This window comes from Juglans regia, chromosome 6 (assembly GCF_001411555.2).
Source record: "Juglans regia cultivar Chandler chromosome 6, Walnut 2.0, whole genome shotgun sequence".
NCBI classification, from domain to species: domain Eukaryota; kingdom Viridiplantae; phylum Streptophyta; class Magnoliopsida; order Fagales; family Juglandaceae; genus Juglans; species Juglans regia.
This window is the reverse complement of record NC_049906.1, coordinates 29,979,530-30,051,618: the sequence shown is the minus strand read 5'-3', so window position 1 is coordinate 30,051,618 and position 72,089 is coordinate 29,979,530. Positions and strand designations below refer to the sequence as shown.

Here is a 72,089-nt window from a genome sequence, read left to right as displayed (position 1 = left end):
ATCAACAAACTATGCATACTTCGTCCTCTGTACGAGCACACGTTTTGGGGTTCTCTGCAAGTCATCTTCAATCTTAGGAGCTTCCCGTTTCTTCGTCATTGTTTCTCCAGAGCAAGTAGCATCCTTTTGGGCTTTGGTTTTAACAGACTTTGTTTTTCTCTTTCATTTTCGACCTCCTAACCCAGTTACACTTTGGATCAGCGTTACAAGTGCCCTTGTCTGACTAAACTCATTTTGGTCCTTGCTTTTCATTCGGTGGCCCAAGTCCACTAAAATATCTCCTTCGGAATTCAGTGGCAAAGATCCATGTTCATCTTCCCAAGCAAGTTTCTTTTTCATGTTTCACTTATCATGGGTTTCTCCCACAATAACTGCAGCTCCTGATTTTCTGCCACCTCAATCCCTGAGATTGGGAGGTCCCTCCTAAGAATTCAGTATTTTGAAGTGAGTAGTTTCCATTGAAATTACCCACTCTGTATTCAAAGTCACCCGTTTTTGCTTTGCTTCATAACTGTTAACCCAATCTAGGGGTGTAACCGATCGTCTGATTTTGTATATTTTTTAGAATCGAACTGGTATGCACTAGCTTTGAAAATTTAAGGACCGATATTGGACCAATTCAATACTGAAACCTAAACTTTTGGTTTTTTCAGTTTCAGTCCAGTCAGGTCCAGTTTTTCCGATTTTATGAATTATCTATGTTAGTAATAATATTATGTTTACATATATATTAAACTATTAGTCTATTTATATTATAGTATAAGAATATTATTTTATAATAATTAACACATACTAGTATAGTATTAAATTTAACTATAGTCTATATAAGTTCTAGACTTTTTATATGAGTGTATATGATCAAATGTAAAAAAATGTATTTACAAAAAAAAGATATATTATAATTTATTATGCCAAAAATGTATTTATCATTGATATATATATATATTAAAAGTAGGTTATATTAATTAGTTAATATTAATGTTTATGTTTAAGATTAAAATTTTATGTTATATTACATATTATATTAATTTTATGTTATAAGATTAAATGACTTGAATAATAAGATTAGAATTCATGTTATATAAATTAACAATTTAACATATAATATATATATAATATAATATAATATAATATAAAAAAAATTATAAATATATATACCAGTTTGGTTCGGTGTTAACCAGTTTTTAAAATATGAAAATCAGTACCGTACCGATTTAAGACAGATTTTGATTCTTAAGAACCGGTACCAAACCTATTCAAACCGATTTAACTAGTTTTTTAATTTTTTTTACACCCATAACCCAATTTAGGGATGAGCACCAACATACTTGGAGTCGAATTCCCCTCCATCGATTCTGACTCCGATTGAATACCCATTAATAATTAATTCCCCTAATGAGCTTTGACTTTTGGGATTTCTTAAGCTGGGACCATTGTAAATTTGATCACATTCAGTACTTATTCCAACATCTTTATTGAGAGTGTAAAAAATAAAGTTTCAAATAGATTTTGTTTTGATCAATTTATCTATAAACTTCCTTTTGTTTTCAAAGTGAGTACTGAATCTATCTCACTAGTGTCACTTCCTTTTGAAAGCGCAATCAAACTGCATGGGTGAATTAATCAAGGAGAATGGATTTGCTTAAGAAAGAGAATATGATAATTAAAAATCAGAATATCTGAGATCACCTCACTGTCCAAACGCATGACTACTCACATTAAAGAGCAATTAAACATGTTTATAAAACTACTAACGTACAACTGTGAGGACTCGGATCAACGTACATGGTTTTTTAACAAAATTAATTACTTGTGCGTAAAAGACACCCAGAAAAACCATTAATAGGTTTATTATCAATTTCCAGTACTGTGAACTTTAGAGCTTTGGATTCTTCTTTATCGATTATGATCTGCAGTGATCATGAACTTTAGACCGAATCAATCACTTTAAAGATAAGCATAAAAAGTCACAAAAGTATAATCAATGGGCAACACATGATGTATATTCCATATTTTCTCCATTCTATAGACCAAATTGATCAAGCGCCTAGCTACTTGAGGAACATCCCCAGTACCATAACTGGACCTGTATTGTGAACATTTATCACATATACAGAGGGAGATCTTGATCACTTCTTCCATGGCTTTACAAGGAGCTTCTTCCTCACTCTCGTACTCCTATTCTTTCTTCCACCCGCTTGTGGACTCACTACGTGTTCTTGAGTTTCAGAGGTAAAGATGTTAGGCAAAAGTTTATTTCTCATTTATACAATACTTTGTATAAAAGCAGAATCAACACTTACATAGATAACGAGCTCGAAAGGGGAGAGGAAATTTCAAATGAAGCACTTCTCAAAGCTATTGAAGGGTCAAGAATTTCTATTATTATACTCTCTAAAAACTATGCGGAATCTAGATAGTGCTTGAATGAACTATTGAAGATCCTTGAGTGTATGGAAACAATGAAACAAATTGTTCTACTAGTATTTTAAGACGTAGATCCATAAGAAGTGCGACATTAAAAAGGAAGTTTTGGTGAAGCATTCACTAAATTTAGATACAGGTTCAAGGGTAACGTAGAGGTACTGAAGTGGAGGGCAGCCTTAGAAGAACTAGCCAATATGTTAAGGTTCAAATTAGAGAATTACAGGTACTAATTCTGATGATCTTTGACAATATATATATATATATATATATATGTATGTGTGTGTGCGCGCGCGCGCGTGTGATGTTAAAGTGGTCTTTATGGAGAAAACTGAGACAAATTCAAAAGAAGGGGAGGAATTAAGCCTGCCTTCCTTGAGCTAGAGGTGCCCCTTTTATAGATGAAGGGGTCCCCTTTTACAATAATTAAAAATAGTAAAGTCCATGAGTGAATAGTAATTGGAACTGTTCATTCACGTGAAAGTATTGTCACTATTATGTCTTCAGCGAGATTTGCAGAGGCTTTTGACATAAAGTGAGAGGAATCTAGTAGGGGAGACTGATCAGTCTTTTGACGGTAGTCTTCTCTTGTCTTGTAGTGTCTGCATGGGATCATTAATCATCTTATAGCCTTGGGATATCTTCTGACTCATGTTCAAAAATATTAGAATAGGGATCAGCTATTAAAGCCTCTAATGATGCTTTTGATTTTGGGTCTTCGTCAGAATTATCATTCTCCAGAGACTTTTTAAACAGTTGAATTAAATCCTTTTTGCTTAGTCCTTCAAGAATATTGGTTTTCTTTTTGGACTTGGAGGATTTCTTTGTAGAGGACAAATTGGTTGCTTTTCCTATTTGCGAAGTAGTTGGTGAAGCAGGAGCCTGAATTTGGGGATATCCAGTAGGAACAAAAGAACCATGAGTGATAATAGGGAATTCCGTTTTATTCTGCAAATCAGGTGCAGTTTGTGGGAAGTCTCTGATCACATAGTCCATGATATTTTGGGTATAGGGAAACCTATCCTTCCATTTTGTGAAGCAGTGTCGGACTAATATATCGACATGTTTGTTATAACTTCATTTCATGATCCAAGGTATTTTGTACCATTTGCAGAAGTGAAGATCATAAGGAAACTTGGCCATATGTTTGTCTAACTTTGGACCAACAGCATTGATGAAACAGTTGAATGCTCTTAGGAGCACATCAGGAATGTTTTTAGGAACATGACCAAACTGGTTCCACCATTTTAAAAACTATAAAGGAAGTTTTCCTTCGAATTTTTTGTCAAAATTTAAAAACCATGAATAATTGAGATCTGGTACTTGGAAGAACATGAATCTGGACCAAGCATCAATGTAGTCATAATAATTGAAAGTAATGTCTGTATCAGCAAGTCTTTTGGAGGTGAAAGGGTTGGTACCCCATTGTTCCTCTGTGATGACTTGGAGAATATAAGCACTATGGCAGATCGATTTAGATTTATTAGTTTTATCATAAATAGGTTTTATGACAAGTGAATCAGTTTGGACCAAGATACTGGAATAGAATTGGAGTGTCTTGGTGGAGTTCTTCGGGATCCAGTGGAATCCTGGGGGAAAATAGGATGCAACTATTTTGAAAGGGTCAGTGTGTGTAGAACGCTTAGGTTCTATGTAAAACAGGTTGGAGGAGCAGAGTTTTCTGACATACTCAGTTTTTGATTTTGGAAGCAAATACTGAGTAGTAGTAGTAGCTTTAGAAGCAATGGCTTTAGAATACAAATTATAAGGGGTGGAAACAGTTGAAGCAAATAAAGTTAGTTGGAGTATTTTGCCAAGGGTGGTGAACCTGTTAGCAATTTCAACAGGTGAAGCAGGTTCATTTTTTATAAGTTTTGTTTGGGGAATGGGAGGTGGAGCAGCTGATTGCTTTTCTTTTCATTTTTTCTTGCTCATAGTTAGGTGTCTACAAAAATTCACAAGTAAGAAAATCAGGGATATATATAATTGTTGGATCCTTTAACATATTCAATGTCAAAATTGAAAATACTTAAAATAGCTTGCCACCGTGTAAAAATATGTTTTGATGCAATATTTTTAACATCTTTTTTTAATACATACTTAACACTTTTGCAATCAATTATTAATAAGAATTTCTTATTAAGTAAATATGTATATATGTCATACAAAACTATTTTATATTTATGATTATTTTCTGATGAGCAATGCTAGATACAATTCCCATTTGGAGACTGCAATGTAAACCTAGACAATTTTATCTTTAAAATTTTTTAAAATTACAAAACTATCCCTCCTAAAATAATATTTTTTCTCATTTAATAAAGGATCTGCACATACAGTCCCCAAGTGGGGACTGCAAATAAAATTTCTCTTTTCTGATTTGGGGTGTAATATCGTACTACCGTATTAATTTTACCTAAAGTTTATAGGAGGAACTGAAGAACATGAAAAAAAAAAAAACAAAACAAATCTAAATATTATCTTTGTATTTTTTTTTTTAATTTCGTCCATAAAATAAATGAATGATAGTTGGAAAAAATAATTATGAAACAAGATGGGAATAGTTTAATTTTTGGGTTCCAAAAAGAATAAGATTTGGAATCACCCTGACAAAGAAAAAACTATTTTAAATAAGTAGCCGTTTATAGTTTCAAATTGTTTCAAGATAGAAAGACTGAAAACAGTACAATTAATTATAAGTTTCAAATTCGAGAATGGAATGCAAAAAAAATGGTAAGCAGTTAGTAATACATATAAAAGATTGAAAAATGTAAGTGGAGCGACAAATGCATAATCTATTGAAAGATTCTAACCAAGGAAGGAAAAACAATGTTGCAACTAAATCATATTCATGTCTTTTATTGTGAGAAGTCTTGACTCTTTGAATTTTTATTATCTTTTATATTGATAGGAAAGAGTCAAAATTTATCGAGGAAATTATTCAATAGGTAGACAAAAGAATAGTAAACCATACAAGTCTAAGAGTTGCCAAGTATCCAATTGGAATAGAGTCTCGTGTACGAGACAATATTTATCGACATTTAAGTATCGAAAGGAATGATATTATACGCATGGTAGGAATATTTGGAATTAGTGGAACTAGTAAAACAATTATCTCAAATATATCTATATAAGGATTTCTTTCCAATTTGAAGGAAGTTTTTTTAAAAACGTTAGATAAACTTCAAAGCAAATGGGAGGTCTAATTCATCTACAAAATACACTTTTTTATAAGATTTTAGGAACAAGTTTAGATGTTCGTGATATTGACAGAGGAATCAATGTGATTAAGCATGGACTTTGGTCTAAAAGGATTCTCCTAATTCTTGATGATGTGGATGAGTTGGCCCAACTAGAAACATTAGTTGGAGATCGTGATTGGTTTGGTCTAGGAAGTAGAATCTTGATAACCACAAGAGATATGCATTTATTGAATAACTCTAAAGTTGATTCAAAATACAAGGTGAGGATTTTGGAAGATAACGAAGCTCTTCAACTCTTCAGCTTGCATGCTTTCGATAAAAAAGAACAATTAGAGGATTATGTAGAACTCTCTAAACTAGTAATAAAATATGCTAAAGGCCTTTCACTAGCTTTAACAGTATTGGGTTGAGATCTAAAAGGTAAAAGTATACACCAATGGAAGAATGCATTGGGTAAATATAAAAACTCCGGAACGGAAATATTCAAAAAGTACTTCAAGTAAGTTATGATGGATTGGATGATAATGAGAAGGATATGTTTCTTGATACAACACATTTCTTTAAAGGAGAACTCTTGGCTTATGTCACTAAAATATTTTACGGTTGTGATTTCTTTTCGGATGATGGTATCCATAGGCTTGTAGACAAGTGTTTTAGTACAATTGGTGAGTTTAGTAGATTGTCAATGCATGACTTACTACAAGATATGCGCCGAGAAATTGTTTGATAAGAATCACTTGAAGAACCTGGCGAACGAAGGAGATTGTAGTTTCATGAGGATGTTCGTCAAGTGTATGAGGAATGTACGGTAAGAGTCACAAAATAAATCTTTAATTTTACATTTATTTCCTTTTAAAAAGTGAAACCGAGTGGGAATTATTGACTTATAAATGAATAGCTGAATGAATATGTATACATCCTTTATCTCAATATGAATCTTTTGTTAAATATATAATTCTCTTAATTAAGATGAATCAATAAAAAGTATCATATCTCCTTAATTTTTGGTTTCTAATATATTTCCCAAATATCTTGATCTTTGGTGTCTACTATGTAGTTGCCAGTTGTTATATGAAAAGTTAAAGAGTAATGCGTACATTGGGAACAGACAATCTTTTAATATTTGAGCAGTGCTACTCTACAGCTCAGTGTGCATTGCTTTATCTTGCTGCTAGTTCAAAATTTTCTTTTTAATTTTCTTCAATTTTTTAATTTATATTCTTTTATTATTTTAAAATTTTTAATATATATATATATATATAATCAATACACTAATAGTCACCTGATCCTTAACTATTAAGTAAAAAAAAAAAAATTACAATACATGAGGTGTCAAAATAAGGGAGGAAATAGAGTGAGCAAAGTAGCATTTTTCATTATATTTTAATGTGATTATTTAATATTCGGCATCTAAATAATCAGAAAATACTAGTTATTTTTAAAATTTTAAAAAGAAAATAGCATGCAAAGACAAGGATAGAGGAGTACTATTTTTATAGAGGAAAACTGCTTTAATCATAAAAATATAATACAAAAGTAATCTCACAAACTTATGTGTATTGATATGGTATGTTACATTATAAAGTTTCTTTTATTGTAAAGTAAATCTAATTTATTTTATGTAATCATATTAGTTTGTGAGTTTTGTGAAAAATTTTTGTGGCTCTAGCACTAAAGAACACAAAAGTCATTAATTTTGACATTGTTGTAATTAATGAAGAACTTTATGCTCTAATTTTGCTGACACTCTTATGTATTCTCTTGCAAGGGAACAAACAAAATCAAAGGCATGCTACTAGCAAATTCCTTGAAGGCGAGAACGAGATAAGCTTGAATCCGGAAGCATTTATATAGATGAAAAGACTGGTGTACTAAGTGAGGAAGAAGCTGTTCTTGACTTTAGTTCTATCATTGATGATAAGCTCAAGAATAATGTGGTAAAAACAGATGTTGCAGAAAGTTTGGCTTTGAGGAAAGTAGCTGATTTGTGCTCATATCTCAATATTCAAAAAGTTATTTTTGAGGGCTATGCAAATGAAGTAGTCGAGGCTGTACTGTGTGAGGAAGAAGCTGTTCTTGACTTTAGTTCTATCATTGATGATGTTAAGTTTCACTTCAGAAATAGGACATATTGGTTTATTCAATTTGCTAGTAGAAAAAAGAATACAGTAGCTCATACTATAGCAAAGAAAGCTTTAGAGATAGGAAAAGAACTAGTTTGGATAGAAGAAGTCCCGGATTTCATTGTGGAATGCCTTCTTGATGGTACAAGTTGTAACACTTAATTTCAATGGAAAGTTTCTGAGGTTATTTTCAAAAAAAAAAAAAAAAAAGACTGGTTTTTATAAATCATAGTGTACTTTTTGTGTAGACCTAATTATCTCTCAAAGTACTTAATTGGACTACATATCCTTTACAATCTTTGCCATCCAATTTTTATGGAAATAAACTCATTGCCTTTAGAACGCGTGGTAGCTTCATCAAGGAGGTAGACGAGAGATTCAAGCCCAAGGTACAATTATAGTCTGCAATAATTATTTTCTTTTATTTATGCAATAAATATCCTTCAATTTTCTTTTTCTTTTTCTTTTACAGAATTTGAAGACTACAGATTTCTCTAATAGCAAATTCTTAGCAAAAATCTCAAATGTTTCAAGCACCCCAAACTTGATTGTATTGAAGGCCGGCTGTGTGAAAGTTTAGTTGAGGTGCATGCTATTGCAATTCGATGGAAACCACATTAGATTGCAGCGAAGATCTGAATTGGCAGGCTGCGACAAAATGCATGTGCCAAATCCTTTATTGTGGAAGGTATGTCTCTGTACTCATTTTAACATTTAGAATATCTTATAATATCTGTGAATAATATAATATCTGTGAATAATAGTGAAATAATTTGTTAATATTAGTGAAATTATTTGAGTTAATATGTTTTATTAGATTTTGGAAAATGTGATAGAAAAAATTAAATAAAAATATTATAAAGTTAAAAAAATTTTTGAATATAAGTTTTGAATATTATTTTTGTTTTGAAATTTCAAACATTTATATTATTTTTTGTGTTTTGTTTGGAAGTTTGGAAAAATTGTATTGAGTTTTGTGTTTGGATAATGATAGATGAAAAAGTTGAAGATTTGAAATTGAAAAATATTTTGTATTTAAGTGATATTTGGAAATGAAATATTTGAAAATATTTAAGAATATCTAAAAATAGCTTATTAAACAAACAAGGCTTGTGTCTTTGTCTTTGCGTCTCTATCTTATACACGCTTGTGGCTACCTCGATTTATATTGATTTAACAGGGACTCTATGATGCCACTTTGTTTCCGGAAAATCAAGATATGGGAAATTAACATTGAGCGGCCACACAATTTGGAGGAGATTAGTGGAATTTTATTATATGCTGTTGCATTTTTCAAAGAAATTTATGGGTATTCGAAATTAATTGATGGTGCGGAGATAAGCAGCAAGGGCTTAAACCATGTATACAAGCATGAAAGAAGACCATATGAAGAATGAAAAATGGCTGAAACCAATGTTGCAAAAAGTCATAGACTGTAATGTTATTCTAAGACCTCTACTTTACACACCATCCTCATGTCATAATTTTATTTGTACAATTTAAATTTTAAAATTTATCTTCTAAATCAAATTATGACATATAAATTATGTGTGGTGTAAAGGCCTTAGAATAGAGTTGTGCCGTTCATGTATCTTTGACGCATCGTTTGCGAATCGCCTGTCGTTAAATTGAATTAAGTGTTAAATATGCATGTTTCCTGGAAAATTTCATCTATAGCTTTATTACAACAACATTTTATAGACAAGTTCCGACAGTAAATAAACGACACGAGTAAAGGGTCAGAGGAGGACTTGGCTACTTTTATTGTAATTGTTTGGGCTCTTTGGTATAGAAGAAACAATTTTATATATGAGAATGTCCTATTCCGAACACAAATGGTGGTTAATACTGCTCTATCTTTGAAGTTAGAGTTCAAAAAACTTCAGGTTTTTTATGTCTCACAGAACCATATCAAGAATGTTGTACCTTAAGTTGAATGTTGATGGTGCAACCTTTTATGAACAAAATACATTTTGGGTAGGAGTGATTCTACGAGATCACAATGGTGATGTTCTAGTTGCTTGCAGTAAAGTGAAAAGGGAGGTAGTGTCTTCTGAATTTATTGAGGCTATTGCTATGCTTAGAGGATTGCAATTGTGTGTTCAACGGAGTGTTCCAAAGTTAACGCTTGAAACAAATTGTTTGTTTCTTGTGAATGTTTTGAATAATCTTATTGATTATATTATAGATTTTGATTTTCTACTCCAAGATATTTGAAGAATGATGACTTGCTTTCAAGAAGTTCAAGTTTTGCATGTAAACAGACTTGGGAATACTGCAACACATCAGTTGGCAAGGCATACTTGGAATGTTAATGATATTGAAATGTGGTGGGATTATTGTCTTTCATTTGTAAGTCAAGCTGTTTGATTTGACAAAAGTAATTTGTTGTAACGACTTTATTTGATTCAATGAATGAGATGCTGGTTATCAAAAATAAAACAAAAAATAAAATAAACGACACGAGTATCTCCCAACAAGAAGTTTGGGAGAGCATGTTGAGTGAATTTCCTTTTATCTCTTTTTAATGAAATAAAAAATAAAATAAAACAGAATATTTACTTTCTATTTTTTTACAACTGATTATACTTCTTTTATTTAAAAAGAAAAAACAGAAGAAATAATTTGATACAAGACATCGTACATTAAAGAATCAACTTGAATGCAGTTAGTTAATCAATACTTTATCAATTAAGTAAAGTAATTGAGAGAGAGGATGTAATCAATCTTTGTTCGAGTTTGGCTCGGTGTGCCCTAACCCAAAAACGAGCTCCTAGAATCGGCTTGGCTCCAGTTGTTCTTTTCTTAAAAAATAATAATAATAATAATAATAATAATACGATTTAATAATTAAAGAAATTAGAGAATGGTGAAATTTTCTAAATTTAATATAATTTTTATAACTAACAAGTAGATCTTCTACTGAATTAAAAAATTACAAAATTTTATAAATAAGTAATCTATAACTAGTTGATATTTATCAATAACAACTATATATTATACATCTATATGCATTATTAATATGATACGCATAATATAATAGTATATATATGGTTCCTATATAATAATATATAAATTATAAAATCTAGCTATGAAGTACATTCAATATATAGACAGAAGTTACATTGTACTATATATTTAATTATAAAATCTGTGATGCTTATATTATTAACTAATAGATATATATACACACATTTATTGATATATAAACGAGCTTTAATCAAATTGAGTTAACGAGTCAAGTTGGGCATAAACGAGCAAGTTTTAACGAGTCTTAGCCAAATTGAATTGAGTTTAGTCGGGTAGGTATCATTTACTAATCGATTGAGTATCTGCCTTCATGGGTGAACTTTTTTTCTTAGGAGTCGAGTCTGATTCGAGTTTAACCGATTGAGTATCGAGCCAACTATCAAATAGATTGGTCCATTTACAGTCCTATACCCACTAGAGGACAAAGGAACACCAATTGGCCACCAACCTTGGGAAAAAGAATGGTCAAGTTAGCGTCAATGTTTATGTGTGAATTACTGTGAGGACCACGCTAGCAAAAGAGGCAGACTACCTTCTGGGAGCAAAAGGAATGCGATGAAGAGAATCTTTCCTTGTCGAGTGGAAGACAGTTTTTATTCTCTCGATTTGGTGGAAAACAAGACATCGTTGGTCTGCTGAGTGAGCTAGTCTAATGGAAGGGCAAGCGACACCATCAAGAAAGCCAAGTAGACAGACCTTAGCACAGGGTGTTGTAACAAGGAATTTCACCTCATGCGGGCGAGTAAGTACCCAGGCAAGGAATGAGGAGCTGAAGAGGCTCGTAGTTCTAGAAAATGTGTCATTTGTACAAAGGTGAAGAACTACCCTAAGGCGCGCAATGGCCAAGGACAAGACCCATGTAGATGTATGAGCTTTACGGGATAACATGAAAAAGCTTAGAGGGCAGCACCTTCGTACATAGAAGCACACTCTCAATCTAAAAATGTCATATCTAGAGTGGGCCTATGGGGAAAAGACTACGATACTACATATCATACTGTCTAAACCTAGAGATATGGTCTAGCGCCATGTGGGAGATGCCCATTCAAGGAGAGACTATGAATTGGACCGAAGGCAGGCCATAAGTACGTGTGTCCTTGTCTTGATAGTTTGTCCCTGTCATCCTTTAATGGGACGATCGAGACCAAAGGGCTCTTGACAGTCCCATTATATAAATGGTTTAAGGTAAAATCCAAAATCTTTCTTTTGAGATACTAAGTGTTGGATCCTTTGAAGCCGAAATCTTAAAAAGAAAAAGCAAGTGACTTTAAGAGTACGACGGAAGACGAAGAGCAGCTTAGCACCACCATAGTGATTTTACTATTATGAGGTAGGTTAGCTTTCTAAGTCAGTATTGAGAAATGTGAAGTAAATGTTGTGGGTATGTCATGGGATTTGCATTGCATATTATGTAACTTTTTCCATTTCTAATCATAAATAAATGAATATTTTCCTTCATTATATTTACAATCATTTTCATTTCGAGTTTAAATATATGTATTCCTTGGTTTAAAGATCTTGACGTTTAAATGGCTTAGATTTGTAATGTGGTGATTTAGGGTGAATGTGTGTGTGTGAGTCTTACCATGTGTTAATCATCATGGACGGGTAGACGTTCCTCAGACCATTTTTACGACACGTTGCTACTAATGTCATACGGGAAGGAGAATGCCTCATGATGATTAGGGTAAAATGTTTTTGTATCGGCCTCACTTGATCGACGGGAAAAAGAATACCCTAGGCGTATCATGTGTGGTGTCTTTGAGTGAGTTAGCAAGCTGATGTGTTCTCCGGTGCAACATGTATATCTCTGTGTGAGATTTGGTGATTTGATATTCTATGTGTAAAATTTGGTGATTTGAAATATCTATGTGTGAGAATTGACAATTTGAAATGTCTCTGTGTGAGATTGGATGATTTGAAATATTTTTATGTGAGATCGAACGATTGAAAATATCTCTGTGTGAAATTGGACAATTTTATGTATTAATTTCTATATGTTGAAATACGATGAGCTTTACCCGCTTGAGAATAGGGTGATTCCTTGCCTCGACTATAGATATAAATATATATATATATATATTCATATACACTTAGCTTTGCACAGAGGTTAAGTTCCCAGAGATGATTCCTTGTTGTGGTTATGTACCTATATTTTACTCAGAGGACGATTCCTCGCCATGAATGCATATGTTTTACTTAGATGGTGATTCCTTATCATACACCATACATGTGTTCATGGTTCTTTTTACATGAAACTATGCAATACAACATCACGTACATTGTCTCTTATTAACAGTCATGTCATAGCTATATAACCTACCTATAGTTTCATTTATAGGAATTGTAGACTTTGATATAGAGGTAGATCCAGGAGAGGTACTCGAAGAAGAAGAAGAAGAAGAACCAATCCCACACGAGTAATATACATGGAGGAATGTCTTCGTTAACGGTAATTATGTTGCTCATTTGGAGTTGTAATACTTACTCAGGCGACCAATTATGCTCAGTTTGCCGCATTTGGATTTAGGGAGCAAACAATTGGGTCTTAATGTTATTTTGGGAATGAAGTGACATATGGATATTTGGGTGTTTATCGAATGGATCTATTTACATTTTAAAGTCTAGTACAAATAGCACTTAACCTTTACTTATTCTGCTGTGATTTAAACGACCATTCGCTTACATGTGCACTTCCTTGTGAAGATTGCACGCCAAATGTCGACCTGAACCCTAAGTGTTACCGACCGAATGGCACCTTTAACACTACAAATCCTTCTCAGGTCCTTTATCGATGAATGGGATGCTCTCAGTTTGAGTTTCTGTCTTCCTTGTACAATTTTCTTTCTTTTCTACGTCATGTTTGTCTTCTACACACTTTCTTTTCTACATCATGTTTTGAGGAAATGATTACAAAGCCTGATTTCTATTTTTTTAATAAAGAGAAGTGTTAGGTCTACATAGCAAATCTTATACAATGAAGTTTACAAACTGACATGACTTAATGTGACTTGTTAGATTGTAAAGCTCTTTGTATTATAAAGTATATATGATGTATCATATTAAGACGGTCAGTTTGTAAACTTATTTGTGTAACACTTCTATATAAACCAAGCCTTTCTCTTTAATAAAAGCCAAATCTATTATCTACAATTGTCACCAAAGTTCCAAATGAACTTTGAAAATAGGAATACAAATACATTTGCTTTTACAATACCCTAAAACCTCGTTTGGATAGTTAGATGAGATAAAATGATATATAAATAGTAATAAAATAATTTGTGAATAGTAGTGCAATTGTTTAAGTTCAAATTTTTTATAGAGTTTAAGATTTGAAAAATAAAAGTTAAATAAAAATATTATAAAGTTAAAATATTGTTAAAATATAATTTTTTTAATATTATATTTTAATAATATTTTATTCAATTTTTAATTTTTATTCTGTCTTATTTCACTATCCAAATCAAATTAAAAATATCACTTCTCTAAGTATTTTTCTTTTAGTTCCTCTTTGGAACAGACCATCCTTTGCTAAGCCATCAACAGCATCCAATAGAAGTCTTCCATGTAAGCAAGCCCACACAAAAATCATAAGGATCAATACACTAGATGAAATCTTTATTTCTGCAAAAAATACAAAAACACAACCTTTTCTGAGCCCTTCACAGACTTCAGAGCGCCGTTGGCTACAAAGTTCGTTGCCCATGGCCTTGTTTTGCGTCACCCACAAGTTCCGTCGCCACCTATTTCGTCAGCCACCAAATTGCAATGGCAATTCCAAGGACGAGAAAGAGAGATTTCAATGGGGAGACAAACGCACCTCAAACAACGTAAATCTTTCTGTAAGATCAAGATTTTTTCTACTTTATTTCCCTTTTTCTTCTTTTATACGTATATTTGAGTTTTCTTTTGGATTCCACTCGTGTATTTCTAAATGTTCAAGGCTTGAATTTTTCTGATGGAGAAGCTATGATTTCAATTGGGTATTCTTAGGGTTTTGGAGAATTCTTCTTCATTGGAGATCTACCTACGTCCTGTAATTGATGTTGAGTTCAGTAGACTTGTAAAATGTTGAAGTAATTTGCGTTCAAATCCAACGGAGAGTTACCTAATACGTTCGCATTGTCAAGAATTGTTAAGTGTAGTAGTATTATTATTTAATTTTCTGGGAAAAAGATGACGTTGCCGAAAGTTGAAACTGGGAAGAAGGTTGGTGATGATTCAGGTAATCGGAAACTGTTGAATGAGATTGAAACTATAAGCAAAGCCTTATACTTGGAAAGAAAAATCCATCTAGGAGTTCGATTTCTAGAGCCAACACTTGGTCCAAGTCTTCTAGAAAAACCCACTTACCAGATCCCCAGTTGAAGCTTAAACCAGATGAGGAGGACCCCTCACGAAAAGAAAATAAGTCCATTTGGAACTGGAGGCCATTGAAGGCCCTATCCCATATTTGAAATCGAAGGGTTAAATCAACGTTGTCCTGTCCTCTGAGTGTCACGGCTTAAATGAATACTTGATGGCAGTGGCTTCATCTGGTCTAGTCTAGGAGAGGGGTGGGTAGAGAGAGCGGAGAGTTTCATGCGAGAGGATGGGAGACGAGGGAGAGGGGTGGTGTAAAGGACATGTTTCACACCACCAACCGTACGGATGACCTATAACAATGAAGAGGTGGCAGTGGTTGCCCTGGGTAGACTCTGATGCTTAAGTCAATAATACAGTGTGAGAATAAATGTATATAAAGATGAAAAGGATTTTGTTTGTTACCTCTCATAGGTTATTTATAAAAGGACATGGACATGGCGTGAGGTAATTGACTCTAACCCACCCTTCTCATGTGTATATCCTTCATGACCCCTTACTAATTGAGGGAAGAGATAACTCTTGTTTTATAGAAGTTATCTTCCTTAAGATAATAGCCTTTAACTGTGGATCAATACTCCGATCTCATGGTAGTTATCTGTTGCGTAGTTACAGTTATGGGTTCTTCAGACGTGACCCTCTTGACCCTAGGTTAAAGCTTTGGGTCTGCTTCTTTGTCGTGGGCTTGCTTCTTAGTAGTGGGCTCGACAGCTAGGTGGATCCAAATATCCCTTCCAGTTACCCATCTAATTTTCTTTGTGTTGGCACACGGAAAATTAAACTTTTGATTTTTTATACCCATTGCTTACCCCACTAGTCTGTGGGCGTACATATGTACTTTTCCCTCACCTAGCTAAGGCCCATGCTAGTTGGTGTGCCCGAGCCCATACCCTTTCTTTTTTAAAGGACGTGTCATACGTCAGCCATAACTATTCCTGCTAATTAAATGGTTTTCAAAAGAAATAGTAACCATTGGCGCAGCCAACCTTTCTTTCGGATTCCCAAGAACCTTCATGATTATTTTCCTAGGTTTTGCCTAACACGTTCACTTCTACCCGTGCTTCCTCTTTTTGCCTTTCCTTCTTCTTCTTTGCTCATACTGCATCTCTTCGTCTTCGTCTCGTTTTTCTATTTGCGCCCCGTTCCCATTTTTCTTTCGCATTGTCTTCAAGGACCCTTCTTTCCTACAATGCATGGTCACGATTCTACGAAAGCTTTCCCCAAATCAATGGGTGAATCCTCCCTTGCCCGCAACCCCGCTTTTTTCGACGGATATTCGTGGCTTTCGGTCTTAAACATGGTGGGCCTTGTTGACTTGAGGGAGTTTTTCCGCATCCCAGAATCGGCGGACATGACCGTTCCAGAAGGGGGGTGCATCGACAAAGAGGCCTATGCCGGAGATGTGGCTCTGACGGTTTGTGCCTTAACCAATGGGTTGCGCCTCCCTTTCACTCGCCTAGTATGCAAAGTTTTACACTCTTTGAAGCTTGCTCCCACCCAACTTCACAGTAAGGCGTGGCACGTGTTGATGTGTGCCTGTGTAGTCTTCTGCCTAGTGTTGGAGCCCCTCAGGGAGAAGTACCCGGACTTAACGATGAAGGAATTTCTTTCCTTTTATAGTGTGGCATCTCTGCTAGGAAATATCTGCAGTTTCCGCATTAGTGGGCCACACCTGGCGACTTTTGAAGGGCGTCACTCCTATTCCAAACAATGGACCAATAAGTTTTTCTTCATTTCTGGTAACGGTTGGGAATTTCCCGTTGATGAAATGCATAGAATGGATTACCCTGTTAGGTCCAATTGGGGGCATGTCCCCGATGATAAAAGTATGTTGTTGGAGTTGACTGATAGTCAGATGACCTCATTTCCCCCGCCATCATATATAGGCTTTTTATAGTGCTTAGTCGCGCTCACGTCAGGGGGCCAAGCTCAAATTAGTTCTACCCCTAGTGAAAAGGAATCCCCCCAAACTAGGGGCCAAACGTGAAGTGTTCTCGTAATGAGGGAATGAAGTCTGGTGACGTTTTTGATTCCCCTGTGCTGGGGGTGACTATAGATGCAACTGTTCATGGGGAGGTCACGCCAGTTGCTTCCCCTGTTAGGGCCTCCCCAGCAGCGAGCCCAGGTCTTAATGATCTGGATGCCTTGATAAAGCAGGCTATCGAAGACCTTTCGTTAGCCTATGACTTTGAATTGCCTTCAAGGATGACTCTGTGGACACCCCTTCCTTTGAATTTCCTATTGTTCATGTTGTTGTTGCCACGCCCTGCAACAGGAGTGACTTGAGCGATATATAAGGGGTGCCTGATGCTTTTGTCCCTACTACCGGTGATGTCACGACTGAAACTGAAGGCGGCGATGTTGTTCGTTGTGGGGGGTAGGACTCTTCCCCCACACTCTCTTCCAACTACTGCCTCGGGTGGTGAGACCCTGCCTACTGACCAAGATAAGGTGTCCATTCCTTCATCCAGTCATTTTTCATTTGGTGGGAATGGGAGCACCACCCCTCGCGAGGACATTATTGGTGGTAACTCCTTTGAGGAACGAGTGGACTTGGAGGTAGGCGCCCAGCGTGATGAGCCAAAAGGTGAGAATGTTGGCGCCCAACAAGATGAGCCAGTGGGTGATCAGGTTTGCACCCAGCATGAAGGTAGCCTCTCAATGGGAGTGTTTGCGCTCGAGCTTGGGGCCGTAGTGGCTTCGGACCTGAGTTTGGGGCGGCCAACATGGGCTGAAACAAATGTGATGGGAGACGGTAATGAGGTGGAGGATGCTGGCCCTCACTGCTCTCCGCCCCCATCAAAGGCAGTCGTGGAGATGGTCAAGCACCTAAAGAAAATGTTATCTCCGGTAAGGCTATTTTCTATACTTTTTTTTTTGTGCATGTAGGGTGCTTGTTTTCCATTATGCTTGTACAGAGTTTGGCTAACCCTTTGTTCTTGCACCAAATGTGGATGCCTTGACATCTTGGATAGGGATGAAAGAGCCAACCTAGAGGAGGAAGTTCGTGAGCAGCGGAAGTTTTCTTATTTTGCCAAGCAAGAGACCGACCACCTTAAAGCTGAGAGGGACCATCTACAATGTTGCCTAGAGTAGTCGGACGGCTATGTTCACTCCCTGGAGGCAGACCTTGACTATTTTCATGAGGAGTCGTGCAGCCTACACTTCGAGCTCCTCTGCATCGAGAGCCTCCATGCTCGCAACTGTTTTTCCTTGCATATGGCAAAGATGGAGAAAGCTACAACCAAGGTAGAAGTGTTGCACCTAAGAGGGGCGTTAGACTCCTCCGAGCGATCTCAAGTTAATGCTGACAGAAAATGTAAGGAGGCAGTTACAACCTTGGCTTCTTTCGAAGAAAAGTGTGAGAAAGTGGCCAAGGAGTTAGCCTAAAGAAAATAGGCATTCTGGAAGGAGCCCATGAGAAGGATACAAATATAGCCGAGCTATAAAGGGACCTAGCTCACACACAGGCTAGATACGATAAATATAAAAAGGAATGTGAGGCCATAGACGCTTGCCAAGATCAGACACTAGGGAGTGTGACCAAGCTGGTCGCGCAGGTGAAAAAGTTGTAGGAGGTGTGGGGGAGGTTGGAATCCCAGTTGGTTGCTGCGAATAATGAGATTGTTCTACTGCACCCTTAGTTGTTCGCCGCCACGGTAGTTCAAAACCGGGCCTTTAGGTAAGGGTACAGGGTGGGAGTGGCTTGTTTGTAAGCACATTTGCTGGCCAACCCTAGGGCCATTTTAAGGAATTTAAACTTGAAGGATTTCAAGCCGGATGCTGCTGAGGTCCAGTATGCAGATGCTATGGGTCGCGACATAATCCCTGATGCCTTCCTACGCCCCCCGGCGCCAGAGTGAATTTGCTTTTTATTTGTGATGATTGATGGGCCCCTGTTTTTGGCTTTTTGTAATTACCACCCTCTTTTGGGGTTCTGTGTATCTTTGGGTGCTATCTCTAAACAATTTTATTTTTGGGTCCTTGAATTGGCCTTTTGTTTTTTGAGCATAGTGTTCTGTTGTTTTTGGACAACTTTTTGGCCCTTGAATTGGCCTTTTAACTTTGCGTGAGATTTGTGTCTTAGATAATGTTCCATTTTGCTGCTCTATGTGCTTTTGTTCTTTCGCTCCTCAAGTACTTAGTCTCTAAGCGTTCACTCAGCTGGCTACTGAGTGGGTTGTGGGATCTTCTGACCTCTAAGCCCATTTTGATTACACAAGTGTGAAACTTTACCTTTGGTGGCTAACTGTTGAATGCACCGTGAGTGTCTAACTCAACCTTCGATGGCTAACTTGGAGATAGGGTCGTGGGGTCTTCTAAGCTCCACGCCCTCTTTGATTGTACCGAGAGTGTGTAACTCGACCTTTGGTGGCTTATTGTTGAGTGCACTACAAGTGTGTAACTCGACCTTTGGTGGCTAACTGTTGAATGCATCGCGAGTGTGTGACTCAACCTTTGGTGTCTAACTTGGCGATGGGGTTGTGGGGTCTTTTGACCTCCAAGCCCGCCTAGGTTGCACCGCGAGTGTGTAACTTGACCTTTGGTGGCTAACTGTTGAGTGCATCGTGAGTGTGCAACTTGACTTTTGGTGGCTAACTTGGTGATGGGGTCGTGGGGTCTTCTAACCTCCACACCCGCCTTGGTTGCAGCGCAAGTGCTTAACTTGACCTTTGCTGGCTAACTGTTGAGTGCAACGTGAGTGTGCAACTCGACCTTTGCTGGCTAACTTGGCGATGGGGTCGTGGATTCTTCTAACCTCCACGCCTGCCTTGGTTGCACCACGAGTGTTTAACTCGACCTTTGGTGGCTAACTTGGCGATGGGTTCGTGGGGTCTTCTGACCTCCACGCCCACCTTGGTTGCACCACAAGTGTGTAACTCGACCTTTGATGGCTAATTGTTAAGTGCACCAAGAATGTGTTTAACTTAACCTTTGGTGGCTAACTGTTGAGTGCACCGTAAGTGCACGACTTGACCTTTGGTGGCTAACTTAGAAATGGGGTCGTGGGGTCTTCTGACCTCCACGTCCGCCTTAGTTGCACCGCCAGTGTTTAATTAGACCTTTGGTGGCTAACTTGGCAATGGGGTCATGGGGTCTTTTGAACTCCATGGCCACCTTAGTTACACCACGAGTGTGTAACACGACCTTTGGTGGCTAACTTGGTGACGAGGTCATAAGGTCTTCTGACCTCCACGCCCGCCTTGATCGGGAATGGGCTAAATGCTTACCCACTTTTATTGCCTTAAATTCCGTCAAAATATAAATTTAGAAAAATAAAAGTTTTCTTTAAAATAAATGCATCAGAAAATGAACTTTCTAAGGGTAGAACCCTTTTAGGTGTTCGATATTCCACAGGTGCTGTAGCTCCCTTCCCTCGATGTCTTTAAACCGGTATGACCTTGGACGGCTGCTGGCGGCCACTATGTAGGGCCATTCCCACCATGGGCCAACCTTCCCTTCATCTTGGGTTGTAACCCCTGTTTCCCTCAAGACAAGGTCGCCGACCTTGAATGACCTGGGTTTGACCATTTTGTTGAAGTATTGCTCGACCTTTCTCTTGCTAAGGATGTTCTGGACTTTCGCCTCTTCTCTTATCTCATCGAGTAGGTCTAGTTGCTCGCCGAGAGCTTGGTTGTTCTCTGCCTAGTTAAAGTGGCTGGTACAATATGTGGGCAACCAACTTCCGTGGGGGTGACTGCTTCACTCCCGAATGTCAAAGTGAATGGCGTCTCCCCTGTAAGGGTCTTCATTGAAGTTTTGTAGGCCCACAAGACCCCTGGAAGCTCTTCTACCCACTCGTCTTTCTAGTTGCCCAACTTCCTTTTCAAGATCCTGAGTAGGGACTTATTTGTTGATTTTGCTTGCCCATTTGCCTGAGGGTACCTAGGCGATGAGTACCTTACTTTATCTAGAGTTCTTGGCACCATGCCTTGTAATACTCTAAATCGAACTGCCTCTTGTTGTTAGAAATTATAGTGTTGGGGATCCCAAATCTGCATACAATGCTTTTGCACAAGAACCTGGTGACAGCTTTGGCTGTTATGTTGGCTAGAGCTTCTGTTTTCCCCCATTTCATGAAGTAGTCTACTATTACTATCATGTGCTTTACCCTGCCCATTCCCGGTGGGAATAGTCCGACCAAGTCGGCCCCCCACTGGGCAAAGGGCCATGGGGAGGTTATGGAGGATAACTTTTCTGGTGGGCAGTATGGGACTGGGGCATATGCTTGGCACTGAGTGCATCTCCTAGCAAACTATTTGGCGTCCTTAAGGGCATTGGACCAATAGTATCCTGTCCTTAGGGCTTTTCTCGCTAAGGCTTTCCCACCCGAATGGTTACTGCAGATGCCCTTGTGTATTTCTGCGAGGACATATTGCACTTTTTTGACTAAGATGCACCTTAGTAAGGGAGTTCTGAAACCCTTTTTTTACAAGATGCCGCCGATTTTGACAAACTGTACTGCCTTCCTCTTGATCTTCCTCACCGCCCATTTTCCTTCAGGGAGCTTCCCTTTCTCTAGGTGGTTTTCTATCTCGATGGCCAATTATGGTATCCTGGGTCCCACTTGTGTTATTGGGATCCCGATGGCTGGTACCTTAATCAGCCTCCTCTGTACCTCCTATGGTAATTCTGCATCATCCTTCGCTGATGGTGCCCTCGCCAACCTATCTGCCAAAGAATTGTTCACCCTTGGAATTTTTTTTATGGAAAAGTACTTGAACTGGTGAGGGAGCGCAAGTACTTGCTCGAGATATTTCTTTAGCATCTCCTCCTCAGTGGCATAAGCCCCTATTACCAGGTTCACCACTATCTGGGAATCATCTTTTACCTCGATCTGCTTGGAGCCCAACGCCTGGGAGTGGATAATCCCGCTATCAAGGCCTCATATTTTGTCTCATTATTGGTGATCCCGAAGGTGAGCGTTGCAATATAGTGGTGCTCTTGACTTACCTCTATGACAATATGGATCCCTATGCCGCCCCCGACTCAATAGGCAGACTCATTGACAAAGACTGTCCAAGGTCAGCCGAGGGGTGGCACTGTGACCTTTGTTAGGAAACCGTTAAATTCGGCCACAAAATCTATGAGGTCTTGGCCCTTGATTGAATTTCTGGGTGCATAGCCAATTTCGAATTCACTAAGCTTAATTGACCACACAACTAGCTTTCCTGAGGAATCCGACTTTTGTAGTACTCTCCTGAGAGGATATTTTGTTAATACATTTATTGGGTAAGCTTGGAAGTATGGTCACAGCCTCTTGGCGGCTACCACTAGTGCAAACGCCAGCTTCTCTATCAGTGAGTATCTGACTTCGATGCCCCTTAGGGCACGACTTGGGTAGTAGACTGGCTCCTGGTTTCCTTCCTCCTCCCTCACTAGGACGGCAAAGACAACTTGGGGGGATACCACCAAGTAAACATACAGGATGTCCCCTTGATTAGGCTACCTCAACAGGGGTGGATTGGTTAGGTACCACTTCAATTCTTGAAAGGCTTGGTCGCACTTTTCATTCCAAGGGTGTACTTTCCTTAGAACTAGGAAAAATTGGAGGCATTTATTCGTGGACCTTGACAAAAAACCTGATCAAGGTAGCCACCTTCCCTACTAGTCGTTGGGAGTCATTGATGGTTCGCGATGGTGCCATGTTTAAAATTGCTTCTATCTTCTCTGTGTTGACTTCGATTCCTCTCTCCAAGACTACGAACCCCAAGAATTTACCCGAATTCATCTTGAATTTGTGCAATACTGAGAAGGATTTCCTAAGGTCTACTAGGTGTTGGGCAACTTCCTTACTCTTCACCAGGAGGTCGTCTACGTATACCTCTATGGTCTTCTCAATTTGGTGCTTAAACATTCGATTGACCAACCTTTGGTATGTTGCCCCCTCCTTCTTCAATCCGAAGGGCATCACTCTATAGCAGTAGAGTCCTCTGTCCATTATGAATGACGTCTTCTCTTCATCTACCTTATTCATCCTGATTTGATTATAGCCGGAATAGGCATCCATAAAGCTCAAAAATTTATGCCCAGCTGTGGCGCCCATGATGATGTCAATCTGAAGAAGTGAGAAACTATCCATGGGACAAGCTTTGTTAAGGTCGGTGAAGTCCAAGCACATCCTCCATTTACCATTAGATTTTTTGACAAGCACTACGTTGGAGAGTCATTCGGGGTAGTGCGCCTCTTGTATAAAACCCAGCACTAAGAGCCTATCGATCTCCTCAGCTATAGCCGTGCATTTCTTTGTGCTGAATGACCTCCTTTTCTACTGCACTTTCTTGGCTTCTGGGTTGACGCAGAGGCTGTGCTCTATGACTGTATTATCAATCCCTGACATGTCTTCATGGCTCCAGGAAAATACGTCCCTATATTCAATCAGCAATTGTTTCAGGACCTCTTGGTACTCTGGTGGGAGCTTCGTACCAACCCTCGTGGTGGCGATTGGGCGTTCTGGATGTAGCCTCACTATCTGTAAGGGCTCGTTAGCCTCAGCTTGTAGCAGATTGCTTTCATCCTTGGCTTCTATGTCATGTTCCTTTTCTAATCGAGGCAGTGGTGGCAGCTGCTCCCTTGAGTTGCCTATTGAACATACTATTGGCACCCCTCTCCTTCAACTCCTAGGACTTCGCCGACTCTCGCTTCTGTTGGGAACTTCATTTTAAGGTGGTAAGTGGAGGTTACCACCTTTAAGTTATTGAGGGTTGGGTGTCCCAATATGATGTTATAGGATGACGGGACCTTGACCACTAAAAAGTCTGTCATGCTGGTGACCGTGTGGGCCACTTGCCCCGTCATAACCGATGGGTTGAACAGCTTCTCCTAAAAATCCTTTGAGCGAAAAAGGTGATGGTCGCAATTTATTTGGGTTGATAGCCATTCTGGTGAACACACCCCAAAACAGGATGTCGGCTGAAGTCCCATTGTCGACCAAGACCAGTCTAGTCGTGTAGTTGGCGACTAGTAGTGTGACCACCAGAGCATCGTCATTGGGGTACATAACCCCTTTGCAATCTTCATCCCCAAACAAAATGGTCGGGGTTACCCCTGTCCTGGGATATTTGTGCGGCCTATCCACCATGTATACCTCGTGATACCTCGCTCTATGGGCGTAGGGTTTCCTGCTTGATGCTGTGGCGCCTCCCTTAGCGAATCCGCCTGCTATTGTGCGAATTTCTCCAAGGGCCTGTTCTTGGTCCCTTCTTGTAAGAGGAGAGTTATTCCTTCCTAGTCTTTCTTGCTGCTAATGCTTGGGGCTTCTACTTCACCTTTGCTCTCGTTGGCGATTCTCCTCCCTCTATGGCCTGATGTAATCGGCCAACGTCCTTTCCAACTCCCAGACAGCTCGTCAACCCTCTTCTTTAGGGTGATGCAATCTTTGGTCCAATGGAAATTGGTTTGGTGATACGTGCAATGACGCTGGCCACTGCCTAGCGAATGATCTTGTTTTCTTGTGGCCCTATTGTTTTATTGTACATTGGGGTTGTTGCGGATTAGGCAACACCCTTGGTCTTGTTGATTGGTGTATGGGTTGCGTTTATGATCCTAGTACCCTCAGCCGTTGACCCTTTTGTCTTTATCTCTAGAATTGTTTTGGTTCTTGTTCTCTGGTTTGGTTTACTACTTTTGTGGCTCCAAGAGGGCCTATAATGTGTCCTCCGCTTTAACGAAGTCGTCTATTCGGTCCATGAACTTCCTTAGGGTGGATGGAGTTCTTTTGGCCAGTTCGACCATGAATGGGCTTTGGGGCCAGATTCCACCTAAGAGGGTGGGCAAGGTGATCTTTTTGTCTTGGTCATTTGTGGTGAGCCTCTCTTTGTTGAAGCGGGTTAGCTAGGTTTTCAGGTTCTCGCCTTCCTTCTGTTTTATGGTCAATAGATATGCAACTGGCTTAAAGCGCCTTCTATTTGCCATGAACTGCGTAATGAACTGTTTTGCAAGCTCCTCAAAACTGCCAATAGATCTGGGAAGCAGAGTCTCGAATCAGCCTCGTGCTATTCCCTTCAATGTCAACGAGAAAGTGCAATAAGCCACCTCTCCGGGGAAGTCGTGTAAGGTCATGTGTGCTTTGAAATTTTCGAGGTGATCAATAGGATCCTTGGATCCATCGTATAGGTCGATCTGTGGTATCTTAAATTTAGACGGTAGTGGAACTGCCATGACTTCCTCGTTGTAAGGGAGGTCTGTATGCATGAGGAGCTATTCCACGGAAGAGGAACCACCCATCCTCTTCGCCATCTCCTTATATTTTTCGACCAAATTGCGTAGCTCGTCGTGCATCTTTTTCTTCTCAATCTCTTCACTATTTACCCCTTTCCGCGCTGTATGCATCTCTTTCAGCTTGCCTGTTCTGGGCCAGGGGCTTATACCTCTTCCTTTTTAACTCCTCGTTCTCCTTTTGCAGTTACTTAACAACTAACATCACTTGATCACTTGCTTCAGCCTTTCTTCTGTTTCCTCTAACCTCACCTCCACTTCTGTCATGCTTGTTTCTGGATCTTGGTGTATGTGTGATCGCGTGACGGTTGGCATGTAAAAATCACGTTTAATGTCTGTCAGAAGATCCTACAGACGGCACCACTGTAAAGGATGTGTTGCACACTATCAACCATACGGATGACCTGTAACAACGAAGAGACAGCACAAGTTGCCCTGGGTAGATTCTAATGTTTAAATCAATAACACAATGTGAGAATAAATATATATAAATATGAAGATGATTCTGTCTGTTACCTCTCATAAGTTATTTATAGAAGGACGTGGACGTGGACGTGGACGTGGGGTGATGGTAATTAACTCTTAATCCATCATTCTCGTGTGTATATCATTCATGATCCCTTACTAATCGAGTGAGGAGATAACTCTTGTTTTATAGGAGATATCTTCCTCAAGATAATAGCTTTTAACTATGAATCAATACTTCGATCTCATGGAAGTTATCTACTACGTAGTTACAGTTACGAGCTCACCAAATGTGACCCTCTTGATCCTAGGCTAAAACTTTGGATCTCTTCTTTATCATGAGCCTACTTCTTAGTAGTGAGACTGGACAGCTAGGGAGATCCAAATATTCCCGCCAGGTGGGTTCCGTGGGATTTCTTCCGGCATGCATGCACATGAAAATTAGAAAGAGAAATCTATTTGTTATTCACCTATTAAAAAGTTATTGTTTAGAATTTATTAGACGAACGGGTAAGAAGATTTCCTCTTTCCTCTTTCCTCTTTCCTCTTCCTTTTTAATATAACTACTTTTCTAAAGTTGGAATAGAATAGAAAAGCAAAAGAGACATTCAATACGAAGAGGCAGACATTATTAGGAAGAGGCATAAGGTACACTCATTTAATTCGATAAGATCGACATCCGACGCATCACCACCTGCTGCTAAAACAATTGGACTTGCTTTTATTTAAATAAAAAATAATTGATGTTTGTTGTATAAGTGGACTAACACATAGTAAGAGTAGTCGGTGAGATGGTTTTGAATGTCTTGCTCCCGAAATGCTTAACACATGGCTATTTTATTTTATTTTATTTTATTCAGTCCTCGATTTTCTTAATACTCAGTCATGGATTTAATTATTCCTATCCACTAAATTAATATCACAAAGGATAAAAGAGATTAGTCAATTGTCCAGAAGACTAATCAAACAGAAGCTTCTAAAAGAAATTAATTAATCAATAATATAATATACAGTTTTAAAATATATAAATCTTAAACAATAAACACTTATTTAAAAAAAAAACGAGATTTACAATTTTAAAATAGATTTTTTATATAATTTTCATATTTACCAACTTGTTTTAAAGAATGTACACAAGATTTGTACACTTTTTCTTTGAAGTATAACTAAGTTTTTTTGAAATCACTGCATAGAATATTTAAATATAATTAAGATTTATCAACATGTAAAATATTTAATTAAATAAAATAAAATATATAGTCAATATTCGAACTCATGATTTATATTATGATATCGTATGAAATGGTTACTTATTTTTAAAAAGTTTAAACTAAGAAGTGTTTAATTTCACCTTATCATTATAATTTTTTAAAATTTTTATATAAATATAATAAATAATTTATTTTTTAAAATTATAAAATAATATTAATATTAAAAAATAATATTTTTATAATATTATATTTAATTTTTAATTTTAATCTTACTCATTTAATTTATTGGACTTACGAGAAAAATGAACTTTGAAAGAAAAGACGAAAGATAAAGAAGGGAAGGAAGCGTGGGCTCCAGAGTTACTGGATAAGTATTGAAAATTTGAAAGAACTTAAAAGCCAAAAAACGGGAAACGGGAAAACCATTGGGTCGGCCGCCAAACACCAAAGGGCGCCCACAGTTGTGCGTAATCTTTCGATCAAATCCAGGTACGGATTCCACAAAACAGGGAGTGGACCGGCACAGGCAGGCGGCGATCTTCGCTATCACTCCACCGGCACAACATCTCACACGCGCTTATTTCCACGCGGCTGTTTTTTTTATTACATATATATATAGAAAAAAAAAAAAAACAATTTTTGTACAATTTTCTAATATGATTTTATTAAATTTATATGATTTTTTTTATGACTTTGAATTTTAAAAATAATCATATTTTATTGAAGAGTTTAGTAAAAATCATAAAATAATTATGTACATATCCTTTCTTTTATTTTCTTTTTTTAATTCTACTTTTAACATTTGTGTAATATATGTATTAAATATGACATACATTTTGCTTAAAAACAAAGAGAATTCTATAAATTATATCATCATCCTACTCTTATTTCAATATTTCACCACCATGAGATGATATTGATTATCAACTTTTGAATTCTTATTTCAAAGAAAATAAGGTACTTGATCCATGAGTGATGAAAGGTGCAACATTTTGTATTGTAGCAATCTAACAAGTTCTCGTATCCAAATTTTGATATTACATAACATTATTTAAAGATGTCCCAAAATTCGTACAAGAGAGATGAATTTCTTTTATTTGAGGTTTAGAGCCACGATCAACACTCAAGAGACTCCGAGCAAAGACTGTATTAGAGGACCTCTAAAAACTTTTCAATCTTTGATTGTAAATAGTACAACACGAACTAATTCTCTTCCATTGGGATGGATAGAGAAAATGTTTTCAATCCACCCATAGGCTTCTTTGTCTTGTCTATGAATTAGATGAAAGATCACGTGCATACATGCATGCAAAGGCTAAGGAAAGGGTCAAGGAGGCCATGTCCACCAAAACAAAACTCTCCTATTCAGCCCTAGAAAATGGGTAAAAATGCTCATTTGTGTTCTAAGTATGCTTACAAAACCCAAGTTCTGTAAAACTTGGGAACATATATTTGAGTTAAAATTAAAAAATCTCATTAAAAAATAAAGGTATGTATGCAGACGGTCTTTAGATCTATCACATTTTTAACAATGGTTTACAAGCAAAATTAATAAATAACTTTTATTTACGAGTCAGTATAAATGACATATTTTATATCACTGATATAATAAGATTTAATTTATAAAAAATATCTAAAAACTTTTTGACTGGATATATTTTTAGATGTCCTCATATCAAACATGACATCATAAACCAAAACAATGCATTTAAAGTTCCACCAATACACTATAAAAACTATTTCCTTTTATGACTGGTTTGGTCTTCACTATTGTTGATATTCTATACAGACAAACGTCTAACAGACAATATAATTTATCTAAACAAAGACTCAAGCTCACCCTTTATAGAAAGAGACGACTCAACCTCTACAGATAAATGTTCGAGAGACAAATTTTTTTTTTAAATTAACAATAAGAAAATCAAAACGGAAAACAGTAAGATAGATACGAAAAAGAACGGATTACAGTTTGGACCAACTCTGGTAGACTTTGAAATTTATGATGGCCTGCAAAGACAAACACACTTGTTTCTTTTTAATTACGAATATCATATCTGAAAAGTCTTGTGATGGCAAGTTCGGTGTATGGTGTGTGTCGAGAAAAACTACCGGAAGGGGTGGTACGTAAGGACCATGCACGGTAATTTTTGCAAAACTATAACTTTCTTCTAAAATATTTTTGAGCTGTAAATCTACTTGTACTGTGCGTGTCTCTAAAGAGTTGTCGAAAAATTGTAGGTCTATCTTTTTCGATCTTAAAGAAAACAAAATAAATCTTAGTAGACAAGGTGAGTGAATAGATGAATGAGAGAAGGAGAGGGAGGAGGAAGAGAAAGCCAAACCCTCAATTCCAGCAAAAATCAAATCTGGAGTCTTTGATTTTTTACAAGAGAGAGAGAGAGAGGGGGGGAGGAGGCGCTTAGAGTTTTTTCTTTAATTGTCCTAGTTGAAAAAAGATAAAGATCTATAAACTTAAACCTTATAGGTTGATGATCTAATGTAAACAAAAAAAAAAAAAAAAACATATTAGTGAGCTAGATAGTGCTTCTCTCATGTCATTTTCAAGTAAAATGAATTATTTTCAAAATTTTGAAACTGATGCGTGCTGAACGGATAGTAAAGAATGCGAGTAGGATTGGTTCCGGAGCATAAGGGAAGTTATGCCACAATGTGGCGACTCGGTCACACTCTGAGCACTGGACGTGGTTACACGTGTTGTTCCTTCTTTTGGACCAATTTGCATGGGTTTTTCTTCTTTTATCAGTCCCCTTCCTATTACCTATAATTACAATGCAGCCACGATGAAAAACATGAAACAACCGTTGTCTTTCTCAAATTCTTGAAAAAATACACGAGCCTAGAATTTTTATAAAATTAAAAGAAAAATAGTTTTAAATATTTAAAAATGAAAGAATGCTTTATATTAGTTACTGTTTATTTTTATACTTTATATTTATAATTTTTTTATAAAATGTGAAGGTACTTTTTATAGAATATATAATATTTTTTATAAGGTGTGAGATATGGAATGATAAATAGTAACTGATAAAAAAATTTATTTTTTAAAAGTAGAGATTTTTTTTTCTTTTATTTAACCCTCTAGAATTTTTATTTGAAAACACTTAAAAGAATATGCTTCAATGTAAGGCTTTTTAAGAGATGAAGTTACGTGGAAAGTTCCGATACTCCTCAACATTAGATATGTTCGACGACGAAGTATTTCACTGAGGTAGGGCAAACACGACATTTCGCTACATCAGAAATGATATCATGTCTCATTTTCTCGGAAACCAGCCAACCTCCACAATACCATTTTCTCGGAAAAGAAACTGCGGCCCCCCCACAAACCCACGTCCTCTCCTCGCTTACAAAATGCCTCCTCGCCGCCTCCACCGGCCAGCTCATTTTTCTACCCTAGAATATCAGACAAATTCCTTTGGTTCTCCCTGTATATTGATTTTCTCACCTTTTTCTTGCTGAACAAACATAATACACCTGAACATGCGAATGAGTTGCAACGGTTGCCGAGTCCTACGCAAAGGCTGCGGCGAGGACTGCACCATCAGACCCTGTCTCCAGTGGATCAGAACCCCCGAGTCCCAAGCCAACGCCACTGTTTTCCTTGCCAAGTTCTATGGCCGCGCCGGCCTCATAAACCTCATCAATGCCGGACCCGAGCATCACCGTCCTGGTGAGCAGTTTAAATTCCGTTTTCTAATTCAAATTCGTTGATGAAATAATGAAACGTATATGTTTCTAATTCAAGTTCTATTTTTGGTTGCAGAGATATTCAAATCCTTGCTATACGAAGCTTGTGGGCGGGTTGTGAGCCCGATTTACGGGTCAACCGGGTTGTTTTCGTCCGGGAGCTGGAATCTCTGCCATGACGCCGTGGAAGCCGTTCTTAGGGGGGCTCCGATCATGAAAGTATTGTCGGAGTCGGTCGTGAATCCGCCAGTTCAAGCCTGCGATATACGCCACGTAGTAAAACCAGCTCCTTCCGATCAACTCCACAAGGTCAAAAAGTCTCGAAGCAAGGTCAAGAGCTCGGTCGTTAAGCCGCAACCGAAAGCGAAGCCGGAGGTGGATTCTGCTTCTATCCAGTCACCGGGAAACAGCGGCTCAGATCGTCAGTTGTGGTGTGACAATGACCTTGGTGTGTCGGTGAGTCGGAACCCAAGTCCCGGAGGCAATAGCACAGAAACTGACTGTATTTCGGCCGAGACTGTGGAGGCGTCGCTGTTCGCGAAACCGGACGAACAAGCCGATGGCTGCAGCGACGTGGACTTGGAGTTGACATTGGCATTCGGCAATTCGGAACACGTAAAGAGGGAGGAGCAGAACAACGGGTACGATAATGACACGTGTAAGAAGCTAGTGGGGTCTCAAGCGGCTTAGATGATATTTTATTTTTTGGTTAATACTGCAGAAATTGTATATTGTATGCAACAAAATTACCAATGTTACAGAATATTAAAATGTCCAATGTCTTTTTCTTTATAGAAATGTCATTTATCTTCATTTTCATGGAGTTTTTCTTTATCAACATCTCAATTGCCCAACTTTTCACAATAAAATATATATGTTGAATGGATGCTCCTTATTATCATAGAACTTAATTTAAAAAATGATTTATTCAGATTAAGAGCACTAGCATTAGTTTCTCTATATGCATATGCATACGTAAAATTACATCTTTTAAAGATTACTTTTTCATATCAAGAAAAACTTCCGCATTAGATTATGCATCTTTGATCCAAATAATAATAATTTATTTATTTGCTTTTTTCTTAAAATGATTTTTTTCTTTCGGATTTCTTTCAGTTGGTGTCAAGGGAGAGAGTAAAGAGAAAGAAATGTTTCGAGAAAATGTTTGTTTCCATTGGTGTCGAGAGAGGAGGAGAAGAGAGAAAAAAATAGTAAAATAAGATTTGAAGAATGAATAGTACATCTTCAAATTTGTAGATACATTGATCATAACTATGTAAATTTTTAGATATACATAATCTAATGCACAAAAATATAGATGCTAATGCTCTAAGGACATGTAAATTATGCGTAGACACTTTAATAAAAAAAGTAGAATTTATATGAAAAAAATCACTTTTTAAGAATGATCTGTATGAGATTTACATACCATAAAACAAATACCAGAATTATTCTCTTAATAAACATGATTGTGAAATTATAAATAATGTTTGATCATACCAAATAAAAAGAAATTATAGTTGCAGTCGTGACTGCACAAATATCGTGCAATTATTTTAAAAAAAGTGAATAAATATATAACCCAATTAAAAATAAACTAATTTTTTTAATAGTGAATCCTACTCGTTTTCAAAGCGACTGTACAATACTTGCATACTCTACGACTGTACGCAGCATTACTCTCAAATAAATCATAAATTTGTTAAAGAATTTGGTTTTAGCTTAAAATTTTGTAATCTTCAATTATATTTAATAAAAAAAACACATCCGTTGATATAGTGCATTTTAAATAATCATCCATTTGAGCGGCTGACTATAAAATAATATATAAATGCAATAAAATTTAAGAGAAAAAAATCTTATTTTATAATTTATAAAAAAAAAAAACCATATTTCTTTATAATTTATAAATAATGCATTTATACCCTAAGATGAAGTGAAGTAGATGGGCCGGGTAAGGCCTGATGTAATGTCATGTTACGAAGCCCTAAAACTCAAATGAGAGTAGGCGGCCCAAACGAGAAGTAAAGCTACATTTACAGCGGCAGCTGTGGTGGTGGGAGTGGGACTGGTGGTGAGAAAGGGAGAAAGTAAGCACCAGAGAAGAAAGCGAGAAAAATGGGGAGAAAGAAGGGCGTGGATTTCGATGAGTTGCCGCCGGACGACTTCGATCCCTCGAACCCGTACAATGACCCGGTGGCGATGCTTGAGATGAGGGAGCACATAGTGCGGGAGAAGTGGATCCAGATCGAGAAGGCGAAGATCATCAGGGAGAAGCTCAAGTGGTGCTACCGCGTCGAAGGCATCAACCATCTCCAGAAGTGCCGCCACCTCGTCCAACAGTACCTCGACGCCACTCGCGGCATCGGCTGGGGCAAGGACGGTCGCCATCCCTCCCTCCACGGTCGGCCCCCCCTCTCTCTATATACTTTTCTCTATATATTAGATCGATCGTTTAAAGAATTACGTTTTGAAACGGCTAGAAAATTGGTTTAGTGGGAAGTTTAGCTTGTTATCACTTCACTTACCTAAAGTCCATATACTTATGTTCTGGAGATTTTAGTTTGTTTTATTGCGAGTAGAAAATAATGCTGTTTGGATTGTGGATTATTAATCTACCAAGTCATTAGTAGCTGTCTTTACAGACTAATGAGTTAGATTATATACCTTAATTTCTTACCAATGTCCAGAATTCTTCTCTCGCGCACATAAACATATCTATTTGAACCTCGGTATGGGTGTGGTGAAGGAAGATATTATGAAGGTATCTCACGAGTTCTACTAAAAAACTTGAGAAGAGTCTTAATACCACTGTCATATTATCTCAAAGAAGCCTGGAGCGATTGAGGTAAAGGATTTTTGACCAATTAGTCTTGTTGGTGGTATTGCTAAAGTTCTTGCCAATAGATTAAAACGAGTGCTACCCAAGATCATCAATAACTCCCAAAACGCCTTTGCCAATGGAAGGAAAATTCTTAACTTGGTTTTTATTGCTAACGAATGCTTGGGTTGTAGGTTGAGATCAGGCCAGCCAAGGGTAAGTTGCAAATTGGACATTAAAAAGGTGTACAACCATGTGAATTGGGGTTTCTTATTTTATCTAGTGAAGAGATGGTTGGGGGAAAACTGGCGTGGTTAAAGCATTGTATCTCCTCAGTTCAATTCCTAGTATTGGTGAATGGAGCCCCCATGGGATTTTTTAGCAGTTCTCGAGGCATATATATAGGTGATCCACTAACCTCTCTACTCTTTTGTTATTGCCATGGAGGCATCAAGTAGGATGATCTTGGCTATGGAGCTTAGGGGCTTATTGTCAGGTTTTTCAATGGCCTCGAGAAATGGATCTGGCCTCAACATATCTCATTTCCTATTTGCCAACAACGCACTATTATTCTGTGAGGCCAACCGTGATCACATCGGCTATTTGTGGTGTTTATTCTTACGTTTTGAAGTGGTATTTGGGTTGTACGTGAAATCTGGAAAAGTTGGAATTGCTCCTGATCGGTGATGCCAAGAATGTAACTAGTTTTTCGGATGTATAGGGTTGTAGGGTCTCATCCTTTCCCATGACATAGCTTGGCCTTCCCTTGGGAGCTCCCTTCAAAACCAAAACTATATGGGACCGCATTATTGAAAGGATGGAGTGGTGTTTAGCTGAATGGAAGCATATATATTTGTTGAATGGTGGAATGATTACTTTGACTAAAAGCATGCTTGCCAACTGGTCTACCTATTTTATGTCCCTTTTTTCCACTTCTTGATGGGATTTGCCAACTGTTTGGAGAAGATACAATGAGACTTTTATGAGGAGGGATTGGGGAAGACACCAAGGTCCAACTTCTGAAATGGGCCCCAAAAAAAATAAAAAATAAAAAGTGAAATATTTTCATATATTTTTATATATTTTTTGTATCCTTTTGGCGACATGGCTGAGCGGTAAGGCGGGGGACTGCTAATGTGTGCTCACTAGTCAAAGAAGGTGGGCTTGGGGGGAGAAATTCAATTCTCTTTAATTGGGTTCGTATGGGGAAGTGGCTTTGGCAGTATGTGTATGGAAGGGAGAGCCTATGGAGGATGGTAATAGACAAAATATGGGAGGAGATTGGTGTCCCATTGAGGTCAATGGGTCTTTAAGGGTCGGCCCTGGGAAGAACGTTAGAAGAGGATGTGGTGATTTTGCCCATTACTCTAGATTTATGCTGGGGAGATGGGTCGAATATAAGCTTTTGGCACAATTTTTGGTGTGGTGATCAATCTTTCAGAAGTACTTTAGCAATTCTTTATAGAATCTCTTGCATGAAGGAAGCATATGTGGCTGGCCTCTATAATTATCAGCGTGATTCAGCTCAATGGGGTGTCATCTTTCCTAGGGAGGTGGATCTTTTTGCATCATTCTTTGACAAGTTGGATTCGTGTAGGGTGGAACATAATGGTGTTGATAAAATGATTTGGACCCATCTAGGAGAGGAAGTCATACTATAAGGTGCTATGTAATCACACCAAGGAGTCTTTTTCGTGGAAGTTTATTTGGAAGAATAGGGTTCCTTCAAGAGTGGTTTTCTTCATGTGGACAGTGGCATTAAGGAAAATACTTACCTTGGACAACGTGAGGCATGGCATGATAATGGTCAACTAGTGTTACATGTGTAGGAAAAATGAGACAGGGGATCTCCTACTTTTACATTGTGAGGGTTCTAGCATTCTATGGAGTGTGTTCTTTGATCTCTTTGGGATTAAATGGGCGATGCCCTTATGGGTGTTGGAGCTTTTAACTTGTTGGAATGGATAGTTCAACCACCATCAGTATGTTTCATTGTGCCAAGATGATCCGTAGTGTGTCCTATGGTACATATGGATGGAAAGAAACTGGCGCAGTTTTGAGGATCATGGAAGATGGTGTTGGATTTAAAGTTTTATGCTTAAACACCTTGTATCAGTGACAAGGGCCCGTAATAGTGTTTTCTTTTATATTTCTAATTTTCAGGATTTCATGGTTCTCTTCTCCTTTGTTGTTGAGTGAGTTCATGTGTGCTTCATGTATTCATAGATAACATCCCTTTTCTCTATAATAAAATCTATCTTAGTCATAAAAAAGAAACAAAAAACAAGAAAGTAAATGGTTGAGTGTGAGTGTTATGGTGTTCTTAGGTTGTTAAAGATGACTGAAGAAAAGAGAGAGAAATGTGGAGAGAGAAGAGAGTAGAATGTTTTTAAAGTAAATACCATACTGTTTTTATTTGTACGACTATGAAGTAGCTGACTATGCTTTTGAATTTTGTGGGTTCTGTATGGTGAAGAATATCAGAATTTAAATCCATATAATTTCTCCTCACTGTTGCATGGTAATTATACAAAGCATGACTATGTTCTATGCCCCTTTGCTCTCCAGGTTACTGAATTTTCTCTTTTGATTTCCTGAATCAGGTCCTAAGGTCGAGGCAGTTGAATCTGACTGATTCACAGCATAAATAAGTTAAGGTATTCTTGAAGTTTGCTTTCTGAACTTAAAATCCGTACTCAAATGACAATCCTAGAATTGATCAATCTTTCTTTTTCGTGATCCTTAATGTTGTTTGTGGAACTATGGGGTTGTTTCTCTTTCCTCCTGTAATTTCTGAGAACATATATGGGAAGAAAGAGAGAAATTGGAAAAAAGAATCAATTTTTTTTTTTTTTTATAAGTAAAAGAAAGAATAGTGGTTGTAAAAGAATCAATTTATCTAAACCTAAATCTTTGGATCTTGTTTCAACTTTATAGCAATCTAAGGTAGCATTGTAGAAAATAAGCTACTACCTTTAGGCTTTCCTGATGAACAGAAAGGAGAATTGAGCATTGGCAAACTGTGATGTATGGATTCAATATTTTTTTAATGGTTCTTCTTCTGTATGAGCTATATAAAAGAACTGAGTATTATTTTCACATACTAGAAGAGAAAGTAGAGTATGAAACAAGGCTGTTGACAATAATAGGCATGTTGTCTTATCTGTCCTTTTGCCACATTTTAAATACTCCCATTGTTTATTCCATTGCATTCGCTGTGTATAAAGTACGATTTGTTTGTAATAACTGTTAGCAATCTGGATAAAGGAATCCCCTCCAATCTCCCCTCTCCCAAAAAAATAAAATAAAAAAAGGATAAAGGAGCTCCCTTTCATCTTTTGTGTCTAATGTAATAACTGTTAACCATCGTTTTCTATATATGTTACATTTTCCTGTGCTTAAGATTGTTGGCAATAATGTTTTGCCACACATAGGATGAATCAATTCAATCCAGCTTCCTTCTTGCAGGGAACTCAACCCGGTCGTTAGGTGTTTGGTGAAATGCTCAAACAAGACGGAAGCGGGGGGCCAGCCAATGTAACAGTTTGGGGTTGTAATGTGGTTCTTTGGTTTTATTTGGACTCCCATCATCCAAACATGGTATCTCTTTTCTTTCGATATGTGCAGAAGCCATTGTTATTGCTTCAGATTTCATCTTAGATTTTATTTCCTAACAGCATCCAAAAAATGGCAGTGAATGAAAATGAATCAGATGATTAAATAAATTTGCTGTTCCCGCTTGGTTTTCCCGTCGGTTAGTGCATTAGCATTGATTTAGCTAAATTCAAAAGCTGAACCTTACATTGGATTATCCATCTTACTCTACATAATAATAATTTAAAAAAAAATAGTATCTACTTTTTAAATGCATATTTTTTAAATATGTTCTGTTAAATACTTTTTTTATCTTCATTTTCGTAATCTTCAACTACCTGTACATAAAAATATATAAAATCTATTCAGTAACCTAAATTAACTTAAAATCAGCTTGGCATATATCTAACAATTTAGAAATCAAAATATTATATAAAAATCTAGAAATTGTAAGAAAGGGTGCAATGAAAATATTAACGTTTAGCCAGGGAGAGAGAATAACATAAAAAATTTAGATGGTCAAATTACCATTTACTTGCATTTACTTGGCTATTGTAATTCATAAGACCAAATTTTACACATTTTCAACAAATTTTAAATAGCTCAGGCACATGGTTATATATTAATCAGTTACAAGATAGAAGAGTTTAAAGGGTGGGAGGCCCTTACAACAGTCATTCACAAACCAACTAATACAACACAAGAAAAGAAAAAAAAAATGAGTTCTGTAATCAATGGCTTCTACCCATTTTTCACAAGCAAAGCTGCTTAAAGCAGTTTTTTTACTTTCCGATAAACGAACTGTGACACTAAGTAGTAGATTGTGTTGTGCTGCACTTTGCTAGTCCAGTTTGGTTGAAAGAAACTCATTTCTTTTTTCTCATGATCTTTGGTTAGAATAAGCAGTAATATAAGAAAATAGCATCCGGTAGATGGTTCGATAGGCGTGTGGGAATCACGCTCCACTGTTTGTGAGAAGACATTTGTTGGATATGCAAGATCCAAGGCCGTTGATCCCATTTCTGTCGTGCATGATGGCAAAACATGCAATGTGACACAGCGACACGTAGATCTCACGCGCTATTCGAATGAATGCGGTTCTTCTAGAAGCCAACACATCGGCAGCGGGGAGTCTTGTGGAACCATGTGCGATGGTCGAAGGTGTCTGGTAATTAGTAGATCAACACATTTCTATGCTATTTCCAAAAAATAAAAGAGAAAATTAGACAAAAGCCAATAGACAGCATTTGAAAGTATAGAAGGAAAAGAGGGAGATCTGAGAAGCCAAAGTTCCCACCCCTTACTGTGGAGGGAATATGTTAGGAGATGAGTTTTGGGAGAATTTTTCGGGAGGAGAGAGAAAAAATGTAATTTTCCTTGTTAGGTGACGACGATGGTTGATGTAAAAAAATATACAGTTTCCATTTCTCCGGTTAGTATTCATTTTGTACTCTTTGTTACATATAATCTGTTCGATATTGGCGTTAAGTTAAACTTCATAAAAGAAAAAAAAAAAAAGACAAAAAAAAAACAGAGAGAGAGAGAGAGAGAGAGTTTATCTCAATATCTCACAAAAATTGTAGGATCGAATTAAGCAACGTCGGGAAATTCTAATTTCCTACTACATACGATGTGTGAGGCTGCCATTGACGTTTAATGCCAAGAAGAAAGCTTCTGCATGCATGCAGCCTCATCAACTGCATCTATACAGCACTTGTCAGCAACTGTCCTTTATTTTCTACTTACCCTGTCCATACCAAACACAAGTTTGAAATACATGCATGTTAGTCACTCCAACTCCAAGTAGTATAAGGCGAGACCAAACACATGATCAATAAAAACATATTAAAATTAATCTCAACAAGATCATGATCTAGCTAACTACAATCCTCCAATAATTTATATGAATATATATCCAAACGAGAAAAATAATTGATATAATGGATACAAGTCCTTGATCTACATATATAGCTAACACGACAAGAGTACTTGATTTGTAAGAGAGGTCGTTTAACAGTTTTGAACTTTAGATTTTTTTCAATCTAACGTGTTGGTAGTGTAATATTACTCTTCCTTCTAATCCTCGGAGATTCTAAAGGTATATATATATATATATATATATATATATATCCTCCATGTTAGCTTGCAAATAAATTTTTCGATGGATATTATAGAAGATGGAATATTATGCTAATTTTTTGACGATGCGAAAGTAGTGATGAAACTTGGGGAGCTCCCTTCAGTCCAATGGGCGGGCAAAGTAGGCGGAAGGAGTTGCTCCCACACCATGCGCTTGGCCAAACTTAACGTTCTTTTTCGGTGCTCCGTACGTACGTACATACATGCAAGATGATGATGATGTTTCACCACGTCCTTTGATCTGTACAGTAAAACATCAAGAATAACCGAGTGCATGAGATGGCAGCTCTATCCGCTCCTCAGCCCCCTGTATTGGACTAAAAGGAGCTCCTTATCTCTCTCTCTGATCTCTCATTTAGAAGCTAGTAAAGATTAAGCAAAGCTGTTTGGGACATGGGTCCATATATCCCTAGCTAGCTTGTGCTTCCTTTTATATACAGCTTTTGATCACTCCCACAAATGGACAAAAGCCTAATATTGTGGAATCTGAGCCTTTTGGAGTTGGAATAAACTATTGCAGTAGAAATTTCTTTAAGGCCGTTGATCACAGCTATCTGAACCGCGTGATGTAGTACTGTCTATCAATTTTGAATTATTCTTTTAACCATAAGAAAGACAATGAATAGGATATCTCACGTTGCTTTAAAGAGAAAATTCTTGCTCTTCATAATAATTTTAAGGGGTTAAAGACGTTGTAACCATGCACCTTTCTTGAGGGGCTCGTGATCTAAATTCTTTTTTCTTTATCTTTTCCTCATGAGTAGGTTTCCCATGAGCATCATTTGTCGCCAACTTCTGCTCCTTATTCTTGCGGTAATAGTGATCAGGATCATGATCTCGATGAAAGCCTTGCATGCCTGCAATCTCAGCGTACAACATGATATGATCATCACTAGGGACAGACCATGATCTTTCCTTTCCTAGTACTACTGGACAAACTAGCTTTACATCATATATAAATATGTATTGATTGATTATGAATTGAGGTGTTGTCGTATGCTTTGGCAATATATATAGCATATATGGTGACTTTAAGAGATAAAGACGAATATATGTGATCCAATGGAATCCACGTACTTGCACTAGATTTTTTTCGGGAATTCTTCTTGGACAGATGAATATCATCGGATCCCGGTTTTCTATCTCTATCTCAGTTTGAGTTAGGTCTCAACTATATATTAGGCAAGAGACCTAGATTCTTATTCATATAGATAAAGTAATATGCTTTTTCGGTTTTTGTACAAATATATTATGCTTTTTCTTATTCAAATAAAATTATGAGAAATAATTTATAAAAGTCTCAAATAAAAAAATTTCATACAAGTTTTTGTAAAAAAATTGATCCCACCTAAAAAGTGTAAAAAAACTATTTTTTATTAGTAGGACTTGCTTTTTTACAAAAAACTTATATGTGGCTTGTTTATTTTATGTTTGTACCTAACATTACTCATATCAGCTATCACCGACATCACGCAAAGGCCAATGTTTGATATCAACGGTTCTTTAGATAAGAAAATTCAATATTATAGTATACTCTCATTCCACTTTTATCTTACCATGATAGTATTCATTAGCTTTTGAATTCTTCATTTTAAAAAGGAAGAACTAATCTAATGATCAATATAATGCCACATCAACACAATCATGTGCAATATGTTTGTTTAAATTAATAGTTCGGGTATAAACCGTATTATGACGCCTTTTAGTTGAAAGATTTAAAACCATGCATATTGTTTCCCTGATCTTCTTAACCATTATTATTTCCATGCATACTCCTAGCTCCATCATTAACAAAATCAAATTCAACCTTGTTGATCTAGCACTAGATGCTATTTGGATGTTCTAACTAGATGCTATTTCGCAAAATATTGGCAATGCTAACTCTGTTTTGTAGTGATTGACAAGAGTATTTTTGGCAGTTGAAAAAGTGGGTCTCAAGACTCAAATCTATTTTTTAATGAATTTTGATGGAGTAGGACTTATGTGTTTGATTTTGGATGTAGATGGAGTAGGACTTAGGTTGGCCTTTTTAGTTTGTTCAAAGGTGCAAAAGGACTTGAAGATTGGTAAAGTATGAGAAGGTAAACACCTTCTTTCTAGTTATAATTTATATTGATATCAACTTACAAAAAAAATTATATTGATATCAACATTGATTCTTTTTTCCTCCAACATCTTAATAACTGCTACTGGTCAGTATTGGTTGGAACATATGTATATTATCTCTTGGACATTTTTCTAACTTTAGTTCTACATTATCAGCATAGTTTACCAAATTAGATTATTGTTATGTTATCAACATAGTTCTACATCTGCTTTAGTATTATTTTTTATCTTCAGTTTATTGGACAAATCTGGAAGCATACCACTTATAAAGGTATATTGTGTTATAACATTATCGATTTTCTAGATGTACTAATTTGATTCAATAACTCCTTTTGAGATTTTGTAATCTAGTGAAGCAGATGTCATGTGCTGAGCCAATAAAATCTCTGAAGTAAAATCTCTGTTAGTTTTTTCTTTTACATTTTTAATATTCATCTTCATCTATTGCGATGAAAATTCATGAACTTGTGTATGTGAATGTGAAAATTAAACTTGATTTGGTAATTTTTAATTCCTCAAACCTATTGAAAGCACCACTTTGATTCGTGTATGAAACTGTTTACATGTCATTTTTGCTACATTTGCTTTGAATTTGGGATGAAAAAATATACTATAACCGTGTAATATTAGCCTTGAAGATGATGAGATGTAGGAGCGGTACATGATATTTTCAACAACTTTTCTTGTGTCAAAAGCATTCTATGCTTTGCCTCAAAGTCCGCAACTGTTTAAGTAGATGTTAATGTTCTTTGGTTTAATTTTCCAGCAATATTCAGTAAACTTTGTGATTCAATTTTTATCTCATCTCTATAGATGTTTTTGAAATGAAGTTTTCACACGTACAACTAGATATTGAAATGGTTTTCACTCCTTGGAGGACAAAATTTTTGCAAGTATGTTGGGCTTGATGTGTTTTGTACTTTGATGTGTCTTGAGAAGTCTAAAGTTGTACACAAATATAATGTAATTGTTTTATGCATTGTAATATAATGTAATTGCTTAGAATATAAAGCAAGTATTTTGTGCAATTGCTTTATGGATTGTAATGTAACATAAGATGTGTAATCTTTTTATGTATTTTGCGACAATAGTTTTGAAGCCAGCAATATATTTTCCCTGATAAACTGTTGATATTTGTGACATTACTAGTTAGTCACAAATGTATTTCTTGATTGTGCAGTCGATCTTTTTGCGTCACAAGAATAGCACATTTGTAAAGCTCTTTCTCGCCACAAATATTAAATACTTAGGGTGATACCTATTTATGACACCAAAAACAGCTTGGGAATAATATTTTTTTACTGCGATATTTTTCAATTGCAGCACAAAAATATTGCCGCAATTGTGTTTTTTTACCATCAACTCACTCTTTTGTGTCTAAATTGAAACATGTTGGTGGCGAAAAAATTCGCTATATATATTAGAGCTATTTGCAACCCACACTAGTTTTGCCACCATAAACTTTTTGAGATGCTCTAGTTGCGTCCACTTCGTGTTGATTGGATTTGAACAAAATTAATTATTTGCAGCGTTTTGTAGTAATTTCGTGGTGATTTCATTCGACGCAAAAAATCGTTTCTGTTATAGTGAGATGATAATCTTCACTTTCATGAAGGTGATAAAAGAAAATTAATATTCTGGTTAACTTAATCTTCACTTTCATGGAGGTGATCAAAGACAATTAATATTCTGATTAATGACTAACTTTGAGCAATGAGTCTTATAATTACTTTCATCATATCAACAACATATAAAATTAGCTAGGAGGTTGACATTTTCTTATACCATAGCATCAATGTTAGTAGTTTGAGCTCATGATGAAATCTTGAAAGAGATTAATTCGTACATAAAAGTACTTTAGTATTCTCTCGACAGCTCTTGTCATGATTCAGCTCTTTTCCTTTTAGTTCTTTTCCATGCAATAAAGACAAAACAAACAGTAAAAGGTGGTCTGTTTAGGAACATCCCAAGTCCTTGATTGCTTTGTAACATGCATGGGAGTAACATATGGATGATTCTCTTTGGGTTGATTTGAAACCTCATGATCTTGTTTGTATATTAATTAACCCTGAACAACATTTGCCCAGATCGAGGATCCTGATCATCATCAGCTTTATAAACAAATAATCTAATCCTATATCCAATTCCTATAGCAGGAGGGAAAGTAATATAAATGTAATCTGTGAATGTAGAGGAGATCATAGATTTTGGTGACAAGATCTTGTTGAGTTATGATGAGAACTTTGTAAGTATGGTTGTGTTACTTAGTATTTAACTTTGGACTGATAAGCAAGTATATAGGACAATTTTTTTGGATGCTATTGTCAATTTGTTCTTATTGGATCTGATTAGGTTTAATTGTTAAGCAAATTTTTAACAAGTTCAATCAAATTAGACTTAGCCAAATGATAAATGGAGTCTTTTTACTTACAAACCAATATGGAGAACGAGCGTACATTTTATATCCTAAGAGCACTCCAGTGAAATGCAAAATTTAACTCATTTTACATAAAATTGGCTACATTGAATTATCCAAATGCAAAGTTATATGACTTTTAGCTATAATAGCAACCATCCCATGATCATATTTGGGTCCTCACTATACAAAAGCGAAAGCAATAATTTAATCAATAAAACTGGTTTACTGCTTCTTTGTAATCTCCAGTATAGAAAAGTTGTTTTGTTTAATTATACCGTTAGTCTCTATCAATCATATGTTAATTATAATTTGATTATAAATTAACATATGATTGGTATAATTGTATAATCCAATACTAATGTTCTAAATAGCAAGAGATCAAAGTTTAAGATTTTGAAATTTAGATATTTTCAATTTAGCATTTCAAGTGTCAACAACGTGGAGGTTATATCCTCCATGGACAATCTTCCAAAACCCAAAGACAATTCACAAAATATTAATTTTGAAGAATTAAGAAGAAGAAAAATTATAGATGGTCAAATATATCTTAATTTAGTGTAGAAGAAGGATTTGAACCAATCTAGTACCATCATTCTCTTCTCCAATTAAATTTTAAGAAGTTACTAAATTGTCAATAATAGAGTATAATAATACGTATACTGACATTAATGATTATGAAGAAAGGTTATTTTATGAAATCCCCATCAAAAGTTTATTCTAATCTTTGTCCAAATAAAATATGTGGGATTGTAATCTACTCTTTGATGTTGAAAAATTGTCTAAGCTTAAAGAGGATACTGATCTTGTGAATCAAAAAGATAAAATTATTGTTATATATGATCAATCATTAAATATCCCTTGGCATGTTTGACATAAGGACTCTTGTAACGTTTAGAAGTTGTTCCTTTCATGATTTTATCATTTTGGTAGCACTATTAATACTTGTCTATTTTACGACTTTTAAAAATATTTGTTCAAATGATATTGTTTTATGCATTGTCCTAATTTTATGGGAAAATTGTTTCAACACATTACAATAGTATAAGTTATACCCGACTCTTCGTACTGCTTACATGGTAGGATTTTATTTACAAACATTTGATTTTTTTGAATTTTTTCCACTTAGAATTCACATTCCCTTTTAGAGACCTTCTAACATTTTTATAATATCCCTAATCCGAATCGAGTCAAAGCATACATACATACATATACACATGAAGATATTCTATTTTGGTACCTCTTTCCCATGTGTTCATAATAAACATATATATATATAGCAGAAGACTAGAAAGCTGATAAACATATCTTCTTGATCTCTTCGTTTCAAACCCAAACATAGCATATATGGGTTAACTTTCCAAACATATCATCTTTCCTCGTTTCAGATCCACCCCTTTCAGATCCACCCTTTTTTGCAAAATATAACATTTTGTCCAATTATTGTCATTAAAATGAATAAAAATTAGGTGAAAATAGGTTATGTGACATAATTTTGATCTTCGATTATAATCTAATGTAAAATTCCTATAATTTGAAAAATAAAAAGTGAGAATTTTCACAAATTTTAACGGTTTTGTACAAGTGTCAATATCTATGGCAGAAATTACATTGAGATTGCACAATTATTGGATCCATGGTGCATTATTCCTAATTCATTGGGCCTTATTCTAAAACCAATTAAGGGTGTCCATACATCCTTTAATTGGGTTCCTAACGCTTTTTAAAGTTAGTATTCATGATAAGCTTTTTTCTCTCAATTGATTCATTCCTCTTAATAAAGAACCTTTAATGGTATGTTCATGAATTTGCAAAGAGTACTAGAAAGATGTTTAATGCTTTCATTATAGTAAGTACTAGAGAATACAAATATGTGTGTGTGTGTGTGTGTGTGTGTGTGTGTGTGTGTGGGGGGGGGGAAGAAATTATAATGTTAAACCCAAGAAGCTAACTATTTGATGGTTTTGCCTAGCTAATTCATCACTCACAAATTCTTCTAGCCGAGGTTGAATTGACATTTTTGGATGAGCTTATACTTTTCACCTCATCATGCAAAAGTTATCTTGAATAGTGTCGTCCGATGAATGATATTGTCACTTATGAATTAATCTTGTGAGCTGTAAATGAGTTTTTCGTATCAAAAGAAAGGCTAATGGGTTTATTGAATGTTATGTCCAAAGTTCACAAGTCCGGTTTAGTCCGGTTTTGAAAATTTAAGAACCGATACAGACCAATTCATCACCGAAACCAAAACTTTTGAAGTTTACCGTTTACACATGTGGCACTACATAAGTTGAAACTTGAGAATCGGTTTCTCTAATACTAGTTGTAGATAAGTTTACCGTTTGCACGTATGATACTACATAAGATTTCATGTTATATTAATTTTATGTTATAATTTTAAATTTTAAATCTTATATCAAATGATATATTAAAAAATATAAAATTAATTTTATGTTATATCAACTATTATATTAATTTTATGTTATAAGATTAATAGACATAAATAATAAGATTAAAATTTGTTATATAAATTAATAATTTAGCATATAATATAAACAATATAATATAAAAATTATATATAATATAAGAATCGATAATATAAAAAATAAATATACATATATAAAAGTAATATCTTATATATAAAAAAAATATTATATATATAATATAACAAATTAAATATATATCAGTCCAGTTCAAATTGGACTAAATACCTCTGTTATCAGTCCTGAGCTGCTTGATATTTTCTACTCATTTCTATGTACATCTTTAACTACTCATTTTTGTCTTTTGGGAAAAGAGCAGAAGAAGTTTTTTTAATTCTAAAATGTAGAATACAAGCTAGCTAGCTAGCTAGCATAAATATTAATGGGTGAAGGTTCCAGTTAAAGGAAGAGATCGGCTAGATAGTTGGAGTTTACGAGTACGAATGATCTCAATGCCAGAGCTGAAAAAGAGCATGTAGATGTAGTTATCATTGTCTACAGAACCATTTCAAAATGTTCATTTTCCGTTCAAAAGATAAAATATTGTGACGTAATACCAATAACCATTTCATTCAAACAACGATATATTTTCCTTTACCGTTTGGACAACTTATGGAACCATGGCCTTGATCTCCTCAACGGGTTTGCCTTGGAAGAATGCATAGTAATAATCATTACCTTCAATTTCTCTCACCATGAATAAGGCTTTATTACACTTCTTGACACAATCTGTCAAACATTAAAGACAAAAATAAAGTGAAAAATGTAGATCATAAATATTATTCGTTACATAGAATGCGAGCCTTACTCAAACGAGACTTACTTTGGTCATTGAGACAAGCTGCATTGAAATGGGAAGACATCCAATCCAATTGTACATCGAGAGAGCTATTAGTAACCGGGAACAAGATATTTTTCTTTTGAAGAGTATTTGTAGACAAGGAAGTAGAACCAACCACAACAAAGTTCTCTCCTAAGCGAGGTAGAAAGAGCACATCCTTTTTCAAATTAGGATAAAGAAAGGGAGCTCCAACCACCAAAACTGTGTAATTACATAATGCAATAAATTTTAGTATAATTTGATTCTAACGCTAAAACCCGCTATTAATGTAGTAATTATGTGAATTCAAGTTGGTAAATCAAGTTATATATATTACGAAGAATCTCATTCTCTACAAATAATAAGAAAAAAAAACCCCATATCAATCAGCAAGAGGAATAACCTCACTTTAGTGCCCTACGCAATCATATTTAATTTATATGCTTATTGCAATAAAGTATATTGAATAATATATGGGGAAGGAAAATAAAAGAAAAGAAAAATAAAAGAATGAAATAAGCAATTAATACGATCTTAAAATCTTGTCATCATCGCAATATTGACTGCGAAGATCAGCGGTAGAAAATCACATGATGTTGATTAGGTCATAAAACAAAAGACAGCTAGGGGAATTTTTTTTTATCAAATATATGTAAATTAAATTGGACGCAAATCTTTCATATCTATGTATGAATAAATTAAATATCAATGATTTCATTGACATTTTCGATAATTTTTATTAACTAAAAAAAATCTATAAAAATTATATATTTTTTATATAACAAAAATTCTGTTAACAAGATTAACAATATTCAATCCAAATCTAAATATACACTGTAAAAGATTTTAAAGAGAGAAAAAGAAAAAAAAAAGTAGATTGAAGGGCATAGAATATCATGAAATATAATAAACTATTTTGTCAATGCTCACTGGTGTTTCCCTATTTTATCTAAAACAAGATCCTGTTTTGAATAAAACAACTACACTCAAATAGAGCGTAGAAAGTAAAGGGAACTAAAAATAAAACAAAGAATACAATAAATAAGTTTTTTACCTATATTATCGATCATAAGCAAACCATTGGAGCACCGTCCTGTTGCATTCTTGAAGAAGGTCTCGCCGTATGGAAGTCGAGCAAAGGGTAAAGCCGAGTTCTCGAGAACCAAATTGTTGGTGTCGGACTTGGAGTCACCAACATTGTATATCGCATCAAACTTACAGACCATAAGAGGGTGTGCATTAGTCATGCATTGAGGAAGAAAGAACAGGAGAAGAAGAGCATTGAGGGTGAGAAGAAGAGAGGAAACTGTTTGTGTTAAAGTCATTGCACAGTGCCGAAAAGAAAAAAGAAATAGTACTCTGGCCTTGAAGATGAAACTTGGGAATAAGATGAGCAACATCCGTGAAGGTACGTGTAAATATATATAGGGGATGTTTCAGCCTATTCCTATTAGGACTACAAATCCTAACTTCAAAAGAATTTAATCTTTGTCAAAATTCATTGATTGTATCACTTATAAGTTCGTAATTTGGTTTTATTCATTTTCAATGGAAAATGACAACAAAATTACTTTGATCTTGAATATGAGCAACATTACCCATGAACGTACAAATATATAGTTCAGGACCATCATTTTATCCTATTCTTATTATAACTACAAATCCTATATTCAAAAGGAAACCGCGTCAGAATCCAGAGTGAGCATGAATTCTACAATTTTGCATACGATTGTAATAAATGTACGTGAAAGTCGTGTCTTGTAGTCATCTATAAGGGCTAAAACCCTTATTAAAAAATTGCTAAAATCATGGGTTAGGAAGCAATAAAAGCCTTGGTCATTACAATAAGCTAGCTAGCTACATCCCTTTCAATCCTAGAAGCAGTGCATGCGCAACTTTGCCGACCAACGTTCTATTAGAGGGAGACTCTTTGCTAATCTTCTTTTGTAATTAAATATTGTATTAAGTTTACAATTATCAAGAAAATATTATATTTATTAGTTTTTTATGCTCCAAGTTATTCAATGGACACAAGGTTACAAGGTAAATAATTTTCAAGCTAGTCATTTAAATCAGAGAGCTTGGGATATCATACATACATACATATATATATATATATATATATATATATGGAGAGTCAGAGACTGCTATTGAGACCGATAATTTAACCAAAGAAGTCGACTGATAAGTACAAAGGCACTTTTTTGTTTTTGTTCCCTTTTCTTTCAATCATTTTTTTATATATCCTTAAGCATTTAAAAAAAATACCAATTCATTAATAGTCCCTTCCTTAATCATTAACTAAAAATAAATAATAAATAAATAAATTCCATTGGTCACTTTTATCAGTTCAACTGGCATCTCTCTCTCTCTCTCTCTCTCTCTCTATATATATATATATATAAAGGGTAACGATATCTTACATTTTTGTTTAATATTTCTTCTTTCTTCTTATACTTCTAGCACAAGTTAAAATTCAAAAGCAACAACTTGAGACACATTTCTCATTTGCGCCCAACTCTCCCCTTTGCAGCCCGAGCTCTTCCCTTTACGTCCATGTAATAGGCCATTCTAGTGACTAATTCAATATATTCAATCTCCAAAAACAAAAACAAAAATCAAAGAGAGAGAAGCTCTCTTTGTTTAAATTCCAAAAAGTGATTTAATTTCCTCAAGTTCGTATGCCATTTATAATTACTAACTTGCATGCATGCACTAACAGTATGATGTCATCGTATCATCTTACAATCACAACATATCAAAACACAATCTATCAAAATGACACCACTAGTTCACTTATTATAATTCAGTACTATTTACACAACAAAATAACGTTGTGCTACTTATTGCTAATCACCTATGCACTAAACAACACCATCCAACTAATCGAAAGCGGGCACTGTATCCTTCAAGCCCAACAGAATAAACTGTTATTTTCAAATAATTCGAAACATTTTCGAATAACTCATGCACTGGAAGAAGAACTTCTTGTGGCTAGCTAAAGTCCCAATCCATGAAAGCCAAAAATGTAAAAACCGTTCATGTGCAAACAGAAGCTCCAGAACTACCAATGTAAAATTTATAAATTGAAGTATTGATAATCAATAACAGGATTGACTCCCCTAGAAATAAAAGAATTAATTAATGTCAAAATATAGTAGATGAAGAGATGGTCAAAACTATTTGTGGGGGCACATATGGCTACTAATAGGCATGCATTGAAACCAATGTCATACTGGACCTTACACACAAGTTGTCTCAATGTTTGTGCACTTTGTGGAAAAAATGGGAGGATAAGATAACAAATTAATGGAAGAAAGAAAGAAAAAGAGTTGCTGGGTTTTTTAAGTGATAATATTGGGTTTGTTTTTCATTTTTAGTATCCCTCAACTACGTTTTTGTTGCTTTTAGACTTAATTAAAACCCTTTAATATTAAGGTATATTTCATAATATCAATAAATAATAGCAGTGGGCCCTGCATCCTGTAGGGAGGTGGTTGCGACGACTTTCAAATCTTGCAAAAGAGGAAAGTATAATACACATCCAAATTTTATTCAAGAAATTTGTTTTAATTTCTTTGTTTTGATAATTAATAAAAGATTTATTATCATAGATATGCATAGTCCAAGTATACAGAAAGTATATAAGAGAAAATATCTACATACAACGTCTAAAATGAAAGAAAAAAAACTAGAAAAACTCCAACATTGCATCACCATTCGTTACAATGGCCTTAACCCATAGACACGTAGAGTTTTAAAGAAAAATTTCCTAATTTTTTCCATCAATCGTTATTTGTCTTCAAAACATCTTTCGTTCCTTTTTAGCCATAGACACCACATCAAACACGACATGATCATTTTTCAAGTTGCTGTAATAGATAGACTCCGCCCAGCATACTTCTAGCAAGCAAGTGCACTACCTTGTGTATAGCCGACAATCTTGTTCATGTAAAAAGCAGGCATCATAGAGAGATGGTTATGAGAGATTTTTCCTTACATTTTTTCCAGAAACGCTCGTTTACCTTGCCCAGTGCACTACTTTCACCACTAACAAATTTCATTCCTCTGTTAACCTGTATTACTACAAGTCACGAATTGTTAGATTATGATAGAAGTATGTATCTCAAATTTCTTATCAGATCCAGTTTCAATTTGACATTTCTAAGGTAACACATTTTCTCTTCTTTTTAGCATCCTCTATAGATTTCTCTTCTTTTATTTGCTTATGAAGTATAAAATATGTTAGTAATTTTTAACTTTGCTATTCTTTAGCAAAATATTGGGTGTTTCTTTTTCATTTTATAGTATTCTTTCATTTTGGCATTGACTTGTCGGTGGCTAGTTCTTTATAAGACTTTCTTACAGTCTATTACATTTGAGTGTTATTTTCAAATTTTGTAATTTTAGAAGATTTTTCATCATGTAGGGGATGGTTAGTATTCTTTCATTTTGACATTGACTTATCGGTGTCTGTTTTTTTATAAGATTTTATTGCAGTCTATTACATTTGAGTGTGATTTTTAGACTTATTTGTAGTTTGAGAACATTTCTCATCATCTTGAGGATGGTTAGTTTTCTTTCATTTCGACATTGATTTATTGGTGGTTGAGAGTTTCTCATAATCTGGCAGATTGTTGCCACTAAGAGTTTTTAATTTGAGGGACATAGTCAGGACTTCACAGCTACACAAGATCTTGGTGGCTATTCAAAGTCAAAAATTGCAATTTAATATAGATACGAGGAGTTATCTAACATTTAATAGATAGACATGCTCTTTGTAATGTATTTATTTATGAGATGAGTGACCATTGAGTTTTACTATATTTATATTCTTATATTGATTGTGAGAATTTTGATAACTATATGATTCGTAAAACAATCACTTTTCATGAAGTCACTATTGTACGAAGGGCGAAGACAGTAGGGATCTTTCCTAATGCCATAGGAATTGTTACTGGAGGCAAAAAGATAATGCTAGATATGAACTTCATTTCTTCCATTTGGCTTTGTAAAGATGATGCCATAACTATGTTTGATTTATTTCTCTTCTCATGACCATCCGCTCATAAAATCTGCATCATTGGCAAATGAGAATAATGTGAGAAGCCTAATGATCTAATTGATCCTAATGTTTGATATATGTTTGTCACATTTTTTTATTCATGTAATATTCACTTTCTGCTCACATTTTATAAGCTGCCAATTGTTAAATTTTTATTTGACAATCAACTTTATGCAATTATTCACTTCACCAATACTTTATGTCGCTGGAAAGAGCAATTTTTCTTATAGTGAAATATTCTCATTCTCCATCACGTGTTCCATCTGATCCTTCCAATAGCTATTTTCTAGATGCATGGTATAATTATGTAAAATCGTTGTTAGATCAATGGCAACATGGCCGTGGCCTTAGCTTTTTATAGGTGATCATTATGAAGTCATGTCCTCTATTCAACCATCCATGTCCACTTGTTCTAATTGCTTTGTGGGTTTGTATATCAGGGTATTATTATCTTTTAATTGGCTTTCACCAAGTTTTCTCCATCTCCAATGCCATATTTTATACTATTGGAAAAGTAAATTAGAAATTTCATGTACCCATTTGATAATTCTATAATTCACATGATCAAATTAATCAAACTAAACAAGATGTCCATTTTGTTCTAATGCTTGCTTTTCTTTGTATAATATTGTTGTGTTTATATATAGATTAAGAGTAAGATTTCTATAGAATAATTTTTTCCTATTGTAACAAGGCATTACAGACAAACCAAATATTATATTTGAGTTCAAAGTTATAATCATATAGGAAAAGTTTCCAAATTAAAAATATATATATAAAACAACTGGTAAAAGGAAGTCCAAATACTCAAGTGATGTTTGTTGAGATAATGGTAAATTCTCTAAAGTTAATGCTTAGGTGTAAGTGATATTTCTACCTTCAATAAATTGAGATCATACTCATCTCCAACATGTGTTTTGGTGGGATTCTAAAAGTTTGTAACATTTATAATAGAAATTTTTAATAAATGGCCTTTACAAGTGTCTTATAGTTATAATTGGCAATGCTATCCTCATTTCTCCTGTATTTTATAATTAGGTATGATTGCTTACATATAGGGTATAACTGTTTTACTTATCCCATATTGAAGCAAAACATTATATGTATTAGTAACCCATACTAATATCAATATTTTCTTCAAATGAACAAAAGTTAGATACACCTGATCGATAGGTTTAGGTCAATGGAATATGCCTCAGGGGCTAGAAAATTTCTAACAATGGCGAGAGCTCATGTTCTTGGAAACAACATTGTCAGGTGTCTATATCGAAGATGTTGCAATTATTTGTTTCATGATATAAGTGAGTTGAAACGCCATTTATTTATTACTGGAATCGATCCAAGTTACACTGAATGTATCTTTCATAGGGAGAAATAATATATGAATTTTAACGATGATGAGGAAGATTATAAAGATAGTGGTGATCATTGGTTACATTACTGACATAAACGCTATGTTAGGTGACATTCATGCTACCATCGCCTGGAGTGTTGACAAGAGGACATGACTCCACATAGTGGGGGATCCAGATCGACCTAGAGGCAAGCACTTTTGATACTCTGTTGGAAGGTCTCTGATGTCCACTTTATGATGGCTGTATAATCTTTTGAAAACTTTTATCCATTGTAAAGTTTATCCACATCAAAACAATTAGCGGCTGGAGTTTTAAGTCATTTGACATACTTTTGAAACTATTAAAGAATTTGTTTCCCAATTCACTCTTGGGGTTTAGATACACAAAAATATATGCATGTCAACGATTGCATAGTATATTATAAAGAAAATCCCAACCAACAAGAGTGTTTTAAGTGTAAGATGTCTAGGTAGTTGTCTACAACATATAAGCAACAACCAATACCCCTAAAAGGTATTATAGTATTTTTCACTAAAAACAAAGTTTCAGAAACTGTTTATGTCCAACAAAACAGTTGTCTCCATGCAGTGGCATCAATCATAAAGGGTTGCGGATTAAAACACATGGAGGCATCCTGCAAACTTGAGGTGTGGGACCTCATTTGATAGATAGCATCCCTTGTTTGTTGAAGATGCTCGCAATGTCAAACTCGGACTTGAAGTGACGGCTTCAACCCATTCAATAATATGAGTAAAGAGTATAGCATATGACCTATTATTTTAGTTCCATATAACTTTTCGTCATAGTTATGTATGAAAGATCTGTTCTCCATGTTGATATTGCTCATGCCTAGTCCTAAATCACCAGGTACTAAAATTGATGTTTACTTATGTCTTTTAGTCGATGAACTCATTGATTTGTGAGAAAATGGCGCATACATATATGATGTCATGGTGAGGCAAAAATTTCGATTGCATATAGCTTTATTGTGGACAATTAATAATTTTTCAACATACGGTAACCTTTTTGGGTGGAGCACTAAAAGTAAATTAGTATATCTATCATGCAATCTGGATATTGATTCTTTGTTGTTAAGCCATGGTCAGAAGTATTATTACATGGGTCATAGCTATTGGCTACCATCAGGTCACTTCTGGAGAATGAAAAGAATCTTTTAAAAGGTAAAGAAGATCATTGAACTCCACCTACACTGCTTTCTTGAGATGATAAATTCTACAACTACGGAATACTAAGAATGTGCCTTTTGGCAAAGATAGTCAAAGGAGAAAACATAACTCTGAATTAAACTGGGACCAAAACTAGTATTTTCTTCCAACTACCCTATTAGTCATCTCTGAAACTAAGACGTAACCTCAACATGATGCACATCGAGAAGAACATTTTTTATGTCTTAGGTATATTTATGAATATTCAAGGTAAGACAAAAGATAATGTCAATGTGCATCCAGACTTGGTTGAGCTAGATTTAAGAAAATAATTACATCTATAGTAAGATTGTGAGCAAGTTACAATCCCTCATACCTATTTGAAACTACATGGACATGAAAAGAAAGAGTTTTGTGCTTGCCTTAGTAGTGTTAAATTTTCTAATGGGTTTGCTTCTAAAATTTATAGATGTGTTAATGTAGAGGATTGTAAGATATCCGGTATGAAAATGTCATGATTATACATTTTCATGCAAAGACTACTTACAACACCAATCAATGGATACTTAGGACATGATATATGTTTGGCATTGATGTAGCTTAGCACATTTTTCAGGGATTTGTTGCACGAACTTGTAAGAAAGATGTTTTCAAGCGTCTTGAGTCTGATATTGTCTCGATTCTATTCAAGCTAGAGATGATATTTCCACCAGCCTTCTTTGACGTAAAGGTATACCTTGCCATCCACTTACCTCACGAGGTTCAACTCGATGAATCAGTTCAATATAGGTGGATGTATCATTTCGAGAGGTATTTTGGCAAATTTAAGCGATACATTAAAAACAAGGCCCGAACGGAAGGATACATAGCAAAGGCCTATATTCACGCAGAATGCCTAACATTCTCATTAATGTATTTAAATGGTGTTCAAACTAGGCTCACATGAGAGGAACGAAACGCTAACGTTGGTGGAAACAACGTTCAATCAAACATGTTCTCAATTTTCTCATAGAAGTTAAGACCATTGGGTGTGTCGACACCTATCCGATTAGACAAGAAGCTATTTCATCAACTGAATGGTACATCCTCAATAACTCCACAGAGATTGTGCACTACTTGGAGTGAAAATCTGCAAGCTGCATTCCTAAGGAGTTATCATGTTAAGAATTCTTTAACTTCAATATGTATGTTGTTTTTACCCATAGCTTGATATTTTTTTATAGTGAGCACTACTACTTATTGAAGGATCATAACATAGTTAATGTTGAAAAGAAAAATTAAGTTGAATTTCCAATTCGGTTTAAGAAACACATAAGTTCTATTTCCAACCACATAGTTAAATGTTGTTTCTAAAGAAATGTGTATGCATGCTTTTGCTATTATATTTACTGCCAATCTACCTTCCATGACAATTGATACAAGCATTATATGCTTCCAACTTTGACCAAATCTCTAATGATCTTTATGTAATAATTTGTGGTCTTGACCCTTGGGCGGCATCATATACTGGTTGTATAATGAAATGTATTAGGTTTCATACAAAACATCGTGACACAAATCTAAGACAAAAAATAGTGATGTGCTAGTTGCAGGTTAGTTGTAGAAAAAGATGGTAGATTTCTGTGGTATTATAAATGACATATTGGAGCTATGCTACATGGGATGGCAGAGTGTCAGGTTATTTAGGTGTAATTGGTTTGATGTTAATGATGTCAGGCGAGGAATACATGTATTTGACCATTTTACTAGTTGTAATATGTGTCTCGTACATGGTATAAAGATGAGCAATTTGCTTCGGCGTGCCAAGGTTCACAAGTTTTCTACCTTTGAAACACTGACGTAGATGGGTCTTGGAATGTGGTACAAAAAGATCACGTACAGAAATGGGTAAGACATTCCACAGTGGCCCTTGATTGATGATAGAAAGCATACTACCAAAGGTGATGCATATTAGGAGGATGAATCTTCTAATGTGTAAACAATTGTACACATCGACCACAACAACCTACCATTTCCATGGCTCATGTCAAATATTGTACCCATCATTGTTCTTCCCCTGACATTAGAAGAAAGATCTAATGAATTTGTTTACGACCATACTTTTATCGACGACTGTTGGGAGGATGATTGCTCGGATGGCAGTGCTGATGAGGAGATGTAGCTCCCTCAAGTTAGAAGCACTCTTTTCTTGCTCTGGTACAAGATGTTGCAGCTTATCCCGCAGTGAGTTACTATTTCTCGACTTAATGCGAGCACTATTTTAACAATAATTCATAAATTTTTTTATATTTCTTTTTAGAGTTAAAAATATTATTATTCTTCTCATATAATATTATTTGGAAAAAATAGCAATTACTTTCATATTATTTTGCACAATATTTCACAAAAATAAATCATAGTTGTTCATTTTGCAAAATATAATTCTTATTTTTAGGTTTCAATTTATGAATTAATTTATTATTGGTCTTTAATTAATCATATCCACCATTTTATTTTCTATGGTAACACATTTCATTTCTAAGAAAATCATTATTATTATTTTGCATGTCTCTATGGTTTTATAACAAATTGAGCAACGCATGTCCTATTATGATTTCAATATAACGAGTTCCAAACATCTAATTTATTATGTTATATCTTGATTTTATATTTTATGTTTCTTTCATCTTGATAAAATATAATAGCACTTCCAACCGGGCAGCGTGTCTAGCATCCTTATGGTATAATATAAAAATGTTTACATCACTTTCATACCGTGAGCAGTAGCTTTTGTTTGACGTAGAGAATTACATTTTAGCCCTTTTTCCTTTGGTTGGTGCGTTGATGGCACTGTGCACGTACGTAAACGGTGCACGACCAGGGGCTTACGGGGGTGGGCATCTAAGCCCAAGCCCAGCCTAGAAATCAAACCTCAACTCAAAAACAATTTTAAAAAAAAATAAAACCGTATTTCATCTCATCTCATTTTATTATTATAATTTTTTTAAATTTTTATACAAAATATATAAATAAATAATTTAATTTTTTTAATTTTTAAAATAATAATAATATTAAAAAATAATATTTTATTCAATTTTTAATTTTTATCTCAATTCATTTTATTTTAATTTACTATTTAAACTACACGTAAAGCTATGCATTGATATGGGTTCAGAGAGCGTGGAGCAGCTGCCGGTAAAAAGTGGGTGAGAGAGAGGCGGAGCAACAAAGTTTGGTGTGTTTGAACTTTGAAGAGGGGATTATAAGGGCCAAGAAGAAGATATGTGTGGTGAGATTTGGGAAATAATAAAAGATAATAAAAGATAATGATTATAATATATATATATAAAGAAAAATATCTCTTAATGCATAATTTTACTATAAGATAACAATTACTTAATATTAAATAATATAATGCATCAAAACAATTACTTAAACGAATCTAAGTATAGGATACATATGATGCATCAAATATAAAACATAAATAATTGTAGGATACTTAAAACATAAATTTATGATTATCTTTATGTTTATCGTACTTGTTGTTCTAATTGATATGCATTTTAAAATTTATAATGATCATATAAAAATACAATAGCACTCAATAAGATCAATACGTGTCTTGCACGTAGGTCTTACCATATATATATATATATATATATATATATTCTTTCTATAAAAGAGGCGCCTCATGACTAGTAGTTTTGTTTGAATTCACACAAGTTTTTGTCCTCATTTGTATAATTACGTCTTTGTCCCTCTAATTCATCACTAAAAATACAATTAAATTTTATATTATTCTAATATTAATCAGAATATAGTAATAATAAGAATGAAATATTATTAGTAACTTACAAATAATCTAAATGGAAGATTTTGGTTTATTGAACTTTTGCGTAACAAATTAATAACTTAGGATATTTTTTTTATATTTCTTAGATTTAAAAATAATAGTATTTTTTGTATATAATATTATTTGAAAAAAATAGAAAATATCTTCATATTATTTTTCATAGTAATTCATAAAAATAAATCATAGTCATTGGACTAATAATATTTTCATTTTACAAAATGTAATTATTATTTTTAGGTTCTAATTTATGCCTCAGTTTATAATTGGTCTTATTTGAAAAAAAAATTATGCCTCGGGTTATTATTTGAATTTTTTAACTTCTTATTAAAAAGAATTAATAACACTTTTATCCTTTATAGAATTATTTTGGTAAGAACATGCTTTTATTTTTTAAGATCAATATTGAAATTCAAAATCTGGAAGAATAATAATATTATATTTAAGTTTCATAAATGAAAATACTGTCTTTAAATTTAAATTAGAATAATATTTTAATATTAGTGGTTATTGTTTTAAAAAAATAATAATCGTCTTCAGATTATTTCTCATAATAATAAATCATACTGAATAACACTTTTTAAAATAATATTATTTTCATTTCAAGAAAACATTATAATTTTTTAAATTTCAAATTAATAGTTTTTTTTTTTACATTTTATCAATCCAATAACAATTATATCCATATATTTTCTGAAACAATTAAAAATAATATTATTTTTAAGTTTTCATTTATAAGAAAGTTATTTTTATTATTTTTGTTGTTATTATTATGATCTTAACAAGTGGAGCGATGCATTTCCTATTATGATTTTAATATAATGAGTTCTAAACATTTGATTAATTATATGTTCAATAATTTTATATTTTCTATTTCCTTCATTCTTTTCAAATATATTTATAATCATTTGTAAATTTGAGAAATTTATGATTATCTTTACATTTGTTGTACAAGTTGTTCTAATATATATGTATCTTAAAATTCATATTTATTATATAAAAAATGCAGTGGTATTTTGAAACAGGAAATATATATAGGTGCTTGACCTTCCACTTTCCACGTTCTTTTTTTGTTAAGTTGTCTTCCAAATGAGACTTACAGTAAAGGAAAACTATACATGTGTCAGGAAGATCAGTTTTATGAACAAAAAGAAATTCATCTCCTTAAAACAAGTTAACTATTTTCTTGGTATCTTGATCATGTGTAAAACAAATACATGCCAACATCTAACAAATACCAAATCTTGCTCATACTTTATGCATGTCCTCCTTTGGGTCAAATATATTTGTTAATTTTAAAAACGATTAATCACATTTTGAACACATAATTAGTAGTAATTAAGGACGATACAAATTTAGGAAATTAAGGGATCAAATACTAAATTGGAGTACGCAACTTGTGAAGAGATTCATCGGCCTAACTCATTTCATAAAATTGGTTTTACAAGAGATGATTGTTCATTCCTTATAAACATGATTAATACATTATCTACAGATAATGTAGGATTATTCCTCAACATCCTATCTCACGTGCAGGTCAGTATTTTTCCTGGTCTTTGTCACGAGATAAGTAGTGTAAGCCTCCATTCGTCCTGTGGTAGACTCTGATATCATGAAGAGATTTATAGACATAACTCATATCATAAAACCGATTCTATAAAAGAGGATTGCTCATTCTTTATAAATATTCTCAACACCTTATCTATAGACAATATAAAATTATTCTTCATCAACTTGCATGTTATTGAGAAATATATCAAACAATATCATGATCTTCTTCCTCATGCGTGCAGTACATTCATTATTAGTTGCATTAAATCTCAGTGAATGCCTCGGCTAGCACGCCAATCTAGCATTAGATCAATTAAATACTATCCTACCCTGATTAAAAAAAATAAAAAATACAAATACAAATCCCAACCTGCTAATAATCATTAAGATTAATTTATGTCGCAGCTTGAAGAAACAATTAATTTTGCAGAATTTTTATTAATGGTAATGGAGGATCAGCCCCAGGATTAAATTAAAGCTCTATATACATTCAAATTTGAGCAATACTTGAAAAAGACGATCGAGTTTCTGGTCAGACAAAAAGAAAAACACAGCTTCGATCTGCAACAACTCTAAGAAGCTCATGGGTTCTTAGACATGGGCTCAAAGTAGTAGTACTGGACATTAATTAGCTAGTCTTGTTAGAGATAAGAGAAAGAGACAGACAGAAAGACAGAAATTAAGGAAGAGTTAAAGGTTATAAGCCACCATGCAGCAGCTAATTAGCAGGCTAACCATCGATCTTATTCTAATTTTGCCAAGCAAACTTGGTAGCTAATTGGCGGTTACTTGTTGATCAGGTAAGCTGGAAAAGCAGAAGTAGTAGTAGTAGTAGTCGTCGTCGTCCCGGCCATGAGCATGGACGTCCTCTTAACAAACCGTCCTTTCATTCTCGGCCTCTTCTCAGCGTTCAGTTTCCTTACTTCGTACCTTATCTTCTTCGAGAACAGGCGTGTCCTTCTCTTCTCTCTGTACCTCGATACTCTTGCTTCTCGACACCCGTCTGTACGGACTCCGACTGATGCTGTTTCCCCGTATGGGTAATGATGAACATCTTTAGGGCACGAACCCTGTAAAATATATATTTCAGTCAAACACATGCCATAATTATCAATACCAAGACTTTCCTATATATCAATCTGATCCTAATTAAAACTATCTAAACAACCTACTGAGCAGCAATATATATGATCATGCCGTTTAACTGATTATAGATTCTGCCCTTCCCTTGGCATGTGAATTTTGTTGTAAACCTAAGGCCCCCATCTATCTCCTGTCATATATATCCATGATCTATAAGATGCCAGCAGCCTCGTTCAATTTTTTTTTTGAAAAACTATGGTACCTTGCACAAATTCATGATGGTTGGCTTCAGATCTATACAAGAAGTGTGCTACATGAGATGAATCATCTAATTAATGAAACATGTTATTTAAATTAATTAAAGAGTGTAAACTATTAGTTGTTCAATGAGTACTAGGAACTGAAGATGGTGTGTGTGTGTGTGTGTGTGAGAGAGAGAGAGAGAGAGAGAGAGATTACCATGATGTTCTGCCAGCAGTTGTCAGGATTGAGCTCCGGTCGTGTTCCTGTTGTCCATGGAGAACGTTGGCCGGGCCAAGCTGTAATAACTTCCTCATAGTTTAGCCTCAAAAATATCTCCCTCTTCATCTCCTCGTCGCAGCCTTGATCACCATTCATCATTTTGTTCTCCGCCATGGGAATGACCTTTTTCTCCATCTCCTCTCCAAAATCAACGTAGAACTCAATATCATCTTCCTCTTTACAATCTAAAAGTCTCAATCCTTTGACGTCGCAAGAATCTTCGTCTAGTCCTTTTCCTAATAGGCACTCGACATCAGCAGCAAAATCAGCAAGCTCCATATCCGAGGACAGAAACCCGTGTAACTCATCCAATTCACAAACCCTATCGTGTCCATAATCTTCAGCCACCATTCTTTCCACTTCATCACTCTCCATAGTGGTTCTTTCATCATCAATCGTGTTCTCCATTTCATTGCAAAGTTCAGACGTGGCAAAAGGGTTGAAGATAGGAACCCGTAAAAGAAGTTTTTCTTCATTGCTGCTGGCCTCCTGCGAAACTTCTTCACTGCCAATCTCAGGAACACAAGGCAGAAGATCCAAGGATTTCTCTTCCTCTTTAGCCTGTTGCACCAATAAAGGCTTGTTATGGCGAGGGGTTCGTGCCTTTCGTGTGAAACCCCGGTGCCATGCTGGTGGAGAATTATCATCAACTACTGCAGAAATATCGTTGTTGGGTTTCACAGATGAGGATTGGAGCCGAACCCTTTCGTGTCTGCTCGCTAGTAGATTAGCGGAGTGAACCGATGCATCACAAGCCTGGCAAAGGAAAGCATCATCAGCAGCACAAAACCAGCGAGCCCGCCTACGTAAACAGCTGTCACAAGCTCGTGCCGTCTTGCCTCCCATGGCATTTGCAGCTTTCTTTTCAGTAATCATGGAGGAAATCTAGCTATATTCTGATCCTGGACAAGATGTTGAGGGAAACACAGATAAGATCAAGAGAAATGTTTTGGCAAACCAGGATTGTTTCCCGACTACTGCCAATTAGTCTCTCACACACAAAGGAATATTGAAATTTCCTCTCGTATAGTTATTTAGAATCAGGGGCCCAATTAATGCTCAAATTATTGTGTGGGGTTTGTGCGAGAGTGTGGATGTTAGGGCCACACAGGGCACTTTTCATCCTGGTCACAATCGTCTAGGTTGTTGTCTGAAGCGAGCCCCAAGCACTTTTGGTGGTTTTCTACAGGAAAAGATGAAGCTTTTCCGGACCCATTACTTGCTCTTATCTCAGTGTTTATTGGTTAAGCTTTGAAGTCCATCTTATTCTCTGAATTCTTATTGGCTATCTGTCTATACAAAGGATTCCTTGTGGGGATAACTGGAGGGGTAGCCCTGCATGTGGAGGGGTCTGTACTGTTTGTGTGTTTTTAAATTTCGAGTTGGACACTTTTGTTTTTATTGCCTCTATAATTCACATATTCCTGTTAAAACTTTTTGTTTGTGGTCCTTTCTCGTTTGTAGCTTCTAGTTACTACTCTCAGCTCGTGTGGTGCCTTTCACCTCTTTTTGGCACTCTCCATTGACCCAAAGTATTCTCCACCAGTTGATGCACGCCTGTACTATATATATAAATATATATATATATATATATATATATATCTGAGTAATTTTTACCTTGATCTTGACTATAGGAGTAGTTTCAGGGGGCCATGCATGTGGAAAACTGTCATGTTTCAAACAAATTTAAGCAATTGGCCGGAGAAGTAGTTTCGGTGGTCACCTGAATGCAGCAAACCGTCATATATGTTTCAAAACAAATTTAAGCAATTGAAAACATATATATATATATATATATATATATATAGGGTAATTCTATGCATCAGCCTACACACTTCACACACCATGCATTCAATTTTTTTTTTTTTTTTAAATCTCAATACACTAAGTGTATTGAGTGTGTGATGAATAGTAGGCTGATGTAAATATTTTTCCATATATATATATATGTGTGTGTGTGTGTGTATTTACATACATATATTTGGATCCAAAATCAGCATGGGGTTGATTTGAGTATATACGCTAGCTAGCTATTTAATTACACTACAATAGATTTCATTTATTGAGATGGACGAAACCATCACAAAGATTTAACGTTCAGATGGTTAATCAATACGTTCGAACGTAACTTTTTAAATCATTCGAATATCAAGAAATATTCGTTCAATTGTAACATAATAAATTCAAATGTTTGTGGAGTGTATACATTCGAACGTATTTATCGCACGTCTCTGTAATTATATTCAAATGTTAATTCAAACGTAAAACCATGTTTGAACATTATTTATTTACATTCGAAGTACTAATCAGAACTAATAATTTCATAAAATTAAAAAGCATACAAATTGTATCACATTACACCAAATATTGCATCATCTCATGAAAATGTTTTAGAGAGTTGAAAAACTAGGAAACAAAAGTTTTAAACAATGATAGGGTTTATTTATTCTTCTTTCCTTGTCTAACGCGATCTTGCTAGTTGCAGTGACGTAATACGTTCTGTCTGGACCAGCATATCCCTCAGTACTTGTTTTTTAACTTCAATGCGTATTCTTTTCTCTTAGTCTCTTTGTCGGTTTTGCAAATGCATCTTTAAATCGGACTATAGAGATAAGAGAGCCTCCAACTCCTGTAAGTTTATTAACTTCTCAAGTCGAGGCCATAGAGGATGAACCGACATGCTTGAAAGAACATCTCAAACCTCTTACCAAACCAGACTTGGTCCCAATGACCTGTGTAAATATGTCCATGTCTCTAGTAGAAGATTCCTTAGAAGTTGACTGCAACTCAATCATTTTTTCTACAATTTTGAAAAAAACACACAATAAGTAACATATTAAAAGAAATACTAAGAAAATATAATATCCATTCACATGTTGGCATAATTTATTCATAAAAAATGACCTCACTTACATAATTATCTTTGGCGAGAGGATCAATTTACTCGTTGTGCACATCAATGTGAGTAGCAACACATGAATGAGGGAAAAATTTTCAAATCATCACGTTTCTAACAAAGCCACAATAGTAATTTTAAAAAATCATGTTAGTACTTAAATAAAGAATATGATAAAAATGATGAAATTTTAATAAGTAATTACGATTTTATTGGCAAGGCGTTGGAATGACCTTGAACCGGCACGATGGTAGATTGTCAAAGATGTTCTATTATGTGCATTGATAGAAATTAAGCACTGCAGAAAAAATTAACAATGTTCAATATAATATATGAAACCAATATAGATGTAAATAAGTTATAGTGAAAAAATCTAGAAAACCTGATAATCTGAGCTTGCGAAAAGATCACAACATTTTTTTCCAATCGTTTAACTTCATATTTTGAAAATGTGACTGAGCAGTCTCTTCTAACATCTCAAATTTCTTGAAGTGGTCATGACATCGTCCCTTGTGATGCTGAAATAATGTAGTCATCAACTCATTCACAGTTCGTACTTTCTCGCTACGACCAAAATTTAGGTTGAATTCATTCTAAGAAGTAAATTGAACATGGAGAGCTTGAATTGCAAGTGGGTCTCTTCAGGAAGGAAGAAAGAATGAATGAATGAGGAGACAAAAGACTAAGGAAAGAGAAAGATGTCAGAAGAAAAAACAAAGATGTGATGTAAAGAAGAGAGGAGCAGAGGATAAAGGCTTCTTCCAGATGATTCAAGACCCGGGACTTCAAATACGGCTTCAGCTTCTTCAACCTCACGACCATAGCACCAATGACAGGGACACTTCTAGAAGATAGAACTTCGACCTCTATTGTACAGTGAGGACGAGAGACCAAGAGAGATTGTAAAGTAATCACATTATAGTAGATTATCTCCTCCCCCAAAACCCACGTGGACGTAGTCATTACACCAAATCATGGAAATCTGTGTCTCTATCTCTTTATTTTCTCTACATTTACTTACTACTCACTGTCATGGATGTACTCGCGAACACTGTACGACTTCACCGGACCACCGCTGGAGGCTCCACACAACACCGAGTGTGGTCCTAATAGTCTCAACGGGCTGTGAATGACTCTATCTCCCATTCTAGCCTGTTGAGCTATTTTTAGGCGTTAATAGGAACAAACAAATAAAATTGCATGAGTGGCGGCTGCCACCATGGATAGCCATCACGGCGGAAATGGGGTGCTCAGATTAGGCTACCCTTGGCGACTAGAGTGCTTGGACACGACTGGACAGCCTTAATTGGCAGTCCTTGGCACATAGAGTGTTTTAAGTATGCCAGGACGAACTAATTAAATTGGGTTGCTTGTCTCGGCCAAATTAAGTATCTAAGCGACAAGAAAAACCCGAGCACCACGGTCACAAGATCTTGCCACCTATGGTGGCCAAAGGAGCCACCATGCATGGTCTGGTGGCCACCAACCAGCCTTAGGGTTAAAATTGTTTGGTTTATTTTTCGACTTTTTATAAATATAAAAATTTTTCAACTTTTTTATAAATATGATTTGAAAAATGGTTTTTGAATTTTTGGTATTTTTAAAAACTTGAGTAAGATGATTTTTAAGTTTGTATGTTTAGGAGCGCTAGATGAAGTGGGATGAGAAAATATCTGATCTTATGTTTGATATATCCAAGCTGTGAATAAATAAACTTGCCATTTCAAAAAAAAAAAAAAAATTGTATATATATGTATGTATTTCTTACATATTCAAAAACATATTGTGATTTTACAAAAGTGAAATTATATAATTTCAATGTGTCATTCTACTTATAAAAGTAGATATTTTACTCGTTAAATTTAAAGTGTTATGTTTATATAGTGGTAATCCTTTTAAAAGTAATGTCTCATTATAAACTATTGTAAATTTTAAATTTCATTTCTTTTTTTACATATAAAGATATAAACCAATTTAAATCTTCATCTAAAAATACTATTTCAACTTTTATATTATTTCGTCAAATAAACCATTTTATAAATTATTTCGAATTTTTTCACTATAAAATTTGGTCTTTCTCTAAATCTCTCTCATATATATAACACCCACAATAATTCACGTATTGCGCAAGTCGTGAAGTTAATGTGTACATATCATGCTCCCTCTTAAATATTAGCCAGTACCAGAACACCATCACTCTCAACATAGACTTGACACTTTGTAACAAACAGCAGGCTAAATGCCAAAGCCTAGGCCCGGGTGAGGCGGAAAAAATTGGGACAGAGACGTATATTAATACTACGTACGCAGATAAAAAAAAAATTAAAATTAAACTAAAAACTAAATAATTAAAAAATAATAACTCTTATATATTAAAAATAATAAAAGAAAAGAACGAACTATTAAATTTAAAACTAAGGGTCTTTGAGCTTTTATGTTCTTTTAAAAATAAATTAAATCTGTAAACTTTGTCATATAGTAATCGGAATGATAGGGACACAGGCTAGCTAGGACCATTTTTTATACGAGACAAATTAACCTAGCTAGAAATTAAATAATTTTGTCTGCAATTAACATAGGATTCTCGATCTAGCATCTCTTTGACGAGGCTTTGCCTTTGCTCATGGCATTGGCAACGGTCAATTATTATAACAGTTTCTCTTTGGAACGACACATCCTATGTAATGGCTTTATCGACAGCTAATAAAGAGGTGACACGTTACCTAAGCACATCCGTTTCACACCAAAGCGCAAAATAAAAATCTCTGGGAACCCACTTCGACAGAAAGGAAAATTCCTGTGAACCACTTCAACTGAAAATCCCTTCGCACCATGGCTCATCGCACGCGGTACGACCTCTAGTCCCAATGGATGAGCTCCAAACCAGACCGGCACACCCCACCATAGTCACACGAACCATCGCACTGCTGCCCTCCACCCCGTGCGAACCATTGCACTGCTGCCCATTCCTACAGATTCATTTCATTGTGCTGGAAACTGATGTTACAAGAAAAAACCTTCAACCTTATTTTTCAAATACCAAAATTAGTTCCCAGATGTCGACCATCAGTTATCGGGATTTTTTTTTATAAGCATAATCAATTTTGATAATATAGCACCAATAGAGAGAAGCTTGGTCTTTTGCTATCCATTCAACAGCACAATAGAATAAATGGAAAGTCCAAGAGGGTTCTTTGTGATTACCAATAGCTGAGTCTTTGTGATTCCCATTGAGAGATTATAATCTAATGCACACTGTTGTTAGATTCCTAGTAGCTAATATTGCGTCTTTGTATTTAATTTTTTTTTTGTAATCATTAAATTGTAAAATCATAAAGTTATGAGTCTTGGATGCAATCCAGTCATCGATTGAGGGGGGTTTCAATGGAGGAGTCGAGGGAAGGAGGGTTACGGTGGAGATGTTATGCCTAGCTCAGAGAGAGAGAGAGAGAGAGAGAGAGAGAGGGGGGGAGGGAGGGTGACTTACGACACTCATGGAGGAGGGAGAGAGGGACAAGAGATCGAGAGAGGGAGTGGGTTCCGATGGCCTCTGGATCTCGAAGAGTTTCTTGGGAAGGAGAGAGAGAGGGGGAAAGGAGGACGGGGGACTCTAGATCTCAAAGGGTTTCTTAAGAGAGAGAGAGAGAGAGAGAGAGAGGGAGGTGCAGAATTTTTTTTTTCCTCTACAATGCAGTCCACCATTAGAAGGATGTGGACTCTACGTGACAGGCTAGCATTAGATGCCGTTGTTTGGAGTATATTGATCATACCTGTGTGAAGATATTCTTTTATTATAATTTAGGCATAGTTCATTTTTATAGAACTTTTAATCTCTTTTTATAAATAAAATAAAATAAATAATTTAACTTTTTTAAATCTTAAAATAAAAAAATATTTATTAAAAAAATATATTCTAACAATATTTTATTTAACTTTTAACTTAATCTCATCTCATTTGCGAAAACAAATGAGATCTTAGTTAAAAATTAATGTTTTGGCTAAAGTCAAAGTCATTGAAAATATTAACTCACATTTTATTATTTATCTCAAAGTCAAAATAATAATATAATATTATATATTTTAATAATAATACTTTTTTAATAAATATTTTTTTTATATATTTTACAAATACACTCTATATATTAATTAATAATTTAATTTTTACTTAAACTTATTTTTTCCAACTATTTTTTATATCAACCTAATTATCCAATATAATATAACATTGTTTACGTACAAAAAACCATTTCTTGAAAACTTTGTACATAATATAGCCTTGTTTACTAATAAAAGTTTTAAAAAGAATTTAATAAAGTTTTGTTGAATATTTGTGGATAAAATATGGGTTTGATGGGTGAATAGTGACTTTTCAACTTTGAAAATTCCTTTAGAGTTATTGTACCTCAAAATCTAAGTTAAAAGTTTTTAGCTAGACCAATGCAGGTCATTTATACAAAACTTAGCTATATTTTGGATTTTACTGACATTTGGCTAATTCAATGTTAATACTCTTTATAATCAACTTATCCTCAATTTCTTTTCAAACTTCATTCAAAAATAAAATATTTTTTAACTTTTAGTTTTTACTTTTGTCTTCTAACCATTATTTAATTATTACAACTTTATAAATTTTAAAATAAAAATTATATTCAAAAAATTATATTCAAACAATTTGTAATTTTATAATATTCTTATTTAACTTTTTTTTTCAGAATCCAATAAAATATCTTAGCTTAAGTAATTTCATTACTATTCATAAAATTATGAAATACTCTGTTGTGTTTAGAAGATGAAATCACCTCAACTTATCTCAAACCAATAATTGATATTTCAACTTATCTCAACATCCCATAAAAAGTTAAAATATATCTCAATACACTTTATACATTCAAACAGATATTTCAACTTATTTACATTTAAATATATCTCAATAAAAATTATAAAATATTATTATTCATAGTTCAATTCAAATTATCTAACATTGTAATATCCAAACATAGCAAATATGTCCAAACGAGCCCCGAATGAATTTCGACACTCTTTTGCAAGGTCCTTTTGGCCTTAAACGTCTCATCCACTAGAAATTAGACAGATCTTAAGGTTAGAGCCAAGAATTGAAACTGGTATACCTAGGGGTGATAAACGGTCCGGTCTGACCGAATGGACCGACCGTTTCTGTCCGGACCGGACCGGACCGAGACTTAGACCAGTCCAGTCTGGTCTATATTTTAGAGGACCGAAAACATTCGGTCCGGTCCACGGTCCACGGTTTTTTCAGACCGGACCGAACCGATTGAAAAATTTTTTAAAAAAATTATATATATTTTATATATAAGAATTGTACAATTAACAATATAAATTTTTAAATATATTATTAATACTTGTTAATATTCTATAAATTAACAATATTTTATATATATCTTCATCTAACCTATCACTATTAACAATATAAAATTTTAAATATGCTATTAACACTTGTTAATATTCTATGAATTAATAAATATATACTATCAATTAGTTAATTATATATTAATTATATAAATTAATAATATAATTTTCATCTAATTTATTATCATTGACCATATAAAATATTTTTTTTATTGAGTTTGTTACATAATCTACATTAATAAGTCACTTAATTTAATTTAGTATTTTAAATAAATTTTTTTTATTAATTATTTAAAAAAATAAAAAAAAATAGGCCGGACCGGACTAATAGCTAGCAGTCCGGTCCGGTCCCTTTGGGTGTTCGGTCCGGTCCGGTCTTAAAAAAAAAATATATTCGGTCCATCACCGGACCGGACCGGACCGTTTACAGCCCTAGGTACACTAATTAATTTTAAAATCATAGTAATGCTGGATATAATTTAGAGTTCGCAAGTCTTGCATGCGTGTACTCTTTTTGAGAAAAGTAGAGTCTATTATTAAAAAAATAATTTTTTTAATGTGAATCTCAAATTTATTCACTTTTTTAAAAAAAGAGTGCATGAAACTTACATTCTAAAATTACAAATAACGTTTTCTTATGATGAGTGGTACCCTATTCATTGAGTAAACAGATATAATGCTCAACAGTTAGGGTAAGGGTGAGCACCGACGTAGTTGGACTTGGTCAGAGTTCAAATTCAGGCTCAAACTCTGACTTCGATTTGTGAAGACTCTGATTCGACTCTGACTCCGACTTGTCAGAGTAGAGTCAAAGTGGAATCGGATTTGGACTTTCAAGTTTGAGCTTTTTTTTTAACTTCATATTTAGCTCATTTTAAAAAAAAAAAAAATTTGTGGGCTTTCAAGTTTCAATTTTTTCAAAAAATTAAAAACTAAAACTAAAATCATTCACTGCTAATTTACTTATCTACTAATATCTAACTTATTTTTATACTAGACTCATACTATAATATCTAATTATATGTTATCATACTATAGTATTGCATATTGTTTTTAGTATCTAATTACATATTATTATATTATAATATTACATGTTATTATATTATACTAGTTTTTAACTTATTTATACATTATTTCTACACTAGACTTATTTCTAGTATCTAATTACATGCTATTATACTAATTTCTAACTTAATTATATATATACTAGACTTTTTAGTGTCTAATTATATGTTATTATATTTTAGTAAATTAATATATGTGTTATTAGCTTATTATAATAGATTTAATATATATTAACTATTAAGCATGTGACTGTACTTAAAATATATCTAAGTCTGCATGTGACCTTGTGTTACTGATAGTCTCAATCCTTTGCATTTTATTTCTCATTTAAATATCAATATTTTTTAATTTAAAATTTTTTACTTTTTAATTTTTATTTCAAATCATAATAATTTTTTAATTAAAAAAAATAATTTAATTTTTTCAAATATCAAAATAAAAACAATATTAAAAAATATATTTCAAAAATATTTTAACTTTGTAATATCTTTATTCAATTTTTTCTCTTATTTTTCAAATTCCCATAAAATATTTTAACTCAAAATCATTTTATTATTATTCACAAATTATTTCATTACTATTCACATATTTGACCTCATCTCATCTCTAGGGGCCATCATGAGACTCCTTACCGAAGGCTTATAAATCCGTGAAATTAATCGGGACGTTATTACCGGACATCCGATGCCAATAAAAAGAGAAAAAATTTATTCATCATTCCAACTCTCATTATCCTCCCATCATCTCATGATGTGGCATTAAATTAAATGTTTACAAGTGAAATGTAATAAATACTTTTCAATCATCTAATACCACATCATAAAATGATGGAAGAATAATGGAAGTTAGAATGATGAGTATAATTACTCATAAAAAAAATTAAATCTTACATAAGCCAATCAATCAACAAAAAATTTAAGCTCTGTTTGGATTGATAAATAGGATGAGTTGAGATGATTTTTAAAAATTGTGTATTTAAATTGAAGAGAGATGAGATGTTTTAAGTTGTTGTAGAGGAAATAAATATGGGTCTTACAATTGAT

At 34.7% G+C, this 72,089-nt stretch overlaps 4 protein-coding genes across 4 annotated transcripts; 2 read left to right on the top strand and 2 right to left on the bottom strand.

Moving 5' to 3' along the window:
* Positions 1–30,337: 30,337 nt before the first annotated feature.
* Positions 30,338–31,562, top strand: LOC108998074 (LOB domain-containing protein 41-like). Its single transcript, XM_018974528.2, has 2 exons — positions 30,338–30,727; positions 30,821–31,562. The coding sequence occupies exons 1-2, from the start codon at positions 30,538–30,540 to the stop codon at positions 31,432–31,434; spliced, it is 804 nt and encodes a 267-aa protein (XP_018830073.1). The 5' UTR covers positions 30,338–30,537; the 3' UTR covers positions 31,435–31,562.
* Positions 31,563–32,775: 1,213 nt separating this feature from the next.
* On the top strand, positions 32,776–37,314 carry LOC108998064 (NADH dehydrogenase [ubiquinone] 1 beta subcomplex subunit 10-B-like). The gene is made up of 3 exons (XM_018974506.2): positions 32,776–33,148; positions 36,169–36,222; positions 37,034–37,314. Exons 1-2 carry the CDS (start codon positions 32,863–32,865, stop codon positions 36,198–36,200), a joined length of 318 nt encoding a protein of 105 aa, XP_018830051.1. The 5' UTR covers positions 32,776–32,862; the 3' UTR covers positions 36,201–36,222; positions 37,034–37,314.
* A 9,602-nt stretch (positions 37,315–46,916) lies between these two features.
* On the bottom strand, positions 46,917–48,373 carry LOC108997895 (acetylajmalan esterase-like). Its single transcript, XM_035690754.1, has 3 exons — positions 48,181–48,373; positions 47,130–47,348; positions 46,917–47,035 (listed from the first exon to the last, which is right to left on the bottom strand). Exons 1-3 carry the CDS (start codon positions 48,371–48,373, stop codon positions 46,917–46,919), a joined length of 531 nt encoding a protein of 176 aa, XP_035546647.1.
* Positions 48,374–60,498: 12,125 nt separating this feature from the next.
* Positions 60,499–62,728, bottom strand: LOC108998057 (zinc finger protein CONSTANS-LIKE 16-like). The gene is made up of 2 exons (XM_018974493.2): positions 61,635–62,728; positions 60,499–61,162 (listed from the first exon to the last, which is right to left on the bottom strand). Exons 1-2 carry the CDS (start codon positions 62,571–62,573, stop codon positions 60,878–60,880), a joined length of 1,224 nt encoding a protein of 407 aa, XP_018830038.2. The 5' UTR covers positions 62,574–62,728; the 3' UTR covers positions 60,499–60,877.
* Positions 62,729–72,089: the final 9,361 nt, after the last annotated feature.

What these genes read in the sequence shown, in the direction of transcription:
- LOC108998074 (XM_018974528.2), top strand. Translation starts at nt 30,538, where the DNA reads ATGCGAATGAGTTGCAACGGTTGCCGAGTCCTACGCAAAGGCTGCGGC. An exon ending in ACCCGAGCATCACCGTCCTG is followed by an intron (nt 30,728 to 30,820) that starts GTGAGCAGTTTA and finishes TTTTGGTTGCAG; the next exon opens with AGATATTCAAATCCTTGCTA.
- LOC108997895 (XM_035690754.1), bottom strand. Translation starts at nt 48,373, where the DNA reads ATGACTAATGCACACCCTCTTATGGTCTGTAAGTTTGATGCGATATAC. An exon ending in GCTTATGATCGATAATATAG is followed by an intron (nt 47,349 to 48,180) that starts GTAAAAAACTTA and finishes GTAATTACACAG; the next exon opens with TTTTGGTGGTTGGAGCTCCC. An exon ending in AGCTTGTCTCAATGACCAAA is followed by an intron (nt 47,036 to 47,129) that starts GTAAGTCTCGTT and finishes AATGTTTGACAG; the next exon opens with ATTGTGTCAAGAAGTGTAAT.
- LOC108998064 (XM_018974506.2), top strand. Translation starts at nt 32,863, where the DNA reads ATGGGGAGAAAGAAGGGCGTGGATTTCGATGAGTTGCCGCCGGACGAC. An exon ending in TCGCCATCCCTCCCTCCACG is followed by an intron (nt 33,149 to 36,168) that starts GTCGGCCCCCCC and finishes TTCCTGAATCAG; the next exon opens with GTCCTAAGGTCGAGGCAGTT.
- LOC108998057 (XM_018974493.2), bottom strand. Translation starts at nt 62,573, where the DNA reads ATGATTACTGAAAAGAAAGCTGCAAATGCCATGGGAGGCAAGACGGCA. An exon ending in ACTGCTGGCAGAACATCATG is followed by an intron (nt 61,163 to 61,634) that starts GTAATCTCTCTC and finishes TATATTTTACAG; the next exon opens with GGTTCGTGCCCTAAAGATGT.